Below are 69791 nucleotides of genomic sequence, written 5' to 3'. Positions count from 1 at the left end.
GGTGTTGTTGCTGAGAGTCTGGTAAGTCTTTCCGTGGGGGCTTGATGGGACGACCACTCTCTCTTCGCATAGGGGGAAGGCGTGCAGCCTTAGGCTCAAGACCGGCCGGGGGGCTGGCCGGGGAACCAGGAGCCAGAATAGCTGTAGGAGTAGGGGTTGTAGTATCTGCTTTCCTCTTCACTCCTTTTTTCTGTTTAGAAAAAAAAAAAAAAAACAAAGGATTAATCAGATCTATCTCAATCAAAACCTTCCCTTTTATGCCCCCAAATAATGACACACATCTGTACCTTGGCAAGGGGCTGGGCCGGGGGAGCTGCAGACACAGCAAGGAGTGGGGGTCCAGCAGAATGCAAGGACTTGAGAAGGGGTGAAGAGATGACCGAAGGGTGGGGAATGTTGAGGACAGTGGTAGGTATCTCAGGTGGTGGAGTATACAGGGCTGTGTGAGACACTGAGGAGACAGCAGGCACCTGATGGGCACTGGTAACATTGCCCTGAAGTGCTAGAAAGATAAAAAAAAAATTACACACACATACATGTGTATATCTCTCTCCCTCCTCCCCTCTACACACACAGATATAGCGAATCCCTAGCATCTTTCTTTCAGTCTTGGCAAAATTCCCATTCTTCCTACCTGCCAGTTTGGCCCCCTTCTTGTGGCTGTTCTTAGGGATGGTCACCACAAGCTCTTGTTCCTCTTGTGGCATTGATGCTACCTTCTGTAGGAAGATTTTTTCCAGCGTTTGTGCCATTAGGACAATGTCATCAGTAGGCTACATGGGAAACACAAATTTAAATGTCAGGAAGACAAAAACAAATACAGAAGCTTAGGCAGTTTCACCACTACCCTAGATAACGTTTTCATTAAGTACTGAAAGACTGCCTAGACATCAGAACACCAATCTCATTTTTGGTCCAAACTCTGTCCCTCAAAACAAGGATCAGAGCAAGAGCTGACAAGAACAAGAACAGATCCTATTCTTCCTCTAGAATTCTCTAGATTTCTGAGAAATAGGGCAACCACCCCCAAATCTGCAGTGCTCCACTTAAAGCTATTAACTGGACGGACCTTATGAGCCACATCTGTTCTTTAATACCCTTTGAGGCTCAGATTTGCTAAGTCGCAACTACTTACAATAAACATAGTCTCACCCATTTCCTAATACAGAAAAACTTGCCTTGTTGTATATGTAACAGTTGGTGAACATGGTATTAAAATCTTGCATACACTCTGAGGCAGCCCAATAATAGTTGTTTTCAAGTCTTCTCTTAATTGTACCCATATCCATGGGCTGCTTTATAATTTTATGGTAATCCTAGAGAAAGAAATTCTGAGTCAGACACGAGCAAAGTCCCAAAACTATTTGACAAGCTAGCAATCCCAACAGACACACAGCACACAGTCCCTGTATCAAAAACTGCGGCCCCAGTTAAACTACAGGACATCTAAAGGGGGTGAGGGAAATTCCCCATACCTTAATTATTTTAACAACCATTGGGAAGTCTTTACTTGCCTTTCTCAAACCACCCACCACCCACCCACTCTGGCATTTTCCCCATCTTGTGACATTACCTCTGGGGCTGGCTATCCATGGGCTGCATGAGGGAGAGGAAGAAGCTAAGAATTTTGGCAACCGTGGTCCTCTCCCAACCCGGGGTGGGAATCTGTAAAATGGAGCCAGGGCACAAAAGTTAAGGATACATGGGGGCACAATGAGATGCCAAGACAGTAAGCGGGTGGATCAATCACAAAGGATCAAAAACTCATAAATCTGGTTTATCTGTCCCATAGGACAGAGGGAACTCCCTAGGGGCCGCAGCACCTATACTAATAGTCCACATCCATCTACACGCATTCTTGTTGATTCCCCCAACCCCACCAACTCGCATCTACTCACCGGCAGGCCCAGTTTGACGGCATCCACAGGCTGTCGGAAAGGCCATGCAAACTGATGTTTCCACAGAGCCTTCATCACCACCTTATGCAGGTACTGCAGCTGGTTGGTAACCCGTCCTGGCTTTTTGGGATTGGACACTTCCGGGGGTGGTGGGTTGGCAGGAGTTATTTGTAATGCGGGCACTGAAGCCATCGTGGGGCTCTCAAATCCTTCATACAACAGCGAAGGCTTTCGAATCCTTTTCCCAGGCGCCGCTGCCTCTGGGCCCAGCCCCAATAACCCTGCATTTCCCTCCCCAGGGAGCCTGTGAAGACAGGAAACAAAATTCGGTCTGGTCATTTTGTGGAAATTTAAGAACGCACATTCTTTAAAATCACATATCCAATACATCTAGGTTGGGACGCCTGAGACCTAGTGAAAAGCTCACTTTCCTCTCATTAATTTTCCCTATCCTTACTGTTTTCTCAATTCCTACCCCTGTTAAGTTTGGCAAGATCATGAATTTTTTAACACAGGAAAAAAGAAAAGCCAAGACAGTATTCTCAGCATTTAAGAACATGACTAAGGGGGATGGGCGTCAAGCAAAAGTGGGTGGAACCAAGAAGCTCAAAGCCCCAAGCTTCCTCTTCACTCACTAGGGGCTTTGGTGGTTGCCATGGCGGCCGAACCCGGGGAAGCCAATGAGAAGAGAAAGGCAACCAAACAGGGAGAGGCCGATTTTCATAAAATGTTGACGACTGCACCAAGGGATCAAGAGATCCGCATCCAGATTTTTACATACAACTTCAAAGCAGAGCACATACAGAAACTTAATGGGATAACGCTACACAACCGCAGTAGCAGCAACAGCCGTCCCAGAGCGCACGCATCTGTCAGCCTAACCCAGCCAGAGCGCTGGCTTCCTGAAAGGATTCGGGGCACCTAGTCGCCTCCCTGCAGGAGGTCCCCCGCACCCCAAAATGAAACCAAGCAAGGTCGGTCGGCTGGCTAAATGTTAGCCCACCTCTCCACGCAGCAGCCACGAACAGCCCAGCCCCTGGAGCATCCACCCTGGGTCGGGCCGGCTCTCGGACCAACGATTCAGCAGGGTGGGGGTGTGAGGGGGGCCCCAGACCCTTCGAGGAGGGAGGGAGGGAGGCCCGCCGAGACCTCATTGTTTACATCCATCCGCAGGGCCGGCCGCGAGGGTTCGGAGGCCCCTCCCTCCCCGGACCACGCAACCAGCGCAGCCCGCACAGGAGAGGAGCCGGCGAGGCGACGGGCTCGGTCGGGCGGCCCAGCGAGGCGCCTCTCCAGCCGGCCGGTCCCCCGGGCCGTCACCATGGCAACGCCGGAGGCGCCCAGGGGGCCCCGGAAAAGGCCCGGCCCGGCCGCCGCCGCACACCGTACCCGGAGTCGGGGCGCCGCGGGCAGTCGCTCAACCCCCGCCGGGCCCAACGTCCCGCCCCGCTGCCGCCCGCCGCGGGGACGTACTTGTGAGGCGCCACGTTCTGCAGCATCGTGAGTTCGGGCGCCCGGCGCGGGCCTCAGCGTCAGCCGCGGGTTCGGGTGGCCTGGGCTGCCCCCGCCGCGCGGCCCGGCATAACCCGGGAGGGGGAGGCCCGCGCGGCCGAGGCCGAGTCTGCTCCTTCGCGGCGGCGAGAAAATGGCGACGGCCCCAGCCGAGGCGGGCCGACTCTTCCGAACCCCAGGACGGCCCCGACGCCCCTCTTCCTGCGGGGCCCGTCTCGATCCCGGAAAAAAAAGTGCTTCTAGGGACCCGCCGCCTCCATCTTTGAAATCCTCTCGAGGGCGGAGTGGAGGGGGCGGACGGACGCCGAGGACGGGGCGGGGCCCGAAAAAGGGGAGCTTCGGGGGCTTCTACGGGGTCAGTACTGTCCGCCGGGTCCAGTCACGGACCGACACGAAGGCCATTTCCAAGTGGATGGACGTGGATTGTAATGGCGGCCTCCCGACGACTCGCAGGCTCGGCTTGGCTGGGCGGGCTGGCTGGCTGGCTGTCTCGGCAGGCAGAACCCTCCAGCTCCTTCTAGAGGCTGCTCCGATCCAGCGCGAAATGGCGCCGCCGAGCCCCGCGCCAGCCCTTTATATATAGGCGGGGAGGCGGAGCTTCGCCGCTCATGCGCGCCGCCGCACTCGAGGCTCCCCCCGCCTCTTCTGCGCGCCCACGGCCGCTCGCGCGCGCGCACGGACAGGCCGAGGGGGCCGGGGGCGGGACGCCGCTCCGCGGGAGCGCTTCCGATTGGCTCGCCGGAGGGATGACGTCACGGGCTCCATTTCCGAGGCGTCCGTCGCCGGGCAGAAGAATGCCGCAACGGAGACCCGGCGCGGAGCGGAGGAGCGGCGCTGCGAGGGGCCGCCCGGCCGTGCCGCGACTCCGGGGACGGACGGAGGAGGCCGGCCGGGAGGCTGGCGCGGCGGGAGGGGTGCGGCACCGTCTGCCCGCCTCCTCGCGCAACAGTCTTCCGAGCCGGGCCCAGCCCGGGCCGGTCGCAGCTCCGCCATTGGCCAGGCGGGGAGGGGCGGAGGCGTCGCCAGCCAGGGTGTGGCCGCCCGGTGCGCCGGTCCGCGCTGCAGGGAGAAGGTCGCTGCTGCGAAGATGATCTGCAAGGAGGAAGGAGACGCCATCTTAGAAGCCGCGGCCTGTCGCCCACCCAGCGACCAGGGGACTCCCGGAAGGGGCCAAGATGGGGGGCTCTGCAACCTGAGACGCCCCTAATAAAATGACAGTCAAAACCACCCTCTGCAGGCCTTCTTTTCCCTCCCAGGCAGGGCGATCGAAAGGCTAAAGCTGGGCAAACAGCAACCAAAAAATGGACGCCGAGTACCCCCAAAGCGTCTTTGGAACCAGGCAACACCCCCCAAACCTGACCCAACATCGCAAACACGAATGAATGCCTAGGGCTCCCCACCTTTCCAGTCCAGCCGAATAAATAAATACCTGCGGGCTCCTCGGTGGCCCTACAGCGGATGGGCGCCAAAAGTCAACCGAAAGGCAACCGCCCGGCGACGCCTCAACTCAGCCCGCACTATTCTCACTGTGCTCCGCTAACTGCACACTCGGGGGTCTGGCCCTGAGCGGCCCCCCAAGGGCTCCCCGAACCCGCGCAGCGCTCCAAGCCAGATCGGGGCTCTTCGCACCCCGACTCCCGAGCCCCCCGCCCCCCACCGGAGTCCGGAGTCCTCCCCACGGAGCGGCTGGTCCATCGGTCAGCGCCAGGGAGGAGGAGGAGGAGGAGGCGCGGCGCGGAGGAGGCGGCGGCGGTGGCGGAGCTGGGGCGCGCCCGGCCCTCCCCCTCCCCCGCCGCCCCCTTTCTCCCCTTGAGGAGGGGCGGCCGCCATGTTGGGGGCGCCCCCTCTTCCTCCTCCAAGCCGGGCCCCTTCAAGGTCAGGGCCTTCCCAAGACTAGACACGGGGCAGCTGGAGGGCACGTCACCCCCCCTCCATCCCGCTTGCCCCTTTTGGGGGCGCCCATGAGAAAGCGGCGCGGGCCCGGGCGAAGGAGACACCGACGGGCGTCGAGGAGCGAGGGTGGGGCGGGCGGGCGGCCCCGCAGGTAGGTGGCGGGAGGGGAGCGGAGGGCGATGACACAGCAAGATGGCGCCGCCGCTCCTCCCCTCCCCCGCCTCGCCTCGCCTCTCGGGGCGCCGCCTTGGGGCCCCCCCAGCCGCACTAGGGAAGCGAGCGAGCGAGCGAGCGAGCGGGGCCCCTCGGAAAGCTGCAAGGGCAGCCGGCCAGGACTAGACTGCTGGCTCGCGTCCCGGGCAATCACGGCGCCCCGCTTCCTCCTCCTTCCCTGCACCCCCCAAATGAGTCACCTCGCCGGGACTCAGCCCTTCCTTCGGCCCGAGATGCCGCGCCGCCGGGGGAGGGGCGACACCCCACAAACCCCGGGCCCGGCCTCTGCGAACCCCGCGTTTCCCGCCCAGGACCCCTCCTCCACCGCCGCTCGGGGTTCCCCGGCGAGTCCCCCTCTCCCCCTCCCGCGCAGGAGGCCGCGGGAGCGCGCACCCCGCCCGCGCGCTCCCCTCGCGTCGCGCAGCACAAAGGCCGCCGCCGCCTCGCGGGGCCCAGAAGACAACCCGGAGGGAGGACGTTGGCGGCAGGCGCCAGGACGGGCCTCGAGGCCCAGAGGGCCCCCGGTTGGCCTGCCAGGAGCCATTTCCGAGCAAGCCTGAGCGCTGCAGAGTGGGGCCCAGAAGGGAAGGAAAAGCAAAGCAACAAAACTTGGGCCTTGGGCTCGAGAAAGGCGTCGGTTGGCCTTGATGCAGAAGGGCGGCGGCTCGAGTGCCCCAGGGCAGCCCATAGGGTCCCCCCGTTGAGCCGGCCAGGAGCCATTTCTGAGTACAGGGTGTGGCCCCAAAAGAAAAGAAGAACAAAACAGCAACCAAAAAATGGGATTTAGAGGCCGCAGAGATAAAATAGCATGGAGGCAGGGCGTTGTTGGCCTGGCATGCACAAGGACGGGGGTTCAAGTCCCACAGGGTCCCCCACTGAGCCTGCCAGGAGCCATTTCTGAGCCTCGTAGAGCCAGGAGGAAGCCCTGAGCGCTGCAGGGTGTGACCCAAAAACCAACCCCCAAAAATAGGCCACCTCGCCTCTAAGGGTCTTCCCGGCCCCCCCCCCAAGTACAGGGTTTGGAGAAAGGAGGTGGGCGCCCCAACTCTTGGGGCTCAGTCACCGCCCCCCACTGTAACAACCCAACCCCCCATCGCCACGCAGAGCAGCTCACCTTGCTCCGGGATCCAGCACCTGACCCCTCTGGGGGGGGCCACGAATGGAAAGTGGGGGGCACGCCGCCCCCCCTGGGCCCTCCCAATAGGCAGGAAGGCCGTTCCCCTCCCCCACTCGCCCCCTCCCACCCTCTCAGAGGTTGTGCGCCCAACCGTATTCGAAGGACCAAAATCCACTTTCAGGATTCTTTTTCTGAACCCCAAGAAATCTCTCCCGGACTCCCCCCCAAAAAAAACCGTTTAAAAAAATGACCCCCAAAGTGATCGCCCCCCCACCAAACCAGGGCCCCTTTCTCACCTGCTCCTTGAAAGCTTCCAGGGGGGCTCCACTATTTCCCTCCGTTGGGTGCGGGGGGGAAAGGCTTAATCCGGGGTGTCACCCCCCCCGGAAACTGCTGCATTGGGGGAGGGGGCGTAGCCCCAGCCCCTCCCTCCTCCTTCCCAGCCCAGCATGGGGGTGGGGGGAGGGAGCGCAGACTCGGGCCGGCGCCACGTCAGCCGCGCCGCGATTGGCTGCCGCGAGTCACGTGCCTCCCCGCGCTCCGGCTCCAGCCCCCCCTCCCCACGGGGCCTAGTTTCCTCGAGGTTCTCGTGCGTGTCCTCCAACGACCTACATCTTCCCTCCCGGGACTCCGATCTGTCTCCTCCCGCCGCTTCTTGGTAGCCCCGGCACCTCTCCCTCGCCGTCGTCGACCCCGTCCCCCCCACTCGCCTCTCCAACGGGTTCAGCATGGCCGCCGGAGCCCCCGGGACGCGCACTGCGCAGGCGCGAGGGCGCCACCGGCTGGGGTGGGGTGGGGTGGGGGTGGGGAAGCGCCGCCGGAGGCCGCGGGCGAGCCGCAGCGCGCAGGCGTCCGGGCGGAAACCCCCGGCTCCCCGCGGCGGGGCTCGGCGCGCGCGCGTGCGCGGTGGGCGGTTGGGGCGGAAACCGCGCGGAGCGCCGACCTCCCCGGGCCGCGGCATGACTCGGTGCTTTTGCCGCAGGTACAGGTGGACGGTCGGCGGCGGTTGGACGCTTCCTGGCCCGAGTCCCGCGGGGACGCGCGCAGGCTGCCTGGCTGTGGCGAAGCCGGGCCTTGGAAGTGCGAGGCTTCCCCCCGTGGGTGCTGGAGCCCAGAATGAGTCCGTCCCCCTCGTGGGACCTGGTTGGGGACGCCCAGGTGCAGGCCGGGGAGATGCCTTTTAGAGGCGGCCGTTTTCTTGGGCGTCTTTGTGTCGAGCAGCTTTTCCTGTTTTCCCCGGAACCTCCCAGGCTGCTTTCTTTAGCATTTCCTTGAGCTTTGCTGTCTCCAAAATTTACCACGGTCAGTTTTTGTTTCTTTTTTTTTTATTTATTTTTACCTCTGTATTGTTCTCGTCCTTGAACATTTCAGTTTCACTCTGTTATTCCCTTTTCCTAAGGCGTTGTGGCCCTTTCCTTTTCTCAACCTTGAATCAGCCCCCCCCACACACCAAATCCTAGGGTTGTCATAGTGATTCGGTCGCTACCCGAAGCCAACCTTTTGTTTTGTAGCCGGTATTCTTCTCCAAGTAGGAGCCAAATGCTGGTTCAATCATCTATAACTCGGTCCTCCCCACGCCAACCTGCAGTAGAACTTGGGATTTTCCATCTCTTTCCATTGTAAGCCGGGCTGACTTCACCTTTATACTAGAAATCCTCTTGTTGTTTGTTGCTGCAGCTGTTTGATTTTGTTTTGTTTGGGGGCCTCTCACCTGGGGAGACGTAGGGGTTACTACTACTGGCAGAACTCGGGTGAACCCTGGTCGATGGGGTGCAAGGCAGTAGTAGCCGTTGCCTACTGTACCATCACTCTAGCTCCCTTTGGGTTTAAGTTTTTTTTTAATGAGTAACCTTTTTTTTTTTTTTTTTTTTTGCTATATCTGAAATTAACTTCCATTTTCTATCCATTGGCTTTTTAAGATTTTTAAAATTTCTCCCACCTATATTGGTTTCCCAGGAAGAATGAAAATAGCCTTATGATTATTGTATCCCTTTGTGCGCACTTAATTGCCTCTCGGCCCCATTGCCACTCTTCGTATTTCTTCCACTATTGAAACTGTTTTGGCAGATGCCACCAGACTGCCTGATTGGCAAAGCCAGGAAATGCTTTTTAGTTTTCACCTTATTTGACCTCACTGAAGCATTTGACATTTGATTCCTTCTTTAAATTCTCTGCTCCCTTGATTAATATGACAACTCTCATCTTTATTATTTCCTACTTATCCTGGTACTGCTCAGGACACTCTGAACTTTTCTCCATCAGTCCTTGCAGGTTCGCCAGAATCTTTCCCACTTTGCTTCTCTTCATCTTTTAACTCGTTGTTCAGAGCCTCTTAAATTTGTATGTTTAGTTCATTCTGACTTGAACAATGTCAGATCCATCAACATGCTGCAAACTGTTGTGATTTCTGTACACACTAGAAATGTATATTATCCTGGTAATGGCAATTAGTCCATCACAAAGTCTGTATGCCATTCTTGTTTCCTTTTTTTTTTTTTCCAAAACGTCATATTCATTAGACATCAATTTTGCCTCTAAAATATCCATCGACTTATACTCTTCCTCATCACCTGAGCTGTATCAACAGTTTCATGATTTCCTTGGTTCTCAAACCACTGTCCAATGTGGTAGTCATGGGGCTGGAGAGATAGCATGGAGGTGGGGCGTTTGCCTTTCATGCAGAAGGTCATTGGTTCAAATCCCGGCATCCCATATGGTCCCCCATGCCTGCCAGGAGCAATTTCTGAGCGTGGAGCCAGGAGTAACCCCTGAGCACTGCCGGGTGTGACCCAAAAACCAATATAGTAGTCACTAGCTATGTGAGGCCATTGGGGTTTTAGTATATACAATTTTAAATTTAATTCATTTGTATTAGCCACATGAGGCCAATGGCTATCATTGGGACAACACAAATTATAGAACACATCTATCATCGCAGAATTTCTATTGAGTGGTGCAGTTGTAGATTCTCCATTCTGCCTCTGCCACAGCACAGTCAGGACCAGGCTTTTCCAAACACAACTCAGGCCATACTCTACTATCTAAACCAGTTGTCTTCAGCTACCTCCCATCTCTCAATTTGCAGGTGTAGGGATGTTGAACACCACTAGCCTAGCACCTGTGTTGCCAGTTGTTGTACTGGTATACAGGATAGATGTTGGCCCACAGGTATAGAAAGTTGAGGAATACTGGTATTTATTACCTCACTAACCTGGTTCCTAGCCACTTCAACCTGGATCCTAAACTCGAGCCATCAATCAAGAATGATTTCCCGGGGCCGGGCGGTGGCGCTCGAGGTAAGGTGCCTGCCTTACCTGCGCTAGCCTAGGAGACGGACCGCGGTTCGATCCCCCGGCATCCCATATGGTCCCCCAAGCCAGGAGCGACTTCTGAGCGCATAGCCAGGAGTAACCCCTGAGCGTCACCGGGTGTGGCCCAAAAACCAAAAAAAAAAAAAAAAAAAAAAAAAAAAAGAATGATTTCCCATTTTTGTTGTATTTTACAAATAGTGCTCTCTAAACATGAAATAAGCTTTTCTCCTAGTTCCTCATCTCAACTCAAATAGCATTTTTTTAAAAAAGCCCAAAACTTGGATCTTGAATTGAGCCGATAGTTCATTCCTGGGTGTCCTTTCTTTATAGTTCTTTCACAGTAAGCAACGTTTATGTGATTGCATGTATCACTCCCTCACTAACCTTAGTAAAGTGAGCAAAGGTTGAAAAAAATTGATGCCTATGTAAGATTGCAATATATATGTACATAGACCACCTTCATTGTGTTAGTGAAAGAATCAGTAGGCAAAATCACTACTGTCAGATACATACTGGAGACATTGGAAAGGTAGGAGGAAAAATAGAAGAACAGAATAGGTCATTTTCACAGTGTTGTAGTCCAGTCTGCCCAGAATAAAATACAAGCTACAACAAGAGGGACTAGGAGAGGAAAAAAGACTGGAAGGTAAATTTATCTGAACAGTAAGTAGGCTGAAGACTTCAGTGCCATTAAGTTTGGACCCAGTGCAGTGCTGAGGAAAGTTTGAGCAATGACTGGATCAGAGTTAGATCCTCAGGGAGCCAGAGAAGTAGAGGGCTAAGGTGCTTGTTTTGCATGTGCCTGCCTGACCCCAACTCATGCCCGGCTGCTCTGCTCAATACCTGGCTGGTCTATAGCAACTGAATATAGTCTGTAGCCTAAACTCTCCTGCCAAAAAAAAGATGAGAACATTACCTTTGTCCCTAGCAACTGGCACTATTGTTAATAAATGTCAAATAAAAATGTTTGGGGACCAAAGCGATAGCATAGCAGTTAGGGCATTTACCTTACACCTGGCACACCTGGTTTCAGTCCCTAGCATCCATATGGTCCCTTGCGCACTACCAAGAGTGATTCACCAGGAGTAACCCCTGAGCACTGCTGGTGTGCTGCTTACGACTCCCCCCCCAAATGTCATCTTTTGGAAGATGAGACTAGTGATAGCTAACACTTTTTAGTACTTGAAATGTGTCATACCTTTTCATAGAATGCTTCTTTTTAATGTGTTTTGCCTCTTAATTCTTATCCTATAAAGTAGATGCTATTGCTGTTGTCTCCAGTTTTTAAGTGAAGCAATAGAATGAGGCAAGATATATTAAATCATTTTCCCATGATCATTCCCAGGAGAGCCTGGAAGCCTGCCTCCTAACTTTCTTAAAGGAGCCAGACCTTTATCAGCCTCAGGGTCTAATAGGTGCTGTCCCTACTACCAGTGCATGTCCTCTTATGCTCCCCAACTCTTCCTAAGTGACTTCATCCTTAAGATAATCTCTATTTATAGGCTCCAATAGTTAGTCTTATGGGTTGACTTGATAGTTGAAGGTATGCTATTCTGCTTGCCAGGCTCTATGGTAACTTAAGACCTAAGATTGAAGCTGGAGAGTTAGAAGGTAGCAACTTGAGTAACTTTGAGTTACTGTTGAATCAAGCATACAGGTGTCATTTGTAGGGGAGGACAGAAAAAACAATATAGTTGTAGGTCAAGAGTTGGTCTTTTAGATTCTCATATAGGGAACAAGAATAGGAAGTAGAACCAATAAAAGCACAACAAAAAAAGAAGGAAAGGGGCCTAGAATATAACTCAGAGCTTACCTTGCATGTGTGATATGCTGGGTTGGCTAGCTGGCATTACAAAATTAAGGGAAAGCAGAACAGAATTAGGAGCAGCCAGAACAAGAGAAGACTCCAGAAAGGACTTCATGACTTACCCTTTCTTTGTTAAGACTAGCTTAAGACTAGAAATTATGTTTGCACCTTTTCCCCTTCCCTTTACTGTAATGTCCAGAGGTCACACACTTGGTTCTAGTACATTGCCAGGATCACACTAGCAGTACTGGTGATTTTACTTGGTGATGAGAACCAGTACTAGGGGCCAAAGTCACTGTGTTGTGCACACGCAAGACCGACTCTGACCCACATCCTGGGGCCCCAACAGGAATTTTTAGGCTTGTCCATACCATGAATTTCTTTTGCAATGTGGTGCAACCTTTAGACTTTCTGACAAGATTTGTAACTGCATGAATAAACGAAATTATCATTTAAAGAAGTGCGATTCAGTAATTATGTTTATTAATATGCTACACATATTTGTAATTAATAAAGGAATTGATAAGTAGTCGAACTCCTATCATTGTAACCATGTTTTGAGGTGCCTGTACATGTGATATGAAAATTTTGATGATTTTGACTGATAGTACAGGCACTACTGGTACTATAGAGATTTATTTTCTTTACTCCACTAAAATGTAGATAGATGTCATTCTACTGAAGTTCATGGACACCTGAGTTTTCTTGTAGATTTTCTGCAGATTCAGAATCTCTATTCTGACTGAATGAGAGACACTGCACATGAATGAGAGAATATAAAGGAGGGGAACTCTGATGCTAATGAAGGGATCATTACTGATATTAGAAAGGAGTTTCAGGGGGCTGGGGTTAACATCAAGTATGGGGGCCTGAAACCCCACACCAATTCAGATCAGATGTTTTAGAAAGAATGGAGTTTTGGGATTTTTTTTTTTGTGTGTGTTTTCTTAGTTTTGTGTATGTGTGTGTTTTCATTTATTGTTTCTTTTTGTTTTGGTTTTTTTGACAGCTACCATCGTGATAAGATTTATGTCCACTAGTCTCCTTTAATTTCTTGAAAGGAGCCAGGCCTTCATTGACCTTGGGGCCTAATGGGTACTGTCCCTACTGCCAGAGCTTTCTCCCTCAGTATCAGTAGGTTCCTGTAGTTAGGAGTTAATTTTAATCCTTTCTCATAATTCCTTTCACAGTTTGCCTTTTGTATATTTACTTGTTTAATTCCTCTGTTTTCACTAAACTATAAGTTAGGTGATGGTTAGTTTCCAGTGTGTCACTCACATGGAGTTCAGTAAGTATTTGCATAACATGCCGATGGGTGTGTCCCCAAAGCCAAAAGCAAACAAACAAACAGTAAAACCTATGCTGGAACCATCAGTCATTTGGTTCTCTTTTCTTATTTTTATTTCTTTCCTGTTAACCGTGCTATCATTCTACCATTGCGAGTGTTGTGTTAAGCAGGGCTCACGCTAACTCCTAGCTGCAATGGTCATGGTGGGTGGAGGACTCAACACTTCAGCTTGCACAGCCCGCTGTGGTTTGGCTCTTAGTTGTGGTGCTTACAGATGTGCTCACCAGGGATCACGCTCTGTTGAGGCTCACACATTATGCCTGCAGTACTTGTCAGTCGTCACCACACTTGGTGATCATGTACACTTGGCTGTGGTGTGATGCAGTTAGAAATTGCGGTACCGGGGCCGGGCGGTGGCGCTGGAGGTAAGGTGCCTGCCTTGCCTGCGCTAGCCTAGGACGGACCGCGGTTCGATCCCCCGGCATCCCATATGGTCCCCCAAGAAGCCAGGAGCAACTTCTGAGCGCATAGCCAGGAGTAACCCCTGAGCGTCACAGGGTGTGGCCCAAAAACCAAAAAAACAAAAAAAAAGAAATTGCGGTACCAGGGACTGCAGAGCAGCCAGGAATGTGCTCTACACATGACACTAGAGATCTGAACTTGGGACCTAGGCTCACTAGGCAGATGTTACATATCAGTCACTGTGTGAGTCCCTCACTAATGGAATGGTTAAAGGCTCTTCGAGGCTCAGCTTGAGCACCTTCATTAACAGCATTTGTTCATCCACTGAGCCATTATTTGTGAACCTTGGAAGTACTGAAAATATAACTTAGGGCTATGATTCTTTATGGACTTTGCAGCAAGGATTCCTTATTGATTCCTATTGACAGATTCCTTAATTACTATGAAGAAAGCATAAAAATAAAAGGAATGACGGGGGTGGAAGTACAGTGGGTCGTATGCTTGCCTTGCATGAGGCTGATCTAGGTTTGATCCCCAGTAAGCCATAGGGTCCCTCCACCCAACCAAAATAATCCTAAATAGAAGCAAATAATATAACAAAAAAGGTAGTAATGATAAGCACAGTGTTGCACCCAAGTTCACCCAAACACTATAAGAGTCTTGAGACCAAAGTAGGAGAGATGGACAGGAAATTTGATCCAAAATTCACTGCAGTGATTCAGTGAATCAAAACTTTGGACACATTTATTTTTATTTTATTTTTTGGGTTTTTTTTGGTGGGGGGAAGGGTGAGTCACACCTGGCAGAGCTCGGGTTACTCCCCCCTCTATGCTCAGAAATCACTTCTGGCAGGCTCGGGGGACTATATGGGATGCCAGGATTCAAACTACCGTCCTTCTGCATGCAAGGCAAATGCCCTACCTCCATGCTATCTGGCCCCATTTGGACACATTTATACACTAAAACTACATTCCAGTGTATCAATTAAAATTATGCAAGAGTAACTGCAATCTTTAGTAAAAAAAATCATTGCCCACACTCAATAAGATATGAGGGAAACTAGATATGGTGACAGTCATAAGAATGAAAAAGGAGGGGCCAGAGAGATAGCATGGAGGTAAAGGTGTTTGCCTTGCATGCGGAAGGACGGTGGTTCGAATCCTGGCATCCCATATGGTCCCCTGTGCCTGCCAGGGGTGATTTCTGAACGTTGAGCCAGGAGTAACCCCTGAGCGAAGCCAGGTGTGACCCAAAAACCAAAAACAAAACAAAACAAAAAAAAAAGAATGAAAAAGGAGAAAAGGAAAAAGAAAAACCAAACAAGAACCAAAGTGATAGCACAGTGGGTAGGGCGTTTTCCTTGCCAGACCAATCCAGGTTCAATCTCTAGCATCCCATTTGGTTCCCTAAGCTCGACAACACAAAGCCAGAAGTAAACTCTTAGCACTGCCAGGTGTGCCCTCTCCCCCCAATAATCAAAATTTGGGGAGATACTTCTGTTGTAAACACAATTGGTATTGTATGACACCCATGTTGTACAATCCCTAAAGACGGTTTGCGTCTATGGGTGGTGGGCAACTTAGAACAAGATCTGAGCTGAAGATGAAAAGTTCGGGGTCTGGAGAGATAGCATGGAGGTAGGGCATTTGCCTTGCATGCAAAAGGTCAGTGGTTTGAATCCCAGCATTCCATATGGTCCCCCAAGCCTCCAAGGAGCGATTTCTGAGCATAGAACCAGGAGTAACCCCTGAGCACTGCCGATGTGACCCAAAAACCAAAAAAAAAAAAAAAAAAAAAGTTCAAAGACATCAGCAAATCAGTGGGAACAGAGGGGCATTGCCCTTCAGAACAAGGGGTGAGAAAAGGAGTTCGGAGGACAACATCCAGGGAACACCAACATTTAAGAGGTAACTGGAAAGAGGGAGCCTACAAAAAGAGAAACTGGAGCAAAAACTAGGAGAGAGGGCTGTCAGAGGTGTCCCAAATGACCGATTTAGGAAGGAGGGCTTGGCCAAAGGTCACAGACACTGCACTGCCTTTGTTTGATTTAGGATATGATTATTAGTATCCTAAATTGTATTAGGATACTATCCTCATCTATCATTAGGATTCTAATTGTATTAAGATACGATTCCTTAAGGACTTTGCAGTAGGGATAAGTCAACTCTGAAGGGGGCATGTAAATAGGAGAGAGGAGGGCTGGAGCAGGTAGAGCACTTGTGCATAGCCCACCCAACACTCCATCCTCTAAGCACTGCCACGAGTGCAGAGCCAAGAGTAATTCCTGAGCATCTCCAAGTGTGACCCAACTCTCCCTGAAATAATAAAAAGCAAACAACACACAAAACACCACAACCCCCCCACACTCAAACTCATTAGTGAACAATTTGGCAATTGTATGTGAAAGGTGAAATAGCAAGCATTAATGATCGCTGACGGTATTCTTTGGGAAATTGAACTGTGCCAGGAAAAAGGAAATGTGTCAGTATTAGGAAGGGCTCAGTGCTGAGTGTTAAAAAACCTTGACGGTTAGAAAACCAGCCATGTGGCCCTGCAACCAAACCAACAAAGAACCATGGCAGAGTCTGTTTACAGGGTCTTTTGGGGCCACTATTATCGATGACAAAAATAGTCACTGTGTTGTAGCACTGGCCCTCTGTGCTCCTCTCTTATCCACAATTGTCACTTTCCCAAGTTAATTAGCCACTATTTCTGAGATACCTACTGTAAAGTTTGATGGAAGGTGCTGACAGGAAGAGGGATGGCAAGGTGGTGGGGGCGTTTATGAAATGTTTGAACATTTTATGATTTATACTGAGAAAAGTTCCAGCCACACCTCAGTCTAGCCCTCAGTCTAGTCTTATTCTCCTCCCCCTAGTCTTGGCCATGCTCAACTTTCTGTGAAGAGCCTAATCTGCTTCTATGAGATTTTTTTTTTGAGATTTTATATATATGAGATTTATTTGAAGTACCATGATTTGCAATTCTGTTGAGGGACCAGTGGCAGGGCTTGGTTTCATGCATACAGGGTTCCAGCATCACATCCTCCACCAGAATGTCTTACTTCGCTGAGGAGAGCTGGGATCTTTTTGCTAGCTGCTTCTCATCAGAGTAGCTGCTGTGTCTGCTATACCATTCTTAGCCTTCCATCCTGTTCTCTTCCTACTTCTTTTAGACCTTCTAAATATGTGTCTGGAATACACAGCATATTTGTTAACCAATTGTCATTCCTGAAAGGGAATGGATTGAAGAATGGTTTTCTTTTGGATCCCTCACCCTAGTATTTTTAAAAAATTGAAAATATATTTTTTTTTTTTTTTTTTTTTTTTTTTTTTTTGGTTTTTGGGCCACACCCATTTGACGCTCAGGGGTTACTCCTGGCTATGCGCTCAGAAATCGCCCCTGGCTTGGGGGGACCATATGGGACGCCGGTGGATCGAACCGCGGTCCTTCCTTGGCTAGCGCTTGCAAGGCAGACACCTTACCTCCAGCGCCACCTACCCGGCCCCGAAAATATATTATTTTTAATTATTTTTTAATAAATTATTTAATCTAATCAGCATGAGATAGTTACAAAATTGTTTATGATTGAGTTTCAGTCATACAGTATACTGACACCCTTTACCAGTGCTCATTCATTTCCTGTCATCAATGTTCCCAATTGTCCTCCTGCCTTCTATCCTTGTCTGCCTCTTGGCAGCATTTTTTTTTTTTTTTTTTTTTTTTTTTTTTTTTTTTTTTTTTTTTTTGGTCTTTTAGTCACACCCGGCAGTGCTCAGGGGTTACTCCTGGCTCTATGCTCAGAAATCGCCCCTGGCAGGCACAGGGGACCATGTGGGATGCCGGGATTTGAACCACTGTCGTCCTGCATGACATTACTTCCATGCTATCTCTCCAGCCCTCATTTTTCTTCTCCGTCTCTGTCTCTGTCTCTCTCTTCCTTTTTTCCCTTTTATTGATTTGTAATATTGTTATTGAAGGATTATCCGGCATATAGAATAGTGTTCAACAAACTAGGTATGTGAGGAAAATCCAGCTCATCATCCATGGGTTGGTTTTCCCCACCCCCTTTGGTTTTTGTTTCCTTAGTTGGAATTGAGGGGGTTTTTTTTGTTTGTTTGTTTGTTTGTTTTGGGGCCACACCCGTTTGATGCTCAGAGGTTACTCCTGGCTAAGCGCTCAGAAATTGCCCCTGGCTTGGGGGGACCATATGGGACGCTGGGGGATCGAACCACGGTCCTTCCTTGGCTAGTGCTTGCAAGGCAGACACCTTACCTCTAGCGCCACCTCGCTGGACCCGGAATTGAGTTTAATATTTTGTTTGTTTTTGGTTCACACCCAGCTATGCTCAGGGCTTACTCCTGACTGCACTTAGAAATCACTCCTTGTAGGGCTCAGGGGGATTGAACTTGGGTCAGCTATGTGCAAAGCAATTAAGGGCCTTACCCACTGTACTATCTTTCCAGCCCAGTACCTTTACATTATTTAAGGAAGGGGGGTAGGGGAAGCAAAACACCAGGCTTACATTTTTTCTTTTTTCTTTTTTTTTTTTTTTTTGGTTTTTGGGTCACAACTGGCAGCGCTTAGGGGTTACTCCTGGCTCTAAGCTCAGAAATCGCTCCTAGCAGACTCGGGGGACCATGTGGGATGCTGGGATTTGAATCACCATCCTTCTGCATGCAAGGCAAACACCTTACCTCCATTCTGTCTCTCCAGCCCCAGACTTACATCTTTTTTTTTTTTTTTTGGTTTTTTGGGCCACACCCGTTTGATGCTCAGGGGTTACTCCTGGCTAAGCGCTCAGAAATTGCCCCTGGCTTGGGGGGGACCATATGGAATGCCAGGGGATCGAACTGTGGTCCTTCCTTGGCTAGCGCTTGCAAGGCAGACACCTTACCTCTAGCGCCACCTCGCCGGCCCTCAGACTTGCATCTGATATGAAAGTTTAGGCTTCGATATCCATAAGTAAGAAGATTAAAAATAAAACTTCAGGGAACATTAGTATTTAAAGAATAGCTAAAAGAAAGCTGTCCACAGGGATAAGGGGAGAAACAAGTAGGAAAATAGGAACAGAGGAATACTCTGATTCATACACTGCCTAGGTCTGTTCTCAGCCATTGCTGATTACACAGGACAGCTAAGTGGCCCAAAAAACCCGAAACACTTACTGTCAGGTCCTTTTACAAAGCAGCTTTGCTGAGACCTGGTTTAGAACTCCAGGAATCCATGAGCCCCTTGCATTTGATAATATAAAACTCTTTCCATGGAGAGCTAGTACAGCAAATAAGGTTTATGTTTGCCTTGCACAAGGCTGATTCGTCTTGATCCTTGCGCACCAACAGGAGTAAATTTGAGCAGAGAGCCAGGAGTAAACCCTGACTGAACACAGCACTTTTCTATTTTCCTAAGGTCCCAGAACTTTTCCCCACCCCATACTACTGCTAATCAAGAGCTACTAATGGGTTAATTCACAAAAGGTGGGACACTGAGACTTTTTTTTTTAGTAAATTCAATGATTTCCCAACCTTATCTCAATCCTGGCATTCTGCCTGCTCACATTCTACTAGGCATATATATATAATGCATATACAATGCATATGTGCATTAGTGTTTCCAAGTATATAGGAGGTCATGGGTTTGGCTATGTAGGGACCATTTGTTGCCACTCTTGTTTTTCCAAAAAGGCTGGATTTTGGAAGTCTCAAAAACACCAATGGCCATTATCACATAGATTGCCTCCTAAGGTTTCTTAATTGCCACTTTACATCTTTATCTCTGTCTCTTCCCCCGCCCCTTCTGTCTTTCTTTTTCTTCTCTATCAAACTTGCGGCATATACAGTGACAGTTTCTTCATCACCTCCCACTTACTTCTCAGCCCACCACAATCTGGAGTTTGACTCTACTATCCCACTGAAACTGTTCTCAAATGTGTCGACTACATCAGTAGCATCCACTCTAAGAACACTTTCCCGTCCTTTCTGGAAATGGAACTGCTCATGGTACACCTGTATTCTTTTTTGTTTTTGTTTTTGGTTTTTCGTTTTGTTTTGTTTTGGGGTCACACCAGCAATGCTCAGGGGTCACTCGGCTCTGTGCTCAGAAATTGCTTCTGGCAGGCTCGGGGAACCATATGGGATGCCGGATTCGAACCGGGGTCCATCCTGTGTTGGCCGTGTGCAAGGCAAACGCCCTACCGCTGTGGTATCGCTCCGGCCTCTCTCTCTTGTTTCGTAATTTTATCTTAGCTTGGGTGCTCCTGGTACATCAGGGTTCTTGTTAAATGAATGAACTTCCATGTTCCAGTTATTATCTAGTGATGGCTCCATGCCTGCCCTCCTATACCCTGTTCTGAAATATTCAGCCTGGGGAAGAGCAAGGTGGATACTCCCCAAACTTTTACCAGTGGCTTTCTAATATATCCTCTTAAATAAACAGGAGACACTGGTGGGAGAGTTAGAGAGCGACAGAAATGAAAATATTTTCTGTTTTTGCCTTTAATACAATGGCTGTTGATAACAAACAACTGCTAAATTGGTTTATTCAGGATGCTAGAGGATCTTGAAGGACACGGAACATTTCGAGTCAAAACAGACAGGCTACGGGGGCTGCAAGTACTACTCATGCCCATCTGGATATGGGTAGAGCATTAGAATTGGATGTGGCCCACCTGGGTTCAATCCCTGACATCAAGTTCAGTCTCCCAAGAAAGACCAGGAGTGACCACTGAGTGTAGAGACAAAAGTAAGCCTTTAGCACAGATGGGTGTGGCCCCAAACAAAAACAGAACTGGCTATGATATTGATCCCTTCACATCTAATTGGTAGCCAAGCCCTTTAGATTGACTTCTTAGTTAACTCGATATTCAATTTCAATTCTCTCCGCCTTTGATATAATGTAGGCTTTTATTATTATTCACCTAAAGACATATACATGTGTGTGTATTAACTTTCAAAAGTTTTTTGACTGAAAGTTCAAAATTAAGGTGTCAACAAGGGGATTTCTTCTGAGAATTCTGTTTATGGGTGACCGTCTTCCCACTGTAACTTTACCTTGTCCTCTTTCTTTGCATTTTTTGTCTTTATAAAATAAATGAGAAAAAAAAAAAAACAACTACATTTAAAACTATCATGACAATGGTAGTGAATGAGAGACATAGAATGCCTGTCTGGAAGACAGGCAGAAGATGGGGAGGAAGGAGATAAGGGGAATTGGTGGTGAGAAGGTTGCACTGGTGAAGGGGGGTGTACTTTTTATGACTGAAACCCAACTATAAACATGTTTGTAACTGTGATGCTTAAATAAAGATATTATAAAAAAAAGTTTTGATATCATGTTACAAACTCTTGACTAGTAGTATTTGGTTTTCTTCTTTTTTTCTTTTTTTGTTTTTGGGCCATACCAAGTGATTCTCAGGGGTTACTCCTGGCTATGGGCTCAGAAATTGCTCCTGGCTTGGGGGACCATATAGGACGCCAGGGGATCGAACCATGGTCCGTCCTATGTCAGCTGCATGAAAGGCAAACGCCCTACTGCTATACCACCACTCTGGCCCCATATTTCACCCTTCCTCTTGCCTCCCTCCCTCTCTCCCTCCCTCCCTTCCTTCCTCCCTCCCTCCTACCTTTCTTCCTTCCTCCCTCCCTTCCTCCTCCCTCCCTCCCTTCCTCCCTTCTTTCTTCCCTCACTCCTTTCCTTCCTTTCTCCCCCCCTCCTCTCCCTCCCTCCCTCCCTCCCTCCCCTCCCCTCCCCTCCCCTCCCCTCCCTCCCTCCCTCCCTCCCTCCCTCCCTCCCTCCCTCCCTCCCTCCCTTCCTTCCTTCCTTCCTTCCTTCCTTCCTTCCTTCCTTCCTTCCTTCCTTCCTTCCTTCCTTCCTTCCTTCCTTCCACATTATATTGCTTGTAACTATTGATTCACTGCTCCACTTTCCCCAGGGAGACTTTAAGCTGTTTGAAGACCAGAATAGTTCTCATTAAGTTTTGTATTTCTGTCACTAGTCCAACACCTACCATATAAGATAGTTCTTCAGAACACATAGAACTACTAACTCAGTTTGTCAGCCAGAGAAACATGAAGGGATTGGGGGAAGAAGGCAGAGTCTGGAGAATTCTGGGGAGGGGGCAGCAAGTCTTTGCTGTAGGAAGATGAGAGAGCACCCCCACTGCAGTAAAGTGGGGGCTGAAAGAAGAGCCCCTTAGGTTAGGTTGGCTGAGACTAACAGGCCTATTTCTTTTTTTTTTTTTTTAATAATATTTTATTTAAACACCTTGATTACAAACACGATTGTGGTTTGGTTTCTGTCATGTAAAGAACACCCCCCATCACCAGTGCAGCATTCCCATAGGTCTATTTCTTAACAATGGGTCCCCACCAGGAGGCAGATATTCCTTCACAATCTACCCAGCTCTGATCTCATGAGATTGGCCTGGGAAAGAGCTTTGTCTTCCTGGCTTGCTTGCCACAGGTCTCTCCTCAGCTACTGATGATGATTAATCGCGGCTCTTCTGTCATTGGTTGAGTCCAAAAGGACAAGAGCAGCTATTGGAGGTGAACTTGGTGGACTATTATGTAGGAGGGAGCTGAGGCTAATGGTTAAGTGGAAATACTGGCAGTCCCCTGAATGCTGTGAGCAGCGATGGTTCTTGAGCAGAGCCAGGGAGCCTCTGTGCCACTCAGTCTGCTGCTATGCCTGTGGCTCCTGACTCCTTCCTCTCCTGTCCTCTCTCAATGGACAGACCTTAAAGGTACCTTTTAATTTTAATCCTGACTGGGCTCTAGCCTGGGGCACTTGTTTTGTTGTCTGTTGGCTTTTTTTTTGGGGGGGGGGCTTATATTGGATGGTACACAGGGGTTACTCTTGACTCTGCATTCAGAAATTACTCTGGCAGTGCTCAGGGGACCATATGGGATGCTTAGGTTGGGGTGTGTCAAACTTGGATTGACAAGTGCCTTACCTGTTGTACTATAGCTGCAGCCCCAGAGCCTAGAGTGCTAAAGAGCTTATGTTTTATAAGTAGTGAAATAATGTGGGATAGAAGAAACTGTAGAATTGGGAAGGCGCTACTATAAATGGATGATATGCAATGCTTTATTTTAAAGAGATATTTATACCATTTAAGATCATTTCTTACATCAAAAATTAGTGCATTCTTGGGGGTGGAGCCTTAGCACAGCTGTAGGGCATTTGCCTTGTATGCAGCTGACCTAGGACAAATCTCGGTTTGATCCACCCCCCCCCCCCCCCGCGTCCCATATAGTCCCCCAAGCCAGGAGCAATTTCTGAGGACATAGCCAGGAGTGACCCCTGAGCGTCACCAGGTGTGGCCCAAAAACCAAAAAAAAAAAAGTACATTCTTTTTACGATGAAGAAAATCAGTTTCAGAGTTTAGGGCCAAGGACAAGTACAGCTGGTAGAACATTTTGTTTGCCTTGCATGTAGCTGACCTATGCTTGATTCTTGGTACCACATCCGGTCCTTTGAGCCTACCAACAGTGAACTGGGAGTACAGAACCATAGTAAGACCTATACCCAGCCAGATGAACCCACTCCCTCAAAAAATCAGTTTAAGTAATTTGTGCAAGTTCATACCATTGAAAAGTGGTAGGACTGAGTTGAACAAAGCAAATGTTATTTTGGTATTCTGGTTAAGAGACTGCACTGCACTCTGAACTTACCTTGTGGTTCTTGAAAAATCCCTAAACTCTTGATTCTTTTTTTGTGGGTATTTTTTTATTTTGTTTTTTTTTTGGGGGGGGCCACATCCAGTGATGCTCAAGGGTTACTCCTGTCTATGTGCTCAGAAATTGCTCCTGGCTTGGGGGACCATATGGGACACTGGGGATCAAACCGAGATCCATCCTGGATCAGCTGCGTGCAAGGCAAATGCCCTACCATTGAGCTACCGCTTCGGCCCCAACTCTTGATTCTTAATCTTTTTTGTAAAGGAAATGGAAAGAATGACAAAATAATCTGGAAGTTTTCTCCTCCAATTGTCTGTTTTGAGTATTAAGTATTACATATTGGATCGAAGGCTTCCCTCCGGGAATTTCAAAGACCAGGGCTTATTTCCTGCAGCAACAATGTCACTTATCATAATTCTGTTATTGTAGGGGTCCTCAAACTTTTAAACAGGGGGCCAGTTTATTGTCACTCAGACAATTGGAGGGCCAGACTATAGTTTTAAAAGAAAAACTATGAACAAATTTCTATGCACACTTCACATATCTTATTTGAAGTAAAAAAAAAAGGAACAAATACAATATTTAAAATGAAGAACAAATGAAGTTAAATCAACAAAATGATCAGTATTTAAATGGGAACTATGGGCCTGCTTTTAGCTGGCATAATTTGAGGACCCCCTACCTGAGACTGAGAGGAGGAGTCAAGAGCTAGAGAGAAGGATGGGAGTCAGACAGTGTGGTGCACATGATACACATGTGTACTGCAGACCAAGGACAAGTTGACAGCTAAAGCAGGATAGGCAGCAGTGGCAAAAAACACCCAGTGGCCCGATAAAAGTCCTTGGCAGGCCACATGTGACCTGTGGTCCATAGTTTGAAGACCCCGGGTAGAGGGATGAGTGAAGGGAAGTAATTTTCTAAGCAGCTTGGTGCCAGAGAATGGCTATGGAGAAGATGGTAGACTGGTGAGATTTCAGGGATTAAGACACTTGTCTTGCATGCTGCTGACCTGGATTCCATCTTCAGCACCACATGTGCCACCCCCCACCCCCCCCAGCACTGCAGGAGTGATTTCTGAGCTTAGAGCCAAGTAAGTATTGAGCACTACAGGGTATAGTCCCAAAATTAAAGGAGGAAGGCAGAGAGATAGTATAGTAGATAAGGCATGCAAACAACCCATGCAAACCTGGAAGCCCATCAGGAGTGATTTCTGAGTGCAAAGCCAGAAGTAACCTGGCTGAAGACTGCTGGATGTGGCCCTAAAACCAAAATTAAAAGGTCCAGAGAGTAGTATAGCAGGTTTTGCACTTGTCATGCACACAGCTGACCTTTGTTCAATCCCCAGCATCCCATATGGTTTCCTAAGCCTGCCAGTAGATTTCCTAAGTATAGAGCCAATAAACCATGAGGTTACTGGATCTGACCCCAAACCAAAGACTAAAATTAAAAAATAAAGAGGGGATGGAGCAATAGTGCTGTGGATCTGGCATTTGCCTTGCATGCAGCTGACTGGGTTTGATTCAGTTCCCTTCTTTCCATATGGTTCCCCAAGCTCACAGAGCCAGGAGTAACTCCTGAGCACCACTGGGTATGGTGCTCAAAAAGAGAGACAGACAGACAGACAGACTTAATACTGTTTTCAGTCTGCCAGATAGGGTAGACTGAAGACATTGTCTAATGGGGTAGCATGACCATTCCCTCACTGTTCCTTCTGAGACTGAGGAATCCTCAGACTTTGAAAGGCAGCATGGTTGCTTTTTGTGAATTATACATAAAGTTTTTCTTCGAGGGTGTGATGCAGATGTCACACCTTGGCCAAATTCCTTTGTGCTGTGTGCGTGCACAGACACACACACCCACCATTGTTAGGTCCAGAGAGCTAGTACAGCAAGTAAAGTGCTTGCCTCACTTGCAGCCAACCCTAGTCTGCTTTTCAGTATAACATATGATTCTCCAAGCACCCCCAGAAATGATCCCTGAGCACAAAGTCAGGAATAAGACTTGAATGACACCACATCTGACCCAACCCCCCAGCAACCAAACCAAAACTAAACCAAAAAACTCTACCACCATTGTTACTATGAAACTGTCACTAGGTAGTCATATTTTACTGCCTATAATTTTTAAAAGTTGGCTTTGGGAGAAAGGGAGTTAAGCCATACCTAGGGGTGTTGAGGGATATTCCTGGCTGTATTTGGGATCCACTCCTCATGGTGCCAGGGACTGAATTAGGGTTGGCTGCAGACAAGAAAAGCACTAAATTACTGTACTATCTTTCTGGCCCCTCGAAAGGTGGGTTTTTTTTTTTTATGGGGTATGGGAACTTTGGAGAGATTCTGTCAACATTTTCTCTACATCCTCATGGGAGGGGTGCCTAAATAACAACCACATAGATTGGCTACACCCTACTTCTCTGAAGCAGACCTTGCTGATTTCCCATCTAAAGGGGATGTGGCTTATTCCTGCTGTCTGAACCCACCCTGTTTTCTTCGCAGCTTCAACTGCAGTGTGGAAGAAGGAGCTGCAGAACCACACTCTGCAGCATACAGTGTACTGCCAGAATTGGAGTCCCAACAAAGGATTCTCAGAGACCTATGATGGGGAGCAGCTTTTCTCCTTTGACTTTGCTCAGAACACACATGTGCCTCGTTTGCCTGAATTTGCCGACTGGGCCCAGAAGTCTGAAGACACTTCCAGCATTTTATTTGAACAATCCTTATGCATGTTTCTGATAGAGCAAATAGGCCCACTAGCAGAAGGAAATATACCAGTTTCTAGAGGTCAGGGTTGTTGTTGTTGTTGTTGTTGTTTTCCCCCTTAGAGGTGGAGGGAGGAGGATGCATTATTTTGGGGGAAAAGGACACACTCAGCTGTGCTTAGGGTTACTCTTGACTCTGAACTCACTCCTGGCACAGTTCAGGAGATCCTATGGGTTACTGGGGTCAAACCTGGGCTGTCTGTGTGCAAGGAAAGTACCTTACTCCCTGTACATTTCTGGATTATTCATTCTTAAACTCATTAATTATACTCCAAGGGGACAGAGGGACAACACACAACAGTGGTTAGGGTGTTTGCCTTGCATGTAACTGACCCAGGTTTGGTTTTTAGCATCCCATGTGGTTCCCAAGCCCACAAGGAATGATTTCTGAGTACGTAGCCAAGAGTAGCCCCTGAGCACTGCCAGGCATGGCCCCATAAAAGTAGATTCCAAATCATTCTTCACATCAGCTGCCCACATCTTAACTGGTTTTTACTTTCATGATTTCTGTCGGGCAGAAAATAAGTGCTTTGACTTTAGTAGACAGTCAAAATCATTTCTTGGGGCCGGAGAGATAGCATGGAGGTAAGGCGTTTGCCTTTCATGCAGAAGGTCATCGGTTCTAATCCCGGCATCCCATATGGTCCCCTGTGCCTGCCAGGAGCAATTTCTGAGCATGGAGCCAGGAGTAACCCCTGAGCACTGACGGGTGTGACCCAAAAACCACACACACACAAAAATAATAATAATAATAATAATAATAATAATTTCTTGAGTTCAATTACTTCAATAGGGACCAATGGATACTTACTTGAATATCTGTGGTCATGGGACCATGCTTAGCAAAATAGAAGGGAAAACAAAAGTATTTGATCACTTTTCATGAGAAGGTGGCATATGATTAAATGCCAGTGTAAATTCTCACCAGGTAGATTCTAAGGAAGTCAGGGCAGAGGGATCTAGAGTGGCCAAAGTTTGACTCTGCCTCTAGATCAAGCTCTGGTTTGTGCCTGTAAGAAAGCTTCCCTTCGACCCCCTGCTCTTCATCTCTCTGCCATTGTCTCTGTCTTTGCCAACTATCAAGTATCTTCTTTCTCTCATACCTCATTATTCCTACAGGTATCCCGATTGTTAATGTGTTCACAATGACACCCCTGGAGTTTGGCAAGCCCAATACATTGATCTGTCATGTCAGCAATCTCTTCCCACCTGCATTGACGTTGAAGTGGATGCATGATTTTGCCCCAGTAGAAGGAGCTGGACCCACTATTGTGTCAGCTGTTGATGGACTCAGCTTCCAGGCCTTTTCATATTTAAACATCACACCAGCATCCTCTGACATTTACTCCTGCGTTGTGACTCACGAGATTGATGAGTACACAGGAATTGCCTATTGGGGTGAGGTTCTCACTTATTGAAATGAGGTGTCTCTAGAGACCCCCCCCCCTCTTTTTTTTTTTTTTTTTTTTTAGTATATAAGGGATCTAAAGGAAATCCTATTTGGTCTATTTGGAACATCCTAAATCTTGTCCTTTCCAACTCTGACCTAACTTAAACATTTCATGCCTTAGTTTATCCTTTGTCATCTCAGATAACAGAGCCTCTTCTACCAGGTCTCCATGCTAACTCACTTCCCACTTTTTCCAGTGCCCCATGATGCGCTGCCCTCAGATCTTCTGGAGAATGTGCTGTGTGGTATGGCCTTCACCCTGGGTGTTGTGGGTATCATTCTTGGATTGGTCCTCATTGCCTACACCAGAAAGCCTTGCTCAGGTGGGACATCAGGGATTTGGAGAGGGATGATGATGAGGAACCAGATAGAGTGATGCATGTGTAGGCATTCCAGAATTCCCCTGTGGTATGAAGGGGATAGGTAGTCATCCTTGGACTCTTGAGCGGGACAGAGCGAGGTGGGTTTGTAGTTGGTGCCACAGGACCATCTCCAGATTGAAGTTCCAGTGATACACACAGGAATGGCCGTTGTAGCAGCTTTTAGTGGGAGAGAAATGATATGGGAGCTGTTGGTAAGCTGCTGATTTGGGAGATAATTAGGATACAAGGAGAGCTCAGCCTCTGTAGCTGTGTTGCAGAGAGGTGGGACCTCTGCGAAAGAGGGATGTAATATGCAAATTTTAACTTGCTACTTTGGTCTGCATGTACTCAGAGAATTAGGAAATGCTTATGTTTTGGAAACAGAGTGATAGTACAGTGGGTCGGGCACTTGCTTTGTGGTTGACCAGGGTTTGTCTCTGGCAGCTCCTATGGTCCCCTGAGTTTGTCAGTAGTAATTCCTGATTGCAGAGTCAGGAGTAATCCCTGAGCATTGCCAGGTGTGGTCCAAAAACTAAAACCAAACCAAACCAAACCAAAGCCCCAAAAGAGAAAAAACCAACAAAACTGCTAGGGCTGGAGAGATATTGCAGCAGATAGAGAAATTGGGACTGGAGTGATAGCATAGCAGTAGAGCGTTTGCTTGCACACAGCTGCAGCTGACCCAGGACAGATAGAGAAATTGCATTGCACTCAGCTGAACCAAGTTTGATCTTCTGGCATTCACATGTGGTCCCTGCCAAGAGCAATTCCTGAGTATAAACCCAGGAGTGACCTTGAGTATCTCCAGGTGTGGTCCCCAAACAAAAAGCAAACAAAAAAAAGAAGCTTTATCTTGATTACTGTTGTTCTTTTTTTTTTTTTTTTTGGTTTTTTTTTTTTTTTTGGGCCACACCCTGTGACGCTCAGGGGTTACTCCTGGCTATGCGCTCAGAAGTTGCTCCTGGCTTCTTGGGGGCCCATATGGGACGCCGGGGGATCGAACCGCGGTCCGTCCTAGGCTAGCGCAGGCAAGGCAGGCACCTTACCTCCAGCGCCACCGCCCGGCCCCGATTACTGTTGTTCTTAAAAAATAAATTTCCGGGGCCGGGTGGTGGCGCTGGAGGTAAGGTGCCTTGCCTGCGCTAGCCTTGGACGGACCGCGGTTCGATCCCCCGGTGTCCCATATGGTCCCCCAAGCCAGGAGCAACTTCTGAGCACATAGCCAGGAGCAACTCCTGAGCGTTACTGGGTGTGGCCCAAAAAAAAACCAAAAAAAAAAAAAAAAAAAAATAAATTTCCACCCTGTATGGGGAAGTTAGGTAACTAAGATGTTAAGTAGAGACTGGCCCATCCTAGGAACTGGGCATAGATAAATAGATCATAAATCATACATTATGACAAAAACAGAACAGAAAAGCTAGCTGACCTGATTGCCTGGGCAGGAAGGGTTGCCACAGAAACGTGTAATAGATGACTACATGGAATTTAAACAGAATGTACAAGACACAAAGATCCCTAGCAAGAAGGGTCCCCTCTAAGTCCCAAGCTATCCCCTCCTTCCTCTGTTCCACAGGTTTGCTACTTTGCCAAAAATGTACCTATATTTAAGATGTTCTGTGCCCCTGCTTTCCACTGTAATTTTAGGTGAAATTGCCTGATTGTGGTCCATTAATGTTAGTTAGTCAAATCTCCTTGCTTCTTTACCTTAAATACTTGATTGCATGATTCTGTTACAACAGGGATTGCCTCTGATGACTTCTTCCATCCTCTCTCTCCTCAGGCTGATTCATCCCGACCCAAGTCCAGTGCCATCTAAGCGGGTGATGTGCAGATTACTCACATCTGTCCAGCCTCCTAAGGACTCTGCGTGTGTGTGTGTGTGTGTGTGTGTGTGTGTGTGTGTGTGTGTGTGTGTGTGCAGGTTCCTTCGCCAGAGGTTCCACTCTCCCTAAGTTTGTCTCCACAGGAACCCCAGAATGGCTTTTCTATCACAATCACATCCCTTCCTCAGGCTGATTCATCCTGACCCAAGTCCAATGCCATCTAAGCAGGTGATGTGCAGATTACTCACATCTGTCCAGCCTCCTTAGGACTCTGCAAGTGTGTGTGTGTGTTTGTGTGTGTGTGTGTGCAGGTTCCTTCGCCAGAGGCTCAAGAGTGTGTGTGTGTGTGTGTGTGTGTGTGTGTGTGTGTGTGTGTGTGTGTGTGTGTGTGTGTGTGTGTGTACATGCAGGTTCCTTCGCCAGAGGCTCCACTCTCCCTAAGTTTGTCTCCACAGGAACCCCAGAATGGCTTTTCTATCACAATTACATCCCTTCCCACTTCCAGTCAATAAATATCATTTCTTAATATTATTGTGGTTTCTTCTCTCAATTCAGCATTGTAATTTTATCTATTCAGCCTGAGTGTGCTGTGGCCCCAAAGTCAAATTGAGCATGGCTTGTCCTCAAGAGGGAGGGGAATAGGAAAACCCCTAATTCCTTAGCTGACTTCTGTTCCTTCATCACAGCACTGTATGCTCCCTTTGCTTTTATTTTTTTAGTGTTACACCAAGCTGTGCTCAGGACTCTCCCCTGACTCTGCTCAGGGATCACTCCTCTCAGGTCTTGGGGGCCACATGGGGTGCTGGGAATTGAAACCAGGTCAGCCACTTGCAAGCCAAGTGCCCTCCGTGCTGTACTATTGCTCCAACCCCTTTTTGATAGCTTTTGCTCTAATTAATGTATGCAAGATATGTGAGACATGAAGGCAGAGCTACATCCTGAGAATCTGTTCACAAATCATTGGAGGAAGCTTCCTTGTTTCTATTTGCCTTCTGTAAATGTTTGTTCCTGGTAGAGGCTGCCTTGAGAACTATCTCTTGCCTTCCCTATCAGCAGGAAAACAGCAGCTCTGAAGGGGGAAAAATAAACCTTCAGATGTTACTCTAATTCCTATCAGCTCTGGGAAAACATTTTAACCAAGCTCTTGAAGTGGAGTGGAAGCAGCTTGGAAGGGTCTGTAACCCAGTTGTTTTTCCAAGCAATTGGTGCACTGGCGCAAGTGGGTCTTTCAAGAAAATTGACAGTGCTGTCCTGGTGGGCAGTGGGGGCAAGACACTTGACTATTAAGAATCATTTCTTTGAAATGTGCTTTGTTTCATGCTTTTTGTGGAATTTGAGAGTTGCTTTGGAAGATGGGATGACATTAATATTAAGAGTGAAATGTTGCACTGGTGAAGGGGGGTTGTTCTTTACATGACTGAAACCCAACAACAATCATATTTGTAATCAAGATGTTTAAATAGGGGCCGGGTAGGTGGCGCTGGAGGTAAGGTGTCTGCCTTGCAAGCGCTAGCCAAGGAAGGACCTCGGTTCGATCCCCCGGCGTCCCATATGGTCCACCCAAGCCAGGGGCGATTTCTGAGCACATAGCCAGGAGTAACCCCTGAGCGTCAAACGGGTGTGGCCCAAAAACCAAAAAAAAAAAAAAAAAAAAAGATGTTTAAATAAAGATATTAATAAAAAAAAAACAGTGACAGTAGGGGGCCAGAGTAGTGGCGCAAGTGGTAAGGCATCTGCCTTGCCTGTGCCAGCCTAGGACGAACCACGGTTCGATCCCCCGTGTCCCATATGATCCCCCAAGCTAGGAGCGATTTCTGAGCACAGAGCCAGGAGTAACCTTTGAGTGTCACCAGGTGTGGCCCAAAACCCAAAAACAAACAAAAAAGAGTGAAATTATTTTGGTCTTATTGGTAAAGGAGACAATTCTTGGTATTCTATTAGAATTGAATCCAAGAGATATTATTCAGTTCTTCCCAAAGTTAGCACTTATTTTCTGAACCATCTTATTACCCTTCCTTCCTCTCTCTTTTTCTCTTTCTTTTCCTTCCTTTTCCTTCCTTCCTTCCTTCCTTCCTTCCTTCCTTCCTTCCTTCCTTCCTTCCTTCCTTCCTTCCTTCCTTCCTTCCTTCTTCCTTCCTACTTCCTTCCTTCCTCCCCCCCCCCCACTTCTCTCTCTAACTCTCCTTATCCCCTCTCCTCTCAAGCAACCTACTCTATCTGCCCATTCCAGGTGTGTGTGTGGTTCTGATCATTCAGGTGGTATAAACAAGCAATTGGGGGAGGGAATACCCACATTTTTCACCTTTTTCTGTATTATTACACAAGTACTATTGATAAATCTTGATCATCCAAGTTTCTTTCTAAAAGCTTCTCTAATCAAAATCATGAGAACATTTCTGCAGATAATACAGAAAATAAGCTGCTATGTAAGATACACAATATAACAGCAATTAGGAAACATTCACTAGGATAGTTGAGAACTTTCAAAACTCTAACATGTATTTCTTCAGAATTATACAAACAAATATTAAAGTTAGATACAAAATTTTCTGTTTGCAGTGGGGCTTAGAACAAAATAATAAATCTATACAGATAAATCACAATTTAACCAGCAAATAATGACTAATAAGAATAGGATCAAGAAATTAGTCTAGGGGCCGGGCGGTGGCGCAAGAGGTAAGGTGCCTGCCTTGCCTGCGCTAGCCTTGGACGGACCGCGGTTCGATCCCCCGGCGTCCCATATGGTCCCCCAAGCCAGGAGCAACTTCTGAGTGCATAGCCAGGAGTAACCCGTGAGTGTTACCGGGTGTGGCCCAAAAACCAAAAAAAAAAAAAAAAAAAGAAATTAGTCTAGGATAAAGTTAATTTTTTGGAGGTAACCCAGGTGTAGGAATTTCTGAAAGTAGCATCTTCTCAGTTGATTTTTATCTGGTCTTGGATTTTCCATCTTCTCCATCATTACCGTCTGTGTTAGGCTGCTGGAGGTTAGGGGTCCGAGGTCCTCACAAAAGACGCCTCATCTCTGAAGTCTTCTTCTTGGATCCAGGGTACAAGTCAGTCACGTTTTTTTAAGAGATTGGTTGAGGTTTGATTTCTGCCAACCTCCCAGACAGGAAAGGCAGTTCCCAAGCCCCTGTCCGATTAGGTTGGGGGAACAGTTCCAGTTATAAAGATCCGCAGGAAATAATTCACACAGTGAAGCCGTACTGGAATGGGTTCAGGAAATCCAGTGCTCAAGCAAGGAATTCAAACCACCAAAGCTTTCTGCTCCTAAAATGGAGCACAGCTCAGTGGAAGAAGACTGAAGAATGAGCCCCAGACTTCCTCAGACCTTTGCTTTTATTGACAAGAATCAGGTCCCACTCTAGGGTGGGATAATACCAAGTAATGGATAATTCAATATACTATCATCAGATCACTCCCTAGGGTGGAGTACAATTATTGATTAGGGTAGAATCAATAACCCAACAAATTGTAACTGGTCAGTTTTTTACTTATTAATAGCATGGAACTTAGAGTCCTCAATCTTTATTTGTCTGTTTTAGTATCTGGATAAGTATGGGCAACCATGTACCTCTTTCAATTCTCTCATACCTAAGAAGGTGATGATAATATTCTTCAAGTGTAGTACTGACAAATCAGCTAGCATATTCCTTAGTAGTTCAAGTAATTGGACTGCAGAAAGAAGGATGGTGCATCAATTACAGTAGATTGTAATCCAAAAATTAGGCTCTAGAGCAGTAAATCTTGATGGTAAAGCAGAGTTTGAGAAGAGAGGGGGGTGTGAGTGGGTGAAGACCTGACCGGATTGACTGGAAAATAATGTAATCTGAGTGGAAAGCAGATGTGTGTAGTTTTGAAAAGACATTGAAAGGAGTCATAAATGTAGTCTTGTGCAGTTGGTTTTGGATTACAAATGATTGATGGATTGAGCAATTCTTGTGTTTATAAAATGAAGGCTGGTGTTTAAAACCATCTGTTCAGAAAAAGAACATGAGAATTTACAGGGAACAATCTTAGGAAGTACCTAGAGGATATTTATTATGGTCATATTCTCAGAAAAGGCACGAGACCACATTTGGGACTTCCTGCAATAAGTAATGCCAGTCCTGTTGTGATTGTTTAGCTTGACCAGCCTCCCAGCAGACCTCAGACAGTACCTCAAACCCTTGCCAAACTTGTGGATCTGTTTGCCAAGGCTCAGATGCCAATTGCCTTCCTCTGCTCTCAGCAGTTTTCAAGACTCACTCTAGGCTGTGCTCCCTGCCCACCATACCCAGGATTTAACTTCAATAGACTTAACTTAACTTAAATAGAGTCGAATTATTGCTTGATTTAACTTAAACACTTCTTTTTAGAAATGCTTGTTCTCGGACCCGGAGAGATAGTACAGCGGCGTTTGCCTTGCAAGCAGCCGATCCAGGACCAAAGGTGGTTGGTTCGAATCCCGGTGTCCCATATGGTCCCCCGTGGCTGCCAGGAGCTATTTCTGAGCAGACAGCCAGGAGTAACACCTGAGCACCGCCAGGTGTGGCCCCAAAACAAAACAAAACAAAAAAAGAAATACTTGTTCTCACTCAGCAATGAGACATGTGGGCCAGACATGTGGGCCAGAGTATGTCCTAGCTGCATAGTTCCTGTAATGTTTTGTACATAGGAATGTTAGTCCCCTTCTGGTTGGCCTAAGTCAGTGGTTCTCAAATAGTGGGGCACGCCCCCCAGGGGGGTCTCAAGGATCCATAAAGGGGGGGCCGTTTGACCTCGGCAAACACTGTCATAACAAGCTAAGCCCCCTGTTTATATCTCTGTATGTCTCTGGAGCTGAGAGTTGCTGTGTCCTGCTTCAAACCCCACTTCAAAAAACTATGCATTGTAAAACGTGCTCATTGGAGCCATTAATCCAGAAATCACCTCTGATTAAAAAAATCAGTGCAAATTATTTTATATAATTTTGTTTTGCAGGTTAAAGGTTTTTTTTTTTTTGTTTTGTTTTTTTTTTTTGGTTTTTGGGCCACACCCGTTTGACACTCAGGGGTTACTCCTGGCTATGCACTCAGAAATCGCCCCTGGCTTGGGGGGACCATATGGGACGCCGGGGGATCGAACCGTGGTCCTTCCTTGGCTAGCGCTTGCAAGGCAGACACCTTACCTCCAGCGCCACCTACCCGGCCCCTAAAGTTTTTTTTTTTAATAAAGATACTATTTACAGTCGTGCAGGAGGGCGCGAAAAATGTTTTCTTCTTACTAGGGGGGCATGACAGAAAATAATTGAGAAGCAATGGCCTAAGCCAAGAGGCAGTGGCTCCTTGCAAAATGGCAACGAAAGAGAGGCAGCATGGGAAGCTGAATGGAGTTCCCTAATTTTTTTCATCCCTAGTACTATCTCGTTATCAACTTATATGGACAGGCAGTTGCAGTAGTCTTTTGGGTTGACAAAAGATGGGGGAGAAAGTTGGTTTAAAAAAAAAAGAGTTAGGAGGAACTGGGGAAGGAAGGAAGAAAGAAAATGGTTAGCTGAACTCAGGTCTAGGGGGTTTCTGTCTTGCTTTAGTCTAAAAAAAAAAAAAAAAACCAAACACCCCCAGTCTTCTCTTTAATAGAGAAGTGAAGTTTTCATTTCCGGCCTAGGCCACACAGAAGGTTTCACATCTCCTTTGACTGCGGGGGCTGAAAGCCACTAGAGGGAACTCCAGGGAACTTCTAAGGCCTATGCATGCTGGAGGGCGGCACCCGGTGCAGGTAGCCCTAGTCACGTTCAGGTTGCCCCAGCTGCGGAGCCAGAGGGGACTCTGCATCCTTTGAAATTGTTCCTGACCTGGTCCTTGCAAGTTAGACTCATTCCCTCCTGGGGAAGTAAAGACACAAGACGGAAGTGTGAGCATGTGGAACCTGTAGGAGAATTCACACAGACTGAAACTGTACAAAGAGAAAGTGAAAGAGATTGTGGTTCTAAAACACAAATTCGGAGAACAAGAAAATATGATCGGATCCCCCTGGGGGGCTTTCCCCCTTCTACTCATCTCTGTGAGGACCTCCACCAACTTACGCAGATCATCTGCATCCCCCAGTGCAGAGAATGTGGGACTCCCTACAGCTGTGAATATGTGTGTGTATGGGTGTTGAGGAAAACAATTTAAAAAATTAAGACCAAACTGATGCAAGACTACTAAGTAGTAGGTCAAATACAGAGGGGATCACATATTCTAGCCACCCTGGGGGGGAGGGAAGAGGAAATGGGAGGTAGGACAAAAACGGAGGTGTAGGGAGGACAATTTAGGGATGGGAATCCCCCCTGATTTTATGTAAATATGTACCTAGAATATTATTGTCAACAATATGTAAGCCACTATGATCAAAATAAAAATTATATAAAAAAATTTTAATGAACTGGGATTACCATCCATTATGTATCTCTTTTCAATTTGCAATGAATAGTTTAGCAACAACTATCAAATTTCTGTATTTACAGAAAACCAGCACATGTGATGATAATGGCACAATTCAGTATTTACTGTATAAAATGCTGACGCATTTTTAATACAGAAATTTGTTAATTATTGCTATAATGAGCAATAAAAGTGTAAAAGTGATTAAAAAAATTAAATAAAAAGAGTTACAAAGCCTCTAGATCTTTCTCCGGTGTCAGTCTTTGTACCTGATTTTGGAATTATAAAATGAGGACAGTCATCAAGTCTTTCTGGATGAGTGATTCAGCCTATAAAGGATTTTCCTAGCATTGAAAGCATTTTCCTTGCATTGTAACCTACCATAAAGTCGGAGTGACACCTCTGATGGTTCCAGTTCCGGTTCACTGGAGAGCAGAGAAAGCTCACCTCCAAGGCTCTCTCAGAGAGTAGGGCTGGCTGGAAAACACGCAGATTTTCACCCACTCGTATTCACACAACAGACCTTTGTTTCTCAGGCTCTTTGATTCACTTTGATTCATGTGACTCTTCCTTTTTTCTTCATTAATATGAGGTTCTCTTGAGGTCGGGACTTTGGGGAAGGGTCCCTTCTAATTATCTTTTATCTGGTTCACTATTAAACCAAATCTAAGAGCTTTCAGAAGCCTATTGGGGAGTAGAGAGAAGTCAATTTAGAGTATTTAATTTGTCATGGCCAAAAAAGGAAAAATTCATTAGGACTGGAGAGACAGTATAGCAGCTAGGGTTTGCACATGGCCAAACTGGGTTTTTGACACCCCCCCCCCCAGCACCCTACATAGTCTTCCAATCCCTGCCAAGAGTGATCCCTGAGCACAGATCTAAGATTAAGCCCAGAGCACCACAAGTGTGTGCCCCCAATCCATCGACTATATTAACAACCAGATAAAAGAATGGATTGCTATTTAAAATCATACATTTTCCTGGGGGAAGGCTGAAAACTTGATTTTATTTTTCTAGTGTCCCCATATTGTGATAATCTGTTTCAGGTAGGAAGAGCGCAGTGTGGAGAACACACAGGGAGTTTTGAGTTGGGGGGACAGGTGTGCTCTGGGCACTCGCCCATAACCTATTTGTGAGGGAGTGTGACTGGAGTTACTCAGTGGCCCGGTCTGGCGATGGTTCAGGGCCCAGGGGGACAAGCCCTCCTGGGTCCAGAGAACAAAAAGAGGAAATCAAGCCCCAAGGGTTAGAACCCAGGAAGAGATGGAGGAGGCGGGGGTGGGGGATTGGGGTTTGAAATGAGGTCCATGGCCTTGGCAATACTGTGGAACTGTTTCCCTTCATCTGCAGCTGTACTTTTCCTGTATTGATTTCCATCCCAGCGGTGCTGCCTCTGCTGTCAACACCAGTTGTGATCCAACTGCCCCAGCCTTTCCGGTCTTTTAGGTGACAGGTCAGACCCACGGTTACGTAAGAGCTTCCTAATTAATCTCCCTTACATGAGCAAGAAGGGGGCGTCCTCCCTTTGTGAAGGGTAGCGAGAGGAAACAATGCACCCAACGGGCTGTGCAGGCTGCCTGTATCCTGGGAATATTGGGAGATTCCCTCCCCAAGAGTAGGGAATTCCGCCACAGACTGATCGGTCATTCCGCAGAAGCTAGTTAAGAGACAGATGGGCCAGTTGTTCAGGCTCCTGCAGAATACGTTTTACCTAGCAACTGATGACGTTAAACTTAGGTGCGCAGTGATTTGTCCCTACATTTGTCTCCGCCCAATCAGACAACTCGGAAGTTTGGAGTCAGACTTAGAAGAGAATGAAGGCACAGGTTACTACTACTATCCAGCAGATGGATAGGTCCAAATCACTCATATAGTGGGGATCGAACAGGCCGGGCGATAACATATCCCACTCCAGTGTCTGGAGATCCTCTATTCAGGCTGGGGGTACCACGAAGACGAGTTCTTCCAAGGTCCCTGGAAGAACTGGTGCAGGGGACTGGATTCCCCTTGCTGTCTTGGAGTAAACATGATGCCACTCCTGCCACTGCTGTTGGGCCTCAGCCTGGGCTGCACTGGAGCAGGTAAGGACAGATCTTCCTGGCACTCACCAATCCTCAGTTCCTTTTCCCGGGTAAGGCTTGTTATAAGAGATGGTACCCCAGATTGGTTCACCGCCCCATTGCATACTCCAGTAGCACTTCGCTTCGTTATCTGACAGTCATTTCAACCTTCTGCTAGTATAATAATTTGTGTGTACAGATGTCTTTCTTGCTGGGATATAGAAAAGACACATTCTGTCTGGTTTTCAGGCACAGATGGCTGCACATAGTCTGACAGATATGAACGGCGTGAATCTTTAATAATATGTCCTAGGGGCTGGAGCACAGCTGTAGGACGTTTGCCTTGCACGCAGCTGACCCAGAATGGATCCGGGTTCAATCCCCGGTATCCCATATGGTCCCTGAGCCTAGGAGGAGCAATTTCTGAGCACAGAGCTCAGAGTAACTCCTGAACGTCGCCGGTGTGGTCCCCAAACAAAACAAAACAAAAATGTTCTGTATAGAACAAGGCTGACTTTCCCTTCACCCCCTTTCTCACGTAGTAATTTGCCTTATGAAGGTTTTGTTGGGATAATCTTGGACTACGCCAGGTCCCATGTTTAATGTCATATAAAGAGGAAATAGAATCTAGAAATTCTGCTATCATCCAGTTTTGTTTTGTGTGTGTGTGTGTGTGTGTGTGTGTGTGTGGCTTTTTGGGTCACACCCGGCAGCACTCAGGGGTTACTCCTGACTTTACACTCAGAAATCGCTCCTGGCAGGCTCCTGGAGGACCATATGGGATGCCAGGATTCGAACCACTGTCCTTCTACATGCAAGGCAAATGCCTTACCTCCATGCTATCTCTCTGGCCCCTATCATCCAGTCTTTCACTGTGATTCTCAGGGACTTCTGTACAAAGGCTCAGAAGAGGCTGCTTGCTCCTTGAAACTGTGTCCTACTCACTGGATATAACTGGACCTTGGGGTCCCTGCAGAACTCTCTGACCTTTCTGTCCTCCTCTCTGTATCCAGTAGGTGGCTTTGTGGCCCATGTGGAAAGCATGTGTGTACTGGATGATGATGGAACTCCAAAGGATTACTCCTTTTGTGTATCCTTCAATAAGGATTTGCTTACCTGCTGGGATCCCGACCAGGCTGCCATGGTCCCAGTTGAATTTGGAGCACTGCATGTACTGGCCTACAATCTCTCAAACATATTCAACTATAATAAACAGCTGATCCAGTTATTGTCTCAAGGGCTGAATAACTGTGCAACCCACACCCAACCTTTTTGGAGAGAACTGACACAGAGGATTCGTAAGAAAAGAGGGGTGTAAATGGGTGGGGATGGGATCAAGGAGCATCCCTCAGCAGGCGAGGGATTTGAGACCTGGTTAGGAAAAAAGCAGAAAATGTGTTGAGCTGTAACGTAGAAAGAGGAAAGGGGGTAATCATCAAGGAGAATCAGATTGGTTGATGGGGGAAGGAGAGGAGTAAAACTAGGGAGCTGGATGCAACCAGCAAAGTGCTATTGAGAGGAGAGTATGTTTTCTACCTTTGCAGAAAATCTAAGGGTACAAACTCAAGATCTTATAGAAGCGTGTCAGAATAACTAAAAAGGCTTTTTCCACAATCCTTCATGCCTTTTTATTCCATTCCCTGGATATATGGGATGTCCTAGTCAATAATATTTGGTAAAGCTCTCAGGAGATTCTGAATCTTGCTAATTTAATCCCTTGCATAGAGAGAATATTGTGATTGGTTAAAAGAAAGGAAGGAAGAAAGAAAGAAGGAAAGAAAGAAAGAAAGAGAAGAAGAAAAAAGAAAGAAAGAAAGAAAGAAAGAAAGAAAAGAAAGAGAAAGAAGAAAGAAAGAAAGAAGAAAGAAAGAAAGAAAGAAAGAAAAGAAAGGAGGAGGAAGGAAGGAAGGAAGAAAAGAAAGAAAGAAAAGAAAGAAAGAAAGAAAAGAAAGAAAAAGAAAGGAAGGAAGAAAGAAAGAAGAAAGAAAGAAAAAAGAAAAAGAAAGAAAGAAAGAAAGAAAGAAAGAAAGAAAGAAAGAAAGAAAACTTGAAGATCTCTTTGGGACAGAATAATGTATCTTTTTTTGGGGGGGTTACTCCTGGCTCTACACTCAGAAATCACTCCTGGCAGGCTCGGGGGACCATATGGGATGCCGGGATTCAAACCACTGTCCTTCTGCATGCAAGGCAAGTGCCCTGCCTTCATGCTATCTCTCCGGCCTCCAGAATAATATAGCTTAAGAGGTGGTTTTTTTGTTTGTTTGTTTGTTTTTGGACCACACCCAGTGGTGCTCAGGAGTTACTCCTAGCTTTGTGCTCAGAAATTGCTTCTGGCAGACTCTGGAGACCATATGGGATGCTGGGGATTGAACCTGGGTCAGTCACCTGCTGACCTGCCCTACCCATTGTGCTCTACACTCTGGCCCTTAAGAAGTGATTTCTGAACCACCTTTCTCAGAATTGCTTGTGGAGAGATGTTGGTAAAAATGACAACCACTGGAGCTGGAGTAATAGTACAGTGGGGAGAGTACTTGTCTTGCATGTGGCAGACCCTGGTTCAATTCCTGGCATCCTCTGGAGCCTGCCAGGAGTAACTCCGGAGCACCACCAGGTATGATTCAAAAACAATAAATAAATAAATAAATAAATAAATAAATAAATAAATAAGAGAACCACTCCAACTTCATTGGATGACATTATCTCTCCAGATAATGCAAACAGGAAATCTATAATGTAGCAGCATTTCTTGGAATTGTAGCTAAGGTTTTATTTGAAAAGCATTAACATTGGGCCAGAGAGATAGTACAGCAGGCAGGGTGCTAGTCTTGTATATGATTGACCAGGGTTCATTTCTAGGCACCCAATATGGTCTCCTGAGTCCTGCCCAGGAGTGATCCCTGAGCACAGAACCAGAAATAAGCACTGAGCACTGCCAGGTGTAACCCCTGAATGTCACTGGATATAGCAAAAACAAACAAAAGTTAAAAAAGAAGACCATTGGGCCCGGAGAGATAGCACAGTGGCATTTGTCTTGCAAACAGCCGATCCAGGACCGAAGGTGGTTGGTTCGAATCCCGGTGTCCCATATGGTCCCCCGTGCCTGCCAGGAGCTATTTCTGGGCAGACAGCCAGGAGTAACCCCTGAGCAACGCTGGGTGTGGCCCAAAAAAGAAAAACAAAAACAAAAAAAAGATCATTAATATAGACACAATTCAGATAGTTAATTAGGGGTCGGAGAGATAGTATGGAGGTAGGGTGTTTGCCTTGCATGCAGAAGGATGGTGGTTCGAATCCCAGCATCCCATATGGTCCCCTGAGCCTGCCAGGAGTGATTTCTGAGGTAGAGCCAGGAGTAATCCCTGCACTCTGCTCGGTCTGACCCAAAAGCAAACAAACAAAAGTTAACTAGAAAAATAAACTGGGGCCAGGAGCACTGATGGGTATAGCCCAAAGCCACCTCCCCCCACGTATAGAAGAAAAATCAACTATAATAATAGTTACATTAATTTAGGCTATATGAGTCCAAATGTAGGAGAACTATCACAAGTTAGGCTTATTTTTACCAAACTACTCAATGAAAAGACATTATTTAACAAATTTTTTTTTTTTTTTTTTGGTTTTTGGGCCACACCCTGTGACGCTCAGGGGTTACTCCTGGCTATGCGCTCAGAAGTTGCTCCTGGCTTCTTGGGGGACCATATGGGACGCCGGGGGATCGAACCGCGGTCCGTCCTAGGCTAGCGCAGGCAAGGCAGGCACCTTACCTCCAGCGCCACCGCCCGGCCCCCAACAAATTTTTTTTTTGAGTCACACCCGGCAGCGCTCAGGGGCTACTCCTGGCTCTATGTTCAGAAATTGCCCCAGGCAGGCACAGGGGACCATATGGGATGCCAGGATTCGAACCACCGTCCTTCTGCATGAAAGGCAAACGCCTTACCTCCATGCTATCTCTCCGGTCCCAACAAATAATTTATTGAACAAGATTTGAGGAATTAAATTAAACCTTCACACATCTCAAATTTATGGCTCTTAGACAATTGTTAGTTTGTGTCCTTAAAAATAAATTGAACTTCTACAGTATCTTGCAGTTCAGACATAGTTATTTATTTATTTTTTTGGTTTTTGGGCCACACCCGTTTGACGCTCAGGGGTTACTCCTGGCTATGTGCTCAGAAATCGCCCCTGGCTTGGGGGGACCATATGGGACGCCGGGGGATCGAACCGCGGTCCGTTCCTTGGCTAGCGCTTGTAAGGCAGACACCTTACCTCTAGCGCCACCTTCCCGGCCCCCAGACATAGTTATTACTTATTCTGATCAAATATTATTTTGTAGGGAAAGTAAAAGGAATGGAAGGAGCTATAATAGAATAAGAGTGAAAAAATAGAATCAGAGCAAAATCAAGAATGAATTCAGAACTCTCAATTTAAAAAAGGATGCAGATGGAACAGGATGGGGTGGGAAGAGGATTGGTGATAAACTGAAGTAGGAAAGAAACTGGGCTGGGGGGAAAAAGCCAACTGTTGTCCTCCTTTCTGATGATATTTTCCTCCTCTGCAGGGCTACCAGCTGTGCAAGTAGCCAAAACAACTCCTTTCAACACAAGGGAACCTGTGATGTTGGCCTGCTATGTGTCGGGCTTCTATCCTGCTGAAGTGGTCATCTCATGGAGAAAAAATGGGAAGGTGGTCTCCCCTCACAATGAAGCCCATGATATTATTCATCCCAATGGAGATTGGACGTACCAGACTGTCTCGTATTTAGCAACAAACCCCTCTTTTGGGGACACTTACATCTGTGTGGTAGAGCACATTGGAAGTCCTGACCCCATCCTGAAGTACTGGAGTAAGTGAATGGCAGGTGGGAGGAATTGGGGTTAAATCAGAGAACTATTGCAAGTGAGTGGTTAAAAAGGAACATCAATAAGTTCATGGCATAAGTAAAGGGAGATTCTGAGACTTGGAGAGAATTTAGAGAGATTCATGGAAGGTTTATGATCAGCGATGGGGTAATAAAATTCAGGAATGGAAAGAGTGACTTAGTGTAGAGTTGTGGTTGGTGTGTGATTGTCTGAGGGTGACTGTCCTGAAAAGAGGATGTAGATTTGGTAACTCCATTTTCAGTATCAACAATGACAATGCAATAGCCTAGGATTCTTGGCTATTCTGTTGTCAGATCAGGAGTGGGACTTGGAGAAATAGAGAAGGTTGCAGCAGGAAGGGTGTAGCAAGGGCCAGAGTGATAGTTCTGTGGGCAGGGCATTTGCTTTGAACACAGATGATCTGGACTTGATCCCCAACAAACCATCTGATCCCCTAAGCCTGACAGGGGTGATCCCTGAGTGCAAAACCATAAATAAGCCCTGAGCATTGCTGGGTCTGTACCAAAAAAGAAAAAAAAGATAAAAAAGAAAGAAAAGAAAAACAGGGTGTGGCAGTGGACTGAATTTGGGCTGCTCCACTTGGAAGGAAAAAGCCATAGTTGTGGTGCTCGTGTTAGTGTGTGTTTGAGGGAGATAATGAATAGGGAACCAGTCACCATTGTCTGAATCCCAGAATAGGAAGTAGTTAAAGGAAATGAGAGATGTTGATACAGATGTGGAAAAAAAGGGAAGATGGAGACTTGAGGAAGAGGAACGGTGTCTACACAGGCCCAGGCAACATGATCCCAAAATGGCTGCCAGAGGCCAGAGCAATAGTACAGGGGTAATAGGGCTTTGAGTAAGATTGACCTAGGGGGGCCGGAGTGGTGGCACAAGCGGTCTGCCTTGCCTGTGCTAGCCTAGGACAGACTGCAGTTCAATCCCCCTGTGCCACATATGGTCCCCCACGCCAGGAGCGATTTCTGAGAGCATAGTCAAGAGTAAACAACCCCAGAGCGGCACTGGGTGTGGCTCCAAAACAAAACCAAACAAAAAAAGCCCAAAAACAAAACAAAACAAAAAAAAGACTGACCTGGGTTTGATTCCCGACACTGCATATGGCCACTTGAGCACTGCCAGGAGTGATCCCAGAATGCTAAGCTAGCTAGCACTAAACTCTAAACCCTGCCATGGTGTGGCCACAGAAACAAACCAAAAAAAAATCAAAACCCAAAAACCACAACCAAAATAGCTGCTGGGCCCAGACACTCCCTGAAGGCTGTGATCTATCTGTGGAACTGCTGAGAAGGGCATATGGAGCAGAGAATGGAATCTATCAAGTCAACTCAGCCTTCATAGAAAGTTTCCTTCACATCATGCACCAAGCATTTCCTTTGGTGGAGTAATGGGAAAGATATCTGAGCCAGACAAGAGTCAAGAGTGTGAGTAAGGGCCGGAGAGATAGCAGGGAAGTAGAGCGTTTGCCTTGCATGCAGAAGGACGATGCTTCAAATTCTGGCATCCCATATGGCATAGTAGGTAGTTGTCTTGCAAACTGCGGACCCTGGACCAACAGTGATTGAATCCTGGCATCCTATATGGTCCCCTGGGCCTGCCAGGAGCAACTTCTGAGCAGAGCCAGGAGAAACCCTGAGTGTCACCGGGTGTGGCCCAAAAACTAAAATCCCCGCCCCCCAGAAAAAAGAGACATTTCGTCTATGTTGGAGTTATACATGGCAGTGCTCAGGGCTCCTCCTGACTCTGTGCTCGGGAATGACCCATGGTTGTAAATTTGCCTTTCTCCTATGCTATTTCTCCGACCCCTTGAATAAAAGAGTTGGAGTGTGTGTGTGTGTGTGTGTGTGTGTGTGTGTGTGTGTTTGTGAGTGAGAGGGAGTAGGAATGGAAAGACATTGGATAAAGCAAATCTCAGACACTGTCACCATAGATTAAGTGGAGTGGGGAGTGACATTCCTTATTTTATGGTGAAGGTGGCCTTGATGCCAAGGAAGGCAAAAAGATTCCTTTGGGGAGGTGTTGGGTTACACCTTATTGTACCTAAAACAGTTTATCCCTGGTTTCTTTGTATCTATTTGTTTACAACTTGGTTTCACCTGAAACAAAGATGGTTTTACTTGTAAACATGGGTGGGTTTACTGCCCCACCCAGGGGTGGGTTTACTGCCCCACCCAGGGGTGGTCCCTGTACTCAATAAAAACAATAGTTCTGGCAGGCAACAAGGGACACACTAGGTAGAAGACTGCCAGATGGGCTGGAGAGATAGCATGGAGGTAGGGTGTTTGCCTTGCGTGCAGAAGGATGGTGGTGCAAATCCTGGCATCCCATATGGTCCCCCAAGCCTGCCAGGAGCGATTTCTGAGCATAGAGCTAGGAGTAACCCCTAAGTATTGCTGGTGTGACCCAAAAACAAACAAACAAACAAACAAACAAAATGAAGACTGCCAAACTACATGTGTTTCACCCTCAGCCTGGTCTGGATTGTTTCTGGTGTGACCCTGATTCAGATTCGTTCACCTGGGCTTGGTAATGGGTGCATGGAAGTGATTTTATAGAGAGAAACAGAAAGAGGGGTGCTAATTCTGGGAAGACCCCCCCCCCCCAGTACTATAGGAGTAGCAATGCACAGGATGGAGATTTGAGGAAAGGCCTTTCCTTGGCAGCAAGTCACTGCAAGCAAGACTATTGGGGTTGAAATAAAGCACCTTGGAATTATCTGGGTGGAATGTGCCCCAAGTTCAGTTGCTTTAGGAATGAGCAACAGAGAGATTGGTTCTAATCAGTTTCTATTTTTGCAGCACCCTGGCTGTCCCCAACACAGATAGTGAAGGTGTCCGTGTCTGTGATGACTCTGAGCCTGGGCCTCATCATCTTCTTTGCTGGTTTTCTCTGCTGGCGGAAATCTAGGTTTGCTGGTGAGTTACCCCTGAATTCCTGTAGATACCCCCTCTCCCGCTCCCTCTCCCATAACTACTTTCTTTCTTTCTTTCTTTCTTTCTTTCTTTCTTTCTTTCTTTCTTTCTTTCTTTCTTTCTTTCTTTCTTTCTTTCTTTCTTTCTTTCTTTCTTTCTTTCTTTCTTTCTTTCTTTCTTTCTTTCTTTCTTTCTTTCTTTCTTTCTTTCTTTCTTTCTTCTTTCTTTCTTTCTTTCTTTCTTTCTTCTTCCTTCCTTTTTGTATTCTTTCTTTCCTTCTTTCCTTCCCTCCTTCCCTCCCTCCCTCCTTCCTTCCTTCCTTCCTTCCTTCCTTCCTTCCTTCCTTCCTTCCTTCCTTCCTTCCTTCCTTCCTTCCTTCCTTCCTTCCTTTCCTCTTACTTTCTCTTTCTCTCTTTCGAGGTTTTTAAAATTTAAACACCATGATTACAAGGTTGTTCATACCACCGTTTTTTTTTTTTCCACAGATGAAGTTGTTTATGATTGAATTACAGTCATATAATGTATAACAACCTTCACCAGTGTGCTCTGCTTGCTTTCTGGTCCTCTCATGGGCTGTCCTGTTTGCTGTGAATAATACCAGATACTTTTGAGTCCCAAAAGACTGTCCTCTAAGCAGATATTTTTCTCTTGTAGGTTACACTTACATTCCTGTGTCCCATTAAGCAGAAGGTAAACTTCTTCATCTATTTGCCCGTGGGTCTCTTGGAAAGGGGGATAGATAGAAGAGTTAGTGGTGAGCTCAGTCACTAGGCTTCCTTATTGGGCAGTGTTTTCCCCAGGATCTAGCCAACAACATGGATTAGAGCTGTTACCAGAGGGATAAGGAATAGTAATAGAAGTGCCCACAGCCTCCTCTTTCCCTGTGAAGTGTCTAGAGAGAGCAGGTGGCAGTGGTCACTAAATATGAACCTTTGGTGATTTTTGACTTTTTCAGCAAAACTGTATTCAGGGCTCTGGCACAGACAGGCATAGAGACACATGATGGAATCAAGTTAATTTGAAGCTGTATCATCTCCTTTTATTTCTCCTGCAGATGGCCGTATTTCCTAGTGGCTAAATCCTACAGCTTCTGCTTCAAAGGAGGAGGAAAACACTCTTAAACTGCTGTGTCCACTCAAAAATTCCCTGAACTCCTCCAATTTTCTTAGATCTCATGGTTTCTGCATCTAAGTTCTTTGGATTCCCTATCCCCAACACAATGTAACTTTAACCTTGTGGGGGAACTCATATTTGGGAATATTCTGGAATGAAATTACTTTGTCCAAGGCTCTATTACTGGTTGACTTGAAGAGGAAGGTCAAAGGGCCTTGTGGGGCCCCACAGTGCATGGAGAGTGGTAAGCCAGCTACTGGCAACCATCCGTGAGAAATAAACATGAGCAGAAATATTGTTTTCCTGTGCTTTTGTTCTGAGGTCCTGGGGAGAAATCCTAAGCAGAATTAAGGACTGGACTAAATTTTTCTCCTAATGGAATGGAGGTGCTTCCCAGGAGCTGCATGGAGGTAGGGTGTTTGTCTTGCATGCAGAAGGACGGTGGCTCGAATCCCAGCATCCCAGATGGTCCCCTGAGCCTGCCAGGAACGATTTCTGAGCTTAGAGCCAGGAGTAACTCCTGAGCGCTGCCGAGTGTGACCCAAAACCCAAAAAAAAAAAAAAAAAAAAAAAAAAAAGGCATGACCACTTGGGGGCAGTTTCCTGGTTTTTAATTCATAAAAGTTAAGCTGAGGTGGAATTGGAGAAAAGGGTATGAAAGGTATACTTCCCTCTTAAGGGATTTATGGGGATTAATTGCACTCTTGCTTGCAAATGACTAAGAACATTGCCTGGCACATGGCAAGCCCACAGCAGCAATGTCAGCTATGATCAGTTACCTGACTTTCTGAGCCTGGCATTGTATCAGGCTTTTACACGCGTGGTTTCATCTGATCCTCATTATAAACCTAACACAAATGCTTAGGTGATCAGACATAGGGACAGAGGTTAATTTCAGTCTGAGTTTGGGGTAGTTATTTTTTTGTTCGTTTGTTTTTGGGTCACACCCAGCAGCACTCAGGGATTATTCCTGGCTCTGCGCTCAGAAATCCCTTCTGGCAGGCACAGGGAACCATATGGGGTGCTGGGATTCAAACCACCATTTGTCCTGGGTTGGCTGTGTGCAAGGCAAATGCCCTACCGCTGTGCTATTTTTCTGGCCCCTGGGGTAGTTATTTCTTAACACACCCAGAGTGGCGAAGGAATCATGACATGAGCACTAGGTCGAGTGCTTTGTTTCTACCTTTTTACTTCTCACTTTAATTTCGTGATGAGCAGACACCCCGCCCCCTCAATGATAAAGAAAGTGAGGTTCTGATAATGGAATAATTTGTCCACATGATCAGTCTAGGCTGTTAGTCTTTCAGAGCTAGAAGTATTTGCTTGATTCTAAGGACTCTCTGCTTTATGTGATCGTCCCACACCTAAGAGCCACCCTCCCATCCCCACTCTCTTAAACTTCCAAGGGTTTTCACTGTTGGGGTGGGGTCAGATTTCACCATGTAGAAGACATGGTTTGTTGCCAGTGTAGGGTGACATCTGCTGGACACATAAAACTGGGCTTTTGGATAGTGGGTTGCAGCACTGGAGAAAAGAAAGCAGAAATACAGTCCTGGGCTGGAGAGCCAGTCCCGAGGGTAGGGCCCTTGCTCTACATGCTACTGACCCAGGTTCAATCTCCTGTACCCCTCCAGGAGTGATCCCTGAGCACACTGTCAGGAGTACAGCTGGTATATTTCCCAAAGTCCCAGTAACACCCCCCACCCCCGCCAAAGATAAGATCTGGAGACTTTTAGCCAGCTAAGCACTGTGCAATGAGAACAAGCCTTACAGAGATGTGTCTTAGAGTGGGTGTCTCTTCAGGAGCAATACTGGGGCTCTGATGAGCTGAGGGGAGGGCCTGGAATCTTCTGAGAGTTGTTTGTGAAGGTGGAAGGCTTGGTCTTTGGGCAAGACCCCTTGATCCTTAAACTGTTTATTAGGGGGTATCAAGGTTTGGGTTATACCTGACAGTGCTCAGGGATAGAAGTGAGGTTGGTTACATGTAAGGCAGGTGCCTAATACCTGTACTCTTTCCAGCCCCAATTCTTAGACCCACCCTTCCTTCCTTCCTTCCTTCCTTCCTTCCTTCCTTCCTTCCTTCCTTCCTTCCTTCCTTCCTTCCTTCCTTCCTTCCTTCCTTCCTTCCTTCCTTCCTTCCTTCCTTCCTTCCTTCCTTCCTTCCTTCCTTCCTTCCTTCCTTCCTTCCTTCCTTCCTTCCTTCCTTCCTTCCTTCCTTCCTTCCTTCCTTCCTTCCTTCCTTCCTTCCTTCCTTCTCTTTTGGCTTTTGAGCCACATCCAGTAGTATTCAGAGATTACACCTGGCTCTGCTCTCAGAAATCACTCCTGGGGCTCCAGGGAACATAGGGATGCCAGGAATTGAACCCGGGTCCGTCCGGGGTTGGCCACATGCAAGGCAAACTCTGTTTTCCCCAAGAAGGCTCCTGAGATCAGTGTCTCATCTAAAAAGTTTACAAAAACAATCTATGCAAGGGAAACACCCAGGAATTCAAATTTATTGATCAGGGTTCATGGAAGGGAGGGCGAGATGAGTGAATCCTTAAAGGGAGGCTCAGAATTGAATCTCTCTCGGTTTTGTCACATTTTGTTTTGTTTTCAGTTTTTTACGTAGCAATTAATTAGCTTATTTATCATGTAAATGAGCCCCATTTCGACTTGACTAGGCTCTTTCTTTAATAACCCACAGTTGGGAGTCGAGTCCTTTCATTTTCCTTTTCCCATTCCCTGCTCTTGTTTTTGTTTGCCTGACAAAGCAAATTCCTTTTGAAATTCTAGTCTAGTCCAAAGGTGGGGCTTTGAGTCTTGTCTATGCCTGGCTGCTTTTGAAAGAGAAACTGCACATCAGAAGGGCCTGGGTCAGATCATGCAGCAGGAATCAAAGTGACAGACCTGCAGGGAAGGAGAGAGAGAGTCAGCCAGTTGGACAGTCCCTTCCTCCACCTTCTTCTCTCCTCTTTCCCACCTCCCCATCTTCCTCTGGAGATTTCCATGCAAGTTTTTATCTAGCATAACCTTGTAGATTTATTGTTAGGTGGGAAAAGCTGACCCCATCCAGATAGGGCTAGGAAAATGTGCCTTTTAGGTTCTTGGGAATCAGGAAGCCAGATTACTTGTGAGAAAAAGAAGAACATCACCCACAGAAGAATGAGTGGGTCTAGAGGAGGTCAAAGTGGGGCTGATGGTGGGCCAGTTCCAGAAAGTGTGACAAGAGTGAATGCCAAACACAATAAAATGCTGAGAGAGAAAGAGAGAGAGAGAGAGAGAGAGAGAGAGAGACAGAGAGAGAGAGAGACAGAGAGAGAGAGACAGACAGACAGACAGACAGAGAGACAGAGACACAGAGAGACACAGAGAGAGAGAGACAGAAAGACAGAGACAGAGACAAAGAGAGACAGAGAGAAAAAAGAAAAAGTATGTATAACGGCTTCTTTGGACTATAATTTAAGTAATACAATGAATGATTTCTCCCTTTTTTTTTTTTTTTTTGGTTTTTGGGCCACACCCGGCGGTGCTCAGGGGTTACTCCTGGCTGTCTGCTCAGAAATAGCTCCTGGCAGGTACTTGGGACCATATGGGACACCGAGATTCGAACCAACCACCTTTGGTCCTGGATCGGCTGCTTGCAAGGCAAACGCTGCTGTGCTATTTCTCCGGGCCCTCTCCCTTTAACTTTTATTTGTTTTAAAAGTTAAACTTGATGTCTGGAGTGATAGCACAGTGGTAGTACATTTACCTTGCACTCAGCCAACCCAGAAAAGACCCGAGTTCAATACCCAGCACAGAGCCAGGAGTAACCCCTGAGAGCTGCCGGGTATGGCCCAAATACCAAACCAAACCAAACCAAAAAACAAAGCTGAACTTGGAGGTAGTTGAATTTGACTTTTTTGTTTTGTTTTTGTTTTTGAGCCACAACTGGTGGCGCTCAGGGATTACTCCTGGCAGGCTTGGGGGACCATATGGGATGCCAGGGATTAAATGACTCAAAAGCATGCAAGGCAATGCCCTACCTCTGATACTTTCTCTTGGACCCTGATATTATTTTTAAATTAAATTAAATTTTTTGTTTTTTGGATTATACTTTGGTCTGCACTCAGGAATTATTCATTCCTGGGAGTGCTTTGAAGACTTTATGGGATTCTGGAGATAAAACTCAGGTTAGCCTCTTGTAAGGCAAATATCCTATCCTCTGTACTATCTTTCCGGCCCCTGGAATTTTCTTAAAACTCTTCACCCATGAAGGAACTGGGTCTTTGTGCACATGGATCCGCCATTAGTGTAAGGAGCCCCTTCTGTCCTCAGGGTAGATACCAAAATGTTAGAGACGAGTGTTAGAGCCCAAATTGAAGTTCTTTTTTCTTTCTAATTTCTTTTCAATTTGGGGTCCCTACCTATTGTGCTCAGGGATCGCTCCTGGCTTGGGGGAAGGACCCTGTGGTGCCGGGAATTGAATCAAGGTCGGCCACATGCAAGGTAAGTGCCTTAACGCCTGTACTCCTTCCAGCCCAGCCAAGTTTGAGGTTCTTTTGACTACTAAAGATAATGAGGATAAAACCCAAATACTCTGTTGCAGGGGAACCTTGGCAATTTTCCTGAGGGACAGCACATCTCTCTGTGGCAGGTTCTTTGTTTTCTTCTTTCCTGTGAATGAACTCACATTCATGCGGAAGGAATGACATGCACTCGCACTTCCTTCCACTGTTGATTTAGGAAAATTAGTTCTAGGCCTCTCTTCTAAGATTTCTGTTTTCCAAATAAAATCAGGAAAACCAGATGAGAGATGAGGCTGGGTGTAAGCCCACCCCTATTTTGGTTTGGGTGGGTCTGCCTGCCAGCAGGTTGGGGGCATCTTCCTTGGTGGTTGTGCCTCTCTTCAGTCAGACCAGCCCCCCCCCCCTTACTTGCAGAGAGTAGGGACACCCCAGAATCTCAAATATGTGCTCCTGGTTAAGAGTTTCTGGCTGTCCTAACTCCTCTGCTCCTATTTTCCACTGTGAATGAGGTTGCCAAGAACTCCTGGTCAGATAGGCCTAAGGTGGAAAATTGAGAAATAAATATTTTTTGTTATAGTGTAGTGTCAACAGAAATCTGACCACATATTCCAAACAGGCGGGTTCATGGACGTTCTATTTACCAGGAAATATTTCCCAAGAAGTGGGTGAAGGATTGTCCAGTGAGCTAGAACCAGAGGAGCTGACATATCACTCCCTCTCTGTCCCAAGAGTCAAGAGACTGGACGGGTCATCATAACTCAGCAGGCTAGCATGTCCTTCAGAATTGTCACAGCAGTGACCTGGCACACAGCCAGCCCATGGTGACCTAGTGACCTTACAGGAGGAATAGAAACCCTAAGTTCATAAGAGAGCTCAGAAGCCTGAGTGATGTCACCTGAGTGACAGGGGTGGAGGAATAAGGATCCAGAGGATGAATGGAGGACAGTTGGCACATTCACAAGACCTAAGAAATATGTCAAGGAGGTGTTGCATTGGGTGCAGGAGAGACAAAGATTCAAAGCCTCAGCTTCCTTTGTCCTTGGACAGGGGCAGAGCCCCCCACCCCCAAAGAAGATACCTTGTTTCCTACTGGGATACTAGAAGAATAGTCATTTAAAATTCTTCCTCTCCAGCTCACTTTTTAATAATTTTACAGAAAACTTATTTATTAAATTCCTCAAACTTAAGCTTGAATTTTATTGCGATTATAGTGAATGTATAGAGCATTGGGGATAATTGATTTTTCTTTATCCCATAAGAGGGATATTTTCCTATTTATTCAAACATCTTATCTTCTAATTTTCCTATGATTTTTAATTAAGTAATTAATTTTGGGGACCACACACAGCAGTGCTCAGGAATTACTTCTGGCTCTGCACTCAGGGATCACTTCTGACAGTGGGATCCCATTTGGGGTACTGGAGATAGAATGCAGATTGGCCACCTGCCAGAAAGGCACCTTACCCACTGTATCACCTGGTCTATGCTTTTTTTTTTTTTGGTTTTTGGGTCACACCTGGCAGCGCTCAGGGGTTGCTCCTGGCTCTACGCTCAGAAATCACTCCTGGCAGGCTCGGGGGACCATATGGGATGCCGGTATTCGAACCACCATCCTTCTACATGCAAAGCACATGCTTTACCTCCATGCTATCTCTCTGGCTCTTGTTCTATGCTTTTTAAAATTCACTTTTGCTCAGTAATCTATGTATTCTCAGTTAATTCTGAGACATCTCATAGCTTTTTGCAGCAATTGTGGTTGATATTTTATTTTTTGAATATATTTTATTTTCTAATTAATTATTTCTGGTACAGAGAAATATAGGGTCACACCTGATGACGCCCAGGGGTTACTCCTGGCTATCCGCTCAGAAATCGCTCCTGGCTTGGGGGACCATATAGGATGCTAGGGATCGAACCAAGGTCCGTCCTGGGTCAGCCGCGTGTAAATCAAACGCCCTACCACTGCACTATTGCTCTGGCCCCAATATAACCATATTTTTAAAATGTGATTAAATGTGTTACCCTCTAGCTTGAGCTATACACCAGTTGTGTTGAGTATATTTGCACTGTTATAAGTCTCTAAAACTTGTCATCATGCAAAACCAAACTTATGCTCCCCTAAAACTATAGTGCTTCTTCATTTATCTTTCTACCCAACACTTGGTAACCCACCACTGTACAACTTTCAGTTTCTATGCATTGAACTACTTTAGATATCGCATATACAGTCCTTGTCTTTTTTGTAACTGATTTATTTCACTTAATAAAATATCCATGGTTGTAACTCCACCCTGGATTTAGGTACATACCTGAGACCCGCCCTTTTCTGGGAGGGGTCTTGGGAACCGGATATTAGGTGTAACCTTACCTGCAAGACCCCTCCCATTCCGGGGAGTGGTCTTGGAAAAGGTAGATAAGCCTTTGAGCCAGGGGATTAGGGGCTTCTGCCCTGCTGGGCTCTCTGGCTTTTGGGTCTTTGGCTTTTTGGTCTTTGACCAGCATGGAGGTCAAAGGAAGATGGCTGAAAGGAGTTAAGATGCAGGGCTAAGAATAGCAATGCTTGAAAGGTTATAAGATAGGTCACACACATGTGGTGAATAGGGCATGAATAAAGTTGATGCTTCCTGATGCCTGTCTCTGGATGAGTCTGATTCCGCCGTTCACCTAACCTGGGACCCCGCCGGCTGAATTGGGGGATGAAGCCATGTGGCATGGGATGACAGAGAAGAATATCTCCATCCTTCTCTATCCTTCGCCATCCAGATCCATCATTATTTATTTGAAACAACACACGGTGTTCATCTTTACTGTAGCATATGACATGACTTCCTTCTTTTTTTTGAAAAGGCAGAATAATATTTCCTGGAGTTCCAGTCATGTGCTTCATGCATCTTCTAGCTTTGTTGTTTTATGTATAAGCATTTAGAATTTCTATATCTTTTTCACAGATTGATATTTTGTTGTTATTAACTTACCACAATATATCTCTAACAGTTTTCTTCACTCAGCTTACTAGATAGTATACTCATTAATTTTTTCTTTGGATTGATGATTATATGATATATTTAAAAATTAATACAAAGGGTTTTATTTTTGACCTATTTGTGTTTTGTTTGTTGAATTTGTATTTGTTGTATTTGTGTTGAATTTCTAGTAGATAACATCTTTGGCTCACTTTAAAAACATTCATTCTTTTAGGTTGCTTTGTGTACTGCTAAGAAATGTTATAATGTACTACAATCTGGGGACTTGTGGACAAAGTAATTGTATATGGGTTCTGCCTTATTTTTCTTAATGTTATTTGGACTGTAAGTTCAATATTTAGGCATCAGCAAGGGGATTTCTTCTGAGAACTCTGTTTATGGGCGATTGTTCTTTCACTGTAACTTTACCTTGTCCTCTTTGCATCATTGTTCTCATAATTAAAAATAAAAAATTAGGGCCCGGAGAGATAGCACAGTGGCATTTGCCTTGCAAGCAGCCGATCCAGGACCAAAGGTGGTTGGTTTGAATCCCGGTGTCCCATATGGTTCCCTGTGCCTGCCAGGAGCTATTTCTGAGCAGACAGCCAGGAGTAACCCTGAGCACCGCCGGGTGTGGCCCAAAAACCAAAAAAAAAAAAAAAAAAAAAAAAAAAAATTAAAAATTAAAAAAAACATTCATTCTAAGTTCCAAGGATATAGCACAGAGGTACAGCACATACCTTGCAAAATTATATAAGGTCTTGGTTTGATCCACAGCATTGAAAAAAAAAAAGTAAAAAAAATCACACTACTATACTTTAATTGACATTTTTTTACTCTTAAACTTGATCTACTAATTAATATGGATATTACTCTTTGGATTGTTATAAAACATTATTGTGCTGGGTAGCTGAAACCACAGAAATTAATTTTCTCACAGTTCTGGAGGTCAGAGGTCTGACATCAAAGTTGCCTGCCTGGTCATTTCCAGTGAACTCTCTCATGGCTGATATATGTTGGCAAAACTCTCATTGTTGGTGGAGACAGAGGGAGAAAACCTGGGTTTTTTTTAATCTTCTTCTTGTAAAGGTACTAGTATACGGGAACAGAATTCTACTTGCATGCTTTCCTTTAACCTCAATTTTTTTCCATGAAGCTCTGTCCTCAGATATATTTAGGATTAGAGCTTTAATATATGAATTTTGTTATCTTGCAACTTAACCCTTAGTAATATGGTAAGGCTTAATTCTGCCATTTTATTTTTGTTTGTTCTTTTTTCATTTCTCTGTTTAAATTTTCTAACTTTCTGTGTCTTCTTGAACATTTTTGACATTTTAATTTGCCTATCATGTTTTTTTCTAGCATATCTTCTCTTTGTATAGCTACTTTAGTGGTTGTTCTTGGTATTATAATATGCAATGTTATGTACATACATAACTACCATAATTTAATAGTGTCACCATTTACTAGTTTGAGTAAAATAAAGAAACCTTACCTGCCTTAGGTTCTCCTTTCTTCTCTCATTTACAATAAAATAATCTGAAATATTTTTTATCATACATTTGCACCATATCAGTATTACATTTTTGTCTCAACCATACAACATCTTCTTAAGAAAACTCAACAAGTAAAGCTGTTGTACTAATTATTACCCTCCTTTTGCATATCTTATTCTATTTTCCTATTTTCATTCTTGATCTTCTTCTTTTTTTTGGGGGGGGGTTTGGGTCACACCTGGCAGCACTCATGGGTTACTCCTGGCTCTATGCTCAGAAATCACTCCTGGCAAGCTCAGGGGACCATATGGAATGCCTGGATTTGAACCACCAATCTTCTGTATGTAAGGCAAATGCCTTACCTCCATGCTATCTCGCTGGACTCATTCTTGATCTTCTAAGGTTCCTGTTCTACCACTTTTATTCTGTCTAGAGAACTTTAATCCTTTTCATTATAGCTGGTGTAGGAGTTCTTCAGCTCCCATCTTTCCACATGTTGGTGATGAGGCATTATTACTGGTTTGAAGGAATCAAGTTCTCAGCATCCAATTGACCTTGAGACCACTTTCAGTGTTAAGGTGTTAAGCTGGAAGTTTAGGCATCCATTTGGTTTTCCTGGAGGAATAGATCATCTATGTGGTGTGTGCCTGGAATAGATCAATGATTTTCTGAAAGTTTTCTGTCTCGTTAGGCTGCTTCTGTTCTGGCTTTTGTTTTTTTGGTTTTGGTTTTTGGGTCATACCCAGTGGTGCTCCGGGGCTACTCCTGGCTCTGCACTCAGAAATCGCTTCTGGCTTAGGGGACCATATAGAATGCCGGGATTCAAACCACTGTCCTGAATCAGCTGTGTGCAAGGCAAATGCCCTACTACTGTGCTATCTTTCCGGCCCCTGGCTTTGGTTTTAAGGATATAATATTTCTTTGTTTCTTTGTTTGTTTCTTTGTTTGTTTCTTTTTCTTTCTTTCTTTCTTTCCCTTCCTTCCTTCCTTCCTTCCTTCCTTCCTTCCTTCCTTCCTTCCTTCCTTCCTTCCTTCCTTCCTTCCTTCCTTCCTTCCTTCCTTCCTTCCTTCCTTCCTTCCTTTCTTTCTTTCTTTCTTTCTCTCTCTTTCTTCTTCCTTCCTTCCTTCCTTCCTTCCTTCCTTCCTTCCTTCCTTCCTTCCTTCCTTCCTTCCTTCCTTCCTTCCTTCCTTCCTTCCTTCCTTCCTTCCTTCCTTCCTTCCTTCCTTCCTTCCTTCCTTTCTTTCTTTCTTTCTTTTCTTCTTTTTTTTTGGTTTTGGGGTCACACCCGGTGGCGCCCAGGGGTTACTCTTAGCTTTGCACTCAGAAATAGCTCCTGCAGGCTCAGGGGATCATATGGGATGCCAGGATTTGAACCACCATCAATCCTGTATAGGCTGCATGCAAAGCAAACGCCTCACGGCAGTGCTATCTCTCCGGCCCCAAGGATATATTTCTTTTAGGACTTTCTTTAGTTAGTGCCAGTTTGTCTTTCAAGTTACCAATCTTTTCAGCATCAGGTTTAAGATTTATGAGGCAAAGAGATGGTCTAGGAAATCTGCCCCCGTGTAGCTGTTCAGTCCCGGTGTTCCTGATGGTGTGTCTTCTAATCTCTACCTCTGCATTTTATGTTGGGATTATATGAAGAATTGAAGACTTCAAATTGTACTTAGTGGGAAAAATAGGAAAAAATACATCTATTTCATCTTCTCAGATCTGAAATGCACTGTAGACTTTTAAGTACAACTTTAGTAATAAATTAAGTAGGTTTCTTTTTATTTCTTGTTTTCTACAAGTTTTTATTTTATTTTATTTTATTTATTTTTGTTTGTTTGTTTGTTTTGGATTACACCTGGCATCGCTCAGAGGTTACTCCTGGCTCTATGCTCAGAAATCGCTCCTGGCAGGCTCAGGGGACCATATGGGATGCTGGGATTCAAGCCATTGACCTTCTGCATGAAAGGCAAATGCCTTACCTCCATGATATCTCTCTGGTCCCTTTCTACAAGTTTTTGAAATAGAAATAAATTGAAATTTTAAAATATTTCTCAGTACTAATTTATTTCAGTAGATTTCTTTTCCCCATATTTTCTTTTTTGTTTTTTTTTTTTTTGTTTTTGTTTTGTTTTTTTTGGTTTTTGGGCCATACCCGGCGGTGCTCAGGGGTTACTCCTGGCTGTCTGCTCAGAAATAGCTCCTGGCAGGCACGGGGAACCATATGGGACACCGGGATTCGAACCAACCACCTTTGGTCCTGGATCGGCTGCTTGCAAGGCAAATGCCGCTGTGCTATCTCTCCGGGCCCCCCATATTTTGTTATAAGTTATAGAGAACCTTATTTATGTGAAATTCTTTGCATTCCTAGGATAAGTTCTATTTGATTATCCTATCTATTTGGTTATCAATTTACTATTGATTTTATTTAGTTAATATTTTACTTAGAGTGTTATATTTACTTTTATAAAGTATGATCATAAAGCTTGCTTTTCTTGTATTTCCTTTGTAATTTTTGTAATAAAAATTCCTCTCGACAATGTTCTTCATTATTCGTTCTGGAACAGCACACATATATGTATATATTCGTATCTTTTAAAGAAAAGCTTTTGTTTTCATTTATTACTTGGCCCTAATAGATTCTAGTCAAGAGAGGGAAATGCCTGTAGATAGTTCACTCTACTAATAGATTATTTTAATCCAATTTGTAAAAGAGGAAGTTAAAGGTGATGAAATTACTGTATAGGATTAAGAGAAAGAGAAACAATATAGCCTAAGGGTTCAGAGGTCTAATAAAGAAGATTTATTTTACCTGATTGCTGAGGATGATAAGGACATAATGGCATTCAAAACCTCAATGGTAGGGGCCGGGCGGTGGCGCTAGAGGTAAGGTGCCTGCCTTGCCTTCGCTGGCCTTGGACGGACCGCGGTTCGATCCCCCGGTGTCCCATATGGTCCCCCAAGCCAGGAGCAACTTCTGAGCCCATAGCCAGGAGTAACCCCTGAGCGTTACCGGGTGTGGCCCAAAAACCAAAAAAAAAAAACAAAAAAAAAACCTCAATGGTAATGGCAGCAAAAATAGCTCAACCTGGTTGCTGTTCAACCATCAGCAACCCTCTTCTTGGGTCCTAGTGTTCCTCATTCTTATGGGAAGGGCAGAAAGCAGCACAAAACATGGCTTTTTTCACCCTCTCATATTCACTAGGGAGCAATTCAAATAGGGGACCTCTTCTAAGCAGGGCCATTTCCATGACACTGGCATCCCAGAGGAGTGAAAGCTCAGAGTCAGGCAAAGTGAGGATGTTCAATTCCCTCTCTGATTTGTTTACCTGATAAAAACAACAACCTTTCCTACTGACAGGATGTTACTTGAATAGCAGAATGGTTTCCCTCAATCTCATCCATTTAGCAGCCTCATAGGGTGGTGATTGATATGCTAATGAGCATGATGTTGACTGGTGAAGGTCTGAAAAGGAGAGTTATAGACAAAGCTATGGAGGTAGCTCAGTTCTACCTGGGGACTCTACAAATAAATGCCTTTGACGGTTAAGGCATGAAATCATGAAGCTGAACGCAGAGCCCACGTGGAGCATAAATGAAACAAGAGCAAAGGCTTGCTTGGATCACTAGAAAAGGGATTTCCTGGGTGGTCTAAGAAATGGGTGGTCCAAGTAAAAAGGTCTCTTTAAAGCTAAAGAAATATAGTAGCAAAAGGTTGGAGAGATAGCTCAAAAGGCTGAGCTTTCATACAGAGGGCTCTAGTTCAATCTCTGGCATCACAGGACTCCTGAGTACCACCAGGAACCACCTTCAAGACCAAATAGAAATCGTCCCTGAGCATTTCCTGTTACAGTTTCTTTTCCCCCCTCAAAAAAAAAAAATCCAAAACAAAAAGCCACAACATATTATACTGAACAAAAAGAAAAATAAGACTCTCATGCTCTACCGTGTGTGTGTGTGTGTGTGTGTGTGTGTGTGTGTGTGTGTGTGTGTGTGTGTGTAAAAAAGGCAAACAAGAACACCAACAGAAATGATATGCAGCAAAAGCTTATGAGAACACAATGACCCTGACCTTGAAGTCTTACTGCTGTGCTATCTCACCAGCCCCTGTCCTGGATATTTGAAAGAAACTCCAAGAAGTAGAATGCCTTAGGAATAAATCCTTTCCCCTGATCTCCTCCCTCCAAACCAAACCAAACCAAACCAAACCAAACCAAACCAAACCAAACCAAACCAAACCAAACAAATAAACAGAAATTATTAAATTAGGAAAAAGGACTAAATCTAGTTCAGCTACTCAGAGAGTCATCTGGGTCCTGTACAGAATCCCTATCCCACTCCTTGGTTGAGATCTACTCTGCAAATTAAACACCCAAGTCACTCCCCAGGACAATGAGAAATCTAAGTGGCACCAGAACTAGCCTTAAGGCTACAAACGAAGACTTCAGGAACCTAGATCAAGGCCCAGGCTGCTTCCTCCTGAGATCTCAAGGAGGTAAAGTAGAGAGAGAGGGTCAGGATAAGGGATTTCCGGGGTTACTAGAGGCTCTCCATCTGGGAAGAGCAAAGAGGGTTAAACCAATTAAAATTCTGTAAAAGTAGGGTTCAGTTTTGTTTTTCTTAATTTTCTTTGGCTGAAAGTTTAAGGCTGGGATATCATCGATGGGTCTACCTAGAATTCTGTTTATGGGTGATTGGGCTTCCACTGTAACTTTACCCTGTCCTCTTTCTTTGCATCTTTGTTGTCATAATTAAAAAAAAGAAAAAAAGTAGCAACACAAACTGTACCAGAAACTATTTGTTTGCTGAAAAACAACTCAAAAGGCCCCAAAAGGCATTCAAGATAGGAAATGGGCTCATTGGTGGAGCACTTTCCTCTATGAATGAGGTCTTGGGTCTAATCCCACCCCTGGGGTAGGAGTGTTTCTCAGCCTGTTTTTGAGAAGTTTAAAAGATAGTTTGAGGGCCCGGAGAGATAGCACAGTGGCGTTTGCCTTGCAAGCAGCTGATCCAGGACCAAAGGTGGTTGGTTCGAATCCCGGTGTCCCATATGGTCCCCCGTGCCTGCCAGGAGCTATTTCTGAGCAGACAGCCAGGAGTAACCCCTGAGCACTGTCGGGTGTGACCCAAAAACCAAAAAAAAAAAAAAAAAAGATAGTTTGATAAGGCTATGTCAGCTCTTATCTAATACCCTGATACTTCCTTCTGGTAAATATATATATATATATATATTTATATATATATATGTTGGGGCCTGGAGAGATAGTACAGCATGTAGAGCTCAAGCTATGTACAAAGCTGACCAGGGTTCAATCACCAGAGCCCCACATGATCCCCTGAACCAGAAATAGCCACTGGTTTGTAATGAAATTAGTGATATAGGGGCTGGAGAGATAGCAGGTAGAGATAGGGGTAAGGTATTTGCCTTGCATGCAGAAGCTCGATGGTTCAAATCCCGGCATCCCATATGGTCCCCTGAGCCTGCTAGGAGCGATTTCTGAGCATAGAGCCAGGAGTTACTCCTGAGCGCTGCTGGTGTGACCCCAAAACAAAACAAAACAAAACAAACAAAAAAAGAAATAACCCCTGATCACTGCTGAGTGTGCCCCACTCAAAAAAAAAAAAAGTCAAACACTGGTGCAGGGGGTCAATATCCTCCGAGTTCATGTGTGTGGTGATAAGGAGTTTGCGTTGTGGGCTCTAAGTGAAATAATTCAAGACCTACATAGAGGGGCACCCAATCCATTCACCCTGTTGAATAATCTACTAGGAGTGATGACTGGCTCCAAGTACTGGACTTGAAGGGTGTTGTTCTTTTGAGTACTTTAGTGAAGAAAACAACATTTTTGTGTGCCTTTGAATGGTTTGCTCCTGATGGTTCAGCAGCAAGTTATCATTGTTGGACAGCTCCCCCAGGCTTTTTTTGTTGGGATCATACCTGGAAGCGTTGGCAGGCTGGGGTAGTGGATAGAGCCTAGGCTCCAATATTCAGTGTCCCATTTCTACAGAGTTCCCACTCCACTTCCACGGGTTTTTTTTTTTTTTTTTGGTTTGTTTGTTTCTTTTGGTTTTTGGGTCACACCCGGCAGCGCTCAGGGGTTACTCTTTTTTTTTTTTTTTTTTTTGGTTTTTGGGCCACACCCAGTGACGCTCAGGGGTTACTCCTGGCTATGCGCTCAGAAATCGACCCTGGCTTGGGGGGACCATCTGGGACGTCGGGGGGATCGAACCGCGGTCTGTCCTACGCTAGCGCCTTACCTCTAGTGCCACCTTCCCGGCCCCCAGGGGTTACTCTTGGCTCTATGCATGCAAGGCACATGCCTTACCTCCATGCTGTCTCTCCACCCTTCACAGGGTTTTAAGAACTCTCCAAATGTATTTATTCAGCGAGGACTTGGTCAAAGACTCAAACACCTTCGTTTGGCAGAAAATAACTTACCTGTAGATGACTTCTCATAACCAGCTGACAATATGAATTGCGTGTGTGTCAAACACCATACAAACACTCAATATCTGGGAAGGAACTTGGGGACATTGGTGAAGAGATGCTCACTCTGGTGATGAGTTGGAACATTCAGGTATGCCTGAAGGCTTTTTCCATTAAAGGAGCTAAGTTAAAAAAAAAAAAAAGATAATCGGTGCTGGAGAGATAGCATGAAGGTAAGATGTTTGCCTTGCATGCAGAAGAAGGTTGGTGGTTGAATCCCAGCATCCCATATGGTCCCCTGAGCCTGCCAGGAGTGATTTCTGTTTATAGAGCCAGGAGTAACCTCTGAGTGCTGCCAGGTATGACCCCTCCCCCCCCCCCAAAAAAAAAGATACTCAATTGAAAAAAAATGTGGCTTATAGGCCACACACAGCAATGTGCAGAATTTACTCCTGGCTCTATGCTTGGGAGTCACTCCTGTCAGTGCTCAGGGAGCCATTAGTGGTGCCAGAATTTGAACAGAGTTAGCCAGAAGCAAGGCAAGTTCCTTAATACCTGAATTATCTTTCTACCTCCCACTCAAATTTTAAAATTTTTGCCTCACAGTGGCTAAAAGATGTTTTAGAATAGGGCTGCTAAAAACTATATAGCTTGGGACTAGAGAGATAGTACAGTGGATAAGGCACTTGCCTTGCACCCAAACAATTGGGGATCAATATTCAACATTCGGTATGGTCCCCCAAGCACTGACATGAGTAATTCCTGATTGCACAGCCAGGACCGATCTCTGTGCATTGCCTGGTGTGACCCAAAACCTAAAAAGAAAAAAATAAAAAATAAAAAGGCTATAACTTTGAGGCCCCCAAACCTATCCAATATGGATTCCTAATTAGAGGCCTGGTGTCAAGCTCTTCTATAAGAAACTGATCAGGGTTGACTCGGAACCTTTGGGCTGGGCTAGCGAATGCCAAAGGGCATTTAATAACACCAAGACAAGGTTTATTGAGGCCTTGGCACTGGGATTACAGTTTAGACAAACCACTCAGTCTCTGTGTACATGAGAAGCAGGGACTATGCCAGGTTATATTAACACAGAAACTGGTTTTGCCTCAGGTCAGGACCTTCCTTTTCTAAACAACTGGGCCAGAAAGCAAAAGGCTAGCCACCTTGCCTTCAGGCATTGCATCGACCTTGAACTTCCTCCAAGAAGCTGAAAAACTCATCCTGGGGCATTCACTGTCATGTTTGTGCCCCATCATGTGTCAATACTTTGAGAGCAGGATGGTATTTCTTATTAATATAATAGCAAGAAGAATAGAGAAATAGCAAACCATTATCCTTGAAAACCTAACCATCAAACTCCAGTTTTCTACGCTCCTCTAGGCAGGAGCTGAGGAGCTGGTATGACCTGATGGAGGGCAGGATATAGAAACATTTCATGTCAGCAGACCTGACCTTGGTAATCAGCTGCTGATATAGCTTGAGCAGAAGTGCTTCACTGACAATAGCAGCTTCATGGATCAGGGTATGCTGTTGTGTGGGATGCCCAATTGGGGTCTTTCTAAACCGAGGCTGCTGCTTTGATGCTTTGCTTACCAGACTATCAGCTCAAAAGGTGGGGTCAATTGCACTGAATGTTGAATCTCTCCAATGGAACAAAAAGTAAATTTCTATACTGACTCCCTTTCTGCTTTTGGCCATATGTGCTCATGGGAATATTTGCAAGGAAAGAAGACTGCTGACTTCAGATAAGGACATGGCATGACTCTGAGATATAACAATGACTAGAGGCTGTTCATATCCCAAGGAGCTGTGATGCAGAACTTGGACATCAAAAGGGAGACTGTATGGCTGAAAAAGGCAACAGGCTAATGGCCAAGATAACCAGGGGAGCTGCTAAAAGAAAGACCTTGATATCAGGCCTGAAACGATATATAGATATATAGGTATATATATTGATATATATAAGTATATAGAACATAAATAGGTATATAGAACAATATGTAGGTAAAACACTATATGCCATTGAGACTAAAGCCATCTTCAAGGAGAAAACAGCACTCTCCAAACAAGTGGAAGCAGAGATAAACAGATAGGACTAAATTAAGCTGAAAAGCTTCTGCACCTCAAAGGAAATAGTGCCTAAGATACAAAAGCTGCCCAGAGAATGGGAGAAACTATTCACCCAATACCCCTCAGACAAGGGGCTAATCTCCAAAATATACAAGGTGCTGACAGAACTTAATAAGAAAAAAACATATAACCCCATCAAAAAGTGAGGAGAAGAAATGAACAGACATTTCCTCAAAGAAAAAATACAAATGGCCAAAAGGCACATGAAAAATGCTCTATATCACTAATCATCAGGGAGAAATGTAAATCAAAACTACAATGGGGTACCATCTCACACCACAGAGACTGGCACACATCACAAAGAACAAGAACAATCAGTGCTGGCAGGGATGTAGAGAGGAAGGAACTCTTATTCACTGCTGGTGGGAATGCTGTCTAGTCCAGTCTTTATGGAAAATAAAATGGAGATTCCTCAAAAAACTGGAAATTGAGCTCCCGTTTGATCTAGCTATCCCACTCCTAGGAATATACCCTAAGAACATGAAAATACAATGCAAAAATCCCTTCCTCACACCTATATTCATTGCAGCACTCTTTACACTACTCAGACTCTGGAAACAACCAAGATGCCCTTCAACAGATGAATGGCTAAAGAAACTGTGGTACATATACATAATGGAATATTATACAGCCATCAGGAAAAATGAGGTCATAAAATCTTTTTTTTTTTTTTTTTTTTTTTTTGGTTTTTGGGCCACACCCTGTGACGCTCAGGGGTTACTCCTGGCTATGCGCTCAGAAGTTGCTCCTGGCTTCTTGGGGGACCATATGGGACGCCAGGGGATCGAACCGCGGTTCGTCCTAGGTTAGCGCAGGCAAGGCAGGCACCTTACCTCCAGCGCCACCGCCCGGCCCCATAAAATTTTTCTATACATGGATGTACATAAATCTATTATGCTGAGTGAAATAAGTCAGAGGGAGAGAGATAGAAACAGAATAGTCTCACTCATCTATGTGTTTTAAGAAAAATTAAAGACACTACTGTAATAAGGCCCAGAGACAATAGAGTTAAGGGCTGGGAGGGCCAGAAGGACCGACTCACAATTTGAAGCTCATCACAAAGAGTGGTGTACACTATTAGGGAAATAAAAACACTAACAACTAGCATGACAATGCTAAAGAATGAGAGAAGTAGAATGCCTGTCGCGAAACAGGCAGGGGAGAGGGAGGGGGGCATTGGAGGTGGGAATATTGTATTGGTGAAGGGGGGGTATTCTGTTTATGACTGAAACCCAACTACAAATATGCTTGTAATCATGGTGCTTCAATAAAGATTTATACAAAAAAAGGGGGCATTAGGATTTTCACTCAGTAAAATATTTTAAATACCTGAAATAAATATGCAAATTCAAAAACTTAAAAAAAAAACACCTATGCTCTATGTTTTATTGGAGAAAAACAAAAAAGACAGACTAGCCATGATAGGACCCTTGCTGCCCAGAGAGACCTCTCTGAATGTTTTGCCTAAATAAATGTATAACAACTAAAGAGCAGAAGAATGGTACTTTGTCTCATCTGTAACTTTAAAAATATAACTTACTAGGTCTAATTCCCATGACAATGGCTCTTATTTTTAAACACCTTATTAAACAAGCGGAGAGTAGTATACATGACAAAGGATGTCACCTTCCAATGGGTTCAGAATTACATAAGAGACTCAGGTCTTGGGGGCCAGGGAGATAGTATAGTGAATAAGGGGCTTGCCTTGCATGCAGTTGAACCAGTTTTGATTCTCTGCATCCCATTTGGTCGCTTCAGCTAGGAGTAACCCCTGAGCATAGCTGGATATGGCCCCAACGTAAAGCAAGACAAAGAAAGAGATTCAAATCCTTGGCCATGCCATAAATCCAGTCTAAACACAGAACAGCCACATCTGTGCAAAGAATAATCCAAAGACTTCAAGACTCCCTCAGTTGGGTGTGCAAAGAAGGGGTGAATGGGGCACTGAGATTGGCAAGTAGACATGATTTAGATGTTCAGGGAAATAGGTTACTATCAAGACCTATTAATGTCTGTGAACACCCTTGTGGACTGGATAAATGCAATGCTTGCCAAAACTGAAATAAGAACTGAAGTTGGGTGCTATTAAAGGAAGGCATGCCCAGACGTGATCTATAAAAAAAAAAAAGTCCTTACAGAGAGGCAATGTGCCTACTTTTACAGTACAAGTAGTTTGATTGAATATAAACAGAAAATGTTATTAAGCTTGGAGACTAATTAATGGAGAAAGTGACTCCAATTTAAAGATGACTGGTTAGGGCTCAGAGTGATAGCACAGTGAGTAGGGCATTTGCATTGCATGCTGCTGACCTGGGTTTGATCCCCAGCAACTCCAATGTTCCCCAAGTTTGCCAGGAGTAATTTTTGAGCACAGAGCCAGAAATAACCTCTCTGAGCTGCTAGGTGTGACCCCTCCCAAAATAATTAAATAATTCTGGTTAAATTATACCAAGAAGTAATATGACATAAGATAAAGTATTGCTATTTTATTGTCTGTCTGTGGATAAGAGTAAGGTCTTTTTGTGGCTGGAGAGGTAGCATAGCAGTAGGGTGTTTGCCTTTCATGTGGCCAACATAGTACAGATGGTGGTTAGATTTCTGACATCTCATATGGTCCCCCGAGCTTGCCAGTGGCAATTTCTGAGCACAGAGCCAGGAGTAACCCTTGAGTGCCACTGAATGTGACCCAAAAACAAAACAAAAAAACCAAAAAAAAAAAAAAAAGAAAAGAAAAGAAAAAGAAAAAATTTTTTAAAAAAGTATGGTCTTTTTTTGTTTTGTTTTGTTTTTGGGCTACAGTGGATGATGTTCAGGAGTTACTCTGGACATGCTCAGGGGATCATATGGGATGCTGGGGATCAAACCCAAGTTGACCACCTGCAAACAATCAATCTGCTGTATTATCTGCCAGCCCAACAATAAGTTTCTGCTCACCCCTCACTCCCATTCCTAAACTTCTACCCTACTCCCTGCCCCACCTCAAGCAAGTAAAATTAAATCCTTTTGAAATTTTATGTAGTAGGCTGCCTCATTCATGAAAATCTAGCAGAATATATAAATATACATGTATATGTATACACACACTAACATATAACTCATATAACATACATATAACACACACACACACACACACACACACACACACACACACACACACACACACACATATATATATATATAAAACTCCTGTCTCTCTGTGCTCAGGGATTACTCCTGACACTCCTGACAGAGGTCAGGACCCTATATGGTGTTGGTGCTAGGGATCAAATCTTTGCTGACTATGTGCAAGACAAGTGTCTCACCCACTATACTATTTTTCTGGCACACAGAACATGTTTTTCAAAGATTATGTTTAATCCGAATTTTACTCTTTCTTTGCATGACTGTCAGAACATGATTCTTAGCCTACATTCCTTTACAGCTTTCATCTGGTGACCACATTCTCCTGGAAATCTGGAAAGAACAAATCCTAGAGCATCAGCTCTCAGGCAGAGAGAAAGGTCCACACATTAATCACACACTCTCAGGAATAAAGTCTGGATACATCTTCATCCAGTTGAGGAAGCTCCTAATGAAATTTTCCTGAATAACATTCCCTCCAGGAAAAAGCAATGGGCAGACAAAACCTGATTCTGATTTGAAAATATTGAACATAAAGGAAAAAAGAACCATAACAGTCAGAGAATAAAGAAAAAGTGAAATAAAGTAGGGGCCGGTGGATAATACTAGTGGGTAGGGAACTTGCCTTGCATATTGCTGACCTGGCTTTGATCCCCGGGGCAGGAGTGATTCCTGGGTGTGCAGAGCCAGGATTAAACTCTGAGCATGGCTAGGTATGAACCCAAGAAAAAAATTAATATAAAACTTTTAAATGTTCTATGAATTTGGAACCATCCTGTTCATAAAAGAGTGGTGGATTGGGTATGGAGGTTTAGAATAGTGGTGGGTACATGCTTGCCTTGCATGTGGCCAGCCTGGGTTTGAAAACTGATACCATATTTGTTCCCTGAGTACCACCAAAGAATTGTTGTTAAGCATAGAGCCAGAAGTAATCCTGAATACTACTGCATGTGGCATAAAACCCTCAAATAAACAATCAGCAAAGAACATGGTTGTTACTTCTTTTTTTTTTAATATCTTTATTTAAGCACCATGATTACAAACATGTTTGTAGTTGGGTTTCAGTTATAAAAAAGAACACCCCCACCCTTCACCATTGCAGTGGTTGTTACTTTTAAGAGGCATAAACATGAAATGCTGTTCCTATTTCTGGGAAAGTGGAAGCCTGACCAACAAAGATGACTCAAAAGGCAGACAGTTACAAGATGTAAGAAGGAATGGTCCTTTAGGGTCAGGGAGAGGGTTCAAAGGGCTGAGGTTGCATGTGGGAGCCCCAAGTTTGATGCTCGGCACTGCATGGTTCCCTAGCAACCACTGGGGATGACCCCAATGTGACCTACAGTCATAAGAGAAAAGCAAAGAATGATCTTTCACATGATTTAATCAGTTGACTTTCCCCAGGAATAGGAACTCTTTTTGTTTTGCTTTTAGGTTACACCAAACTTTGTTCAGAGCTTAACTCTTGGATTTTTGCTTAGGAGTCACTACTAGAAGGGCTCAGGGGACCATATGGGGTGCCAGGGATTGAACTGGATTGGCCATGTGCATGGCAAACACCCTACCCACTATACTGTCTCTACCATCTAAGATTAGGAACCTTTTAAAGACTGGAATTTCAGATCATAATTTGATCATTAAGATTGTTCTTTCCTTTTTTTTCTTTGTTCTTTTTGGTTTTTGGGTTGTACCCAGTGACACTCAGAGGTATCTCCTGGCTCTGCACTCAGGCATTACTCCTGGTGATGCTCCAGAGACCATATAATGTTGAGGATCTAATGAGGGTCAGCTGCATGCTAGGCAAATGCTGTACTGGCTGCACTATAACTTCTGCCCTGTCCTTTTCATTTTAAAATAAGTGTGTGTGTTTGTGTTTGTGTGTGTGTGTGTGTGTGTGTGTGTGTTGCCGAGGCTTGAAACTAGGGCCTCATACATTAAAAGCAAGTGCTCTGTGGCTGAACCACATCTGTTGCCCTAAAACTAGTTCTTCTTGTTATAAACAGGGGTGTACAGATTTATATGCTGGGCTTTATAAAAACTAGTTGTTCTAAAATAACTTCTTGCCTCACCCCAAGCCATGCTAAAGAAATCAAGATTTATTTTCCCTACCAGATCAGTTTGTCAAGCCCATGTCTTGCAACCCCCCACAGTAACCATTTATAGGAACTAGCTAGATCTAAGTTGGTATTTCATTTCCCAACACAAAACTACGGAAATGAAGAACCAAATCTGGGAATTTAAAACTGATTCAAAA

General features: G+C 45.5%; 4 protein-coding genes and 1 long non-coding RNA gene across 5 annotated transcripts in view; 3 read left to right on the top strand and 2 right to left on the bottom strand.

Moving 5' to 3' along the window:
* Positions 1-3403, bottom strand: part of BRD2 (bromodomain containing 2) — a 6793-nt gene extending 3390 nt beyond the window's left edge. Inside the window, exons 1-6 of the mRNA XM_049764723.1 lie at positions 3372-3403; positions 1899-2202; positions 1179-1316; positions 635-773; positions 288-502; positions 1-190 (exon numbers count right to left, since the gene is read on the bottom strand). The exon at positions 1-190 is cut by the window's left edge and continues 185 nt beyond it. Coding sequence (XP_049620680.1) covers positions 1-190; positions 288-502; positions 635-773; positions 1179-1316; positions 1899-2202; positions 3372-3397 — 1012 coding nt within the window. The 5' untranslated portion in view covers positions 3398-3403. The remainder of the gene's footprint in view (positions 191-287; positions 503-634; positions 774-1178; positions 1317-1898; positions 2203-3371) is intronic.
* A 238-nt stretch (positions 3404-3641) lies between these two features.
* On the bottom strand, positions 3642-4898 carry LOC125995709 (translation initiation factor IF-2-like). The gene is made up of 2 exons (XM_049764721.1): positions 4840-4898; positions 3642-4502 (listed from the first exon to the last, which is right to left on the bottom strand). Exon 2 carries the CDS (start codon positions 4401-4403, stop codon positions 4017-4019), a length of 387 nt encoding a protein of 128 aa, XP_049620678.1. The 5' UTR covers positions 4404-4502; positions 4840-4898; the 3' UTR covers positions 3642-4016.
* A 17217-nt stretch (positions 4899-22115) lies between these two features.
* LOC125995811 (HLA class II histocompatibility antigen, DM alpha chain) lies at positions 22116-29564 on the top strand. The gene is made up of 5 exons (XM_049764793.1): positions 22116-22241; positions 25674-25958; positions 27056-27334; positions 27584-27709; positions 29488-29564. The coding sequence occupies exons 1-5, from the start codon at positions 22133-22135 to the stop codon at positions 29562-29564; spliced, it is 876 nt and encodes a 291-aa protein (XP_049620750.1). The 5' UTR covers positions 22116-22132.
* Positions 29565-29610: 46 nt separating this feature from the next.
* LOC125995719 (uncharacterized) lies at positions 29611-30102 on the top strand. Its single transcript, XR_007491159.1, has 2 exons — positions 29611-29684; positions 29997-30102. It is a non-coding gene; the product is annotated as an uncharacterized LOC125995719 (long non-coding RNA).
* A 7826-nt stretch (positions 30103-37928) lies between these two features.
* LOC125995810 (HLA class II histocompatibility antigen, DM beta chain) lies at positions 37929-46439 on the top strand. Its single transcript, XM_049764791.1, has 5 exons — positions 37929-38038; positions 39031-39315; positions 42576-42860; positions 45693-45809; positions 46408-46439. The coding sequence occupies exons 1-5, from the start codon at positions 37984-37986 to the stop codon at positions 46437-46439; spliced, it is 774 nt and encodes a 257-aa protein (XP_049620748.1). The 5' UTR covers positions 37929-37983.
* Positions 46440-69791: the final 23352 nt, after the last annotated feature.

This window comes from Suncus etruscus, chromosome 18 (genome assembly GCF_024139225.1).
Source record: "Suncus etruscus isolate mSunEtr1 chromosome 18, mSunEtr1.pri.cur, whole genome shotgun sequence".
NCBI lineage: Eukaryota > Metazoa > Chordata > Mammalia > Eulipotyphla > Soricidae > Suncus > Suncus etruscus.
This window is presented reverse-complemented; position numbering and strand designations above follow the sequence as displayed.

Excerpts from the sequence above, each read along its gene's own strand:
- LOC125995709 (XM_049764721.1), bottom strand. The coding sequence starts at position 4,403 with ATGGCGGAGCTGCGACCGGCCCGGGCTGGGCCCGGCTCGGAAGACTGT.
- LOC125995811 (XM_049764793.1), top strand. The coding sequence starts at position 22,133 with ATGGTTCTTGAGCAGAGCCAGGGAGCCTCTGTGCCACTCAGTCTGCTG. Across the intron at positions 22,242-25,673 it reads TCAATGGACAGACCTTAAAG|CTTCAACTGCAGTGTGGAAG; the intron begins GTACCTTTTAAT and ends TTTTCTTCGCAG. Across the intron at positions 25,959-27,055 it reads AAATATACCAGTTTCTAGAG|GTATCCCGATTGTTAATGTG; the intron begins GTCAGGGTTGTT and ends TTATTCCTACAG.
- LOC125995810 (XM_049764791.1), top strand. The coding sequence starts at position 37,984 with ATGATGCCACTCCTGCCACTGCTGTTGGGCCTCAGCCTGGGCTGCACT. Across the intron at positions 42,861-45,692 it reads CCCCATCCTGAAGTACTGGA|CACCCTGGCTGTCCCCAACA; the intron begins GTAAGTGAATGG and ends CTATTTTTGCAG. Across the intron at positions 45,810-46,407 it reads GCGGAAATCTAGGTTTGCTG|ATACTTTTGAGTCCCAAAAG; the intron begins GTGAGTTACCCC and ends GAATAATACCAG.